The sequence below is a fragment of the Equus przewalskii genome, chromosome 4 (assembly GCF_037783145.1).
Source record: "Equus przewalskii isolate Varuska chromosome 4, EquPr2, whole genome shotgun sequence".
NCBI lineage: Eukaryota > Metazoa > Chordata > Mammalia > Perissodactyla > Equidae > Equus > Equus przewalskii.
The window spans coordinates 100,438,110-100,499,057 of NC_091834.1; the positions used below are offsets into that span (position 1 = coordinate 100,438,110).

At 41.7% G+C, this 60,948-nt stretch overlaps 1 long non-coding RNA gene across 2 annotated transcripts; it reads left to right on the plus strand.

The window, feature by feature from the left end:
- Positions 1-1,650: 1,650 nt before the first annotated feature.
- On the plus strand, positions 1,651-54,264 carry LOC139083085 (uncharacterized). Of its 2 annotated transcripts, XR_011539643.1 has the most exons (4): positions 1,657-1,935; positions 24,608-24,690; positions 47,234-47,420; positions 54,058-54,219. It is a non-coding gene; the product is annotated as an uncharacterized lncRNA (long non-coding RNA). The 2 variants fall into 2 exon arrangements; XR_011539644.1 differs by lacking the exon at positions 24,608-24,690 and having other exon boundaries at positions 1,651-1,935; positions 54,058-54,264.
- Positions 54,265-60,948: the final 6,684 nt, after the last annotated feature.

Genomic DNA, 60,948 nt, shown 5'->3' on the forward strand with positions numbered 1-60,948 from the left:
TCAGTCATGATGTGAAGAAATCTCAGCATTGATGCACTAATCACAGAAGCGTGCAGATATTCCCTGAATCCAATCTGGGTCATTAAAACAATTAGGCTTGTCCAGCGGCTCTTTTCAGCCCTAGGGTGACCAGCTGACTCACTCCTCAGCCCAAATCGCAGAGCTGCTTTGTCTAGGAATAATTTCATCCACCTTGAGAATTCTCTGATTTACTGTCATCTAGGTAGCCCTGGTCTTGACCAAATGTTAGGCGTTCCTAACTTAAGGTGTTAACCTTTTTAGAGGTGGTTTAGGAAATAAACTATGAGGTTTGTCCATTTCTCTGATGGCCAAAGACAGAGCAGTGAAAAGGCAAAACTGGAGTCAGCATTGACAGCTGCAGATTCAGGCTTCCAGCAAAGGTCCTGGAACTCCAGGCCTACCAGCTCTTCCAGCCCTGCTGCAGGGGAGCATTATCCCCTGCCACCCACAGACGTATTTGCAGAAAAAAAAATTCCCCTCCTCCCCACCCTTCCTCTAGGGTAGTGCTGAGCCCATTAAACTTCCTCCTAGCAATATACAAGGTAATCTAAGGGATTCTGGTAGGAAAAAAAAAAAAATCCCCAATCTGCTTCTTTATGTTTCCCTAGATGGCCCTAGGGCACATATGCTAATCAAGTGCCCAGAACAGCCTTAGGTATCCCATAATTCCCCTAGGTGCACCTGTAAACTCACTTTAATAGCAGCATTGTCTTCCAAATGGGTCTCCATCTTTCTAGGCATCTCTTGTAATGCTAACCTGTTTGGCACTGCCCAGAAATTCTAACATTTCTTCCATTTTAACTAATCCTAAGGGATCAGATCACACTGCATCATCTTCCTCCCTACAAACAGCATTTCAACCAGTGACGTAGAACAAAAAGACTCTCAATCAATGGGCTAAGCCCATCCCTGGTGATTCAAGAACCTGTCAGTCCAGGTGGAGACTCCTCCACTAATTCCTCATAATTGTAAGAGCAACCGGAGAGGGAAACTCATTCAATTAAATGACAATTCCAGTTTACAAATCTTATAATATTTTTGCATTTGTGATATGATTCTACACTGAAAACATAACTCGCCTAGTCTAAATGAGATTTTTCAGGATGGTATCCCCAGTATTTTATTTTTGCCTCTTGGTTTAGTAAACTCCCAACCACTTTTTCTTTTAAAAAAAAAAGTCTCTCATTATGCTCCGAAACATTAATTCTGGTTTTAGAGGTTTTAGATCATTTCCTCTAGGTGTTAATCAGTTCTGGCCGTATGGTGAGGGTGAGGTAATTCGTTATTACTTTACAATGAATGCCCTTAATTACATTTTCAGTAGTAATATCAGTCCTTCTGTTTATTTGAGTTCCTAGGAGCTGCAGGCAACGTGATCTGAATTACATGGAGGACGGGCTCCAGCTGACTTTCTGTAAACTCGCTTTAGGATTCTAATCCGAGAAGACAGGAGCAGGTGGGGATAATGAGCGTGGAGGGAGCTGCCCATTATACCACCGACTGGCCCCTCTTTCACCTCCAGGCTGCCCCAGGCACTTCTCACTTAGCTGTGACCTCACTTGTGGTCACGCCAAGCTGCTGGTCAGGAGCGAGTCACCCATCCTATTTCTGAATCCTCCAGCTGCCTCTGGAGATAGGTATGACTCCATTTCAGTTATTGGTGGTGAATTGTTGCCCTCCTTGACAGCATCCAGGAAAGGTCATTACTTTTCCAAAACACAAGTAGGACTTCACAAGCCTCAGCCTTGAAGAGTGTTCCTGGGAGCTTCCAGGCCCTTCAGGCAAATGTGAAGAACTCTTGTCCAGTGGAGGGGATACTGAAGGGATCCTCACCTGGGAGAGAGGGGAGGCGCTGTTTGGGTCTACTCCAGCGCAGAGCGAGGTCAATCTAACATGGCCACAGGAAGACGTAAGGTAAGGCTATGATTCTAAGACGGAGCAACTGCCATTTTAGTCAATCAATATCATCTCTTGCAAATCCATTCATTTGTTCATCCAACAAAGGTTTGTGCTGTCTATTGTCTGTCTGGGCACTGGGCTAAAGGACATTTAAGAGAGAGAGACAGAGACAGGTTCACTGCCCTAAAGAGACAGGGAATCTCCTTGGGAGAATAGTCCTCACAAAGTAGCCCACTGAGTCATCCTCTGTTTAACCCCTGAGTCAGGCTGACTTGAAATTCTCCAGTGTGCAAATTGTATGTTTCTACCCTCTAAGGTGGAGGGAGGAGTCCTGATCTGTGCTCCTCTCTATGCAGGAGCCTGCGCGTGACTCCCAGGCAAGGTCCTGCCCTGGACTGAAGTCAAGAGGAGGCCTCGATCTGGGTCACCCTTTGGCGCAGGGCCAAGCACCTTCCCTCTGCAGGCTTTGCACCTCTTCTCCATCTTCCAGCCTGGGTTCTTGGTCCCTCTCCGTAAGGACTGGGCCTTCAACTCACCGCCTGCCTTTGCTCTCTGACACCTCCTCTCCACTCAGGCTTTGCCGGCCTGACTCCCCACACCCGCTTCGTGCTAGGCATGCATTTTTGGTAGAAGTAGGAACCCCTACTTTGGATTTGTCTCGGTCTTGTGTCCAGTTCCACTGGGACCACAGGCTTCCTCATCTAGCTCCCTGCCACAAACTCGCTTTCTTCCCGTTTTCTAGGTACTGGCTCCTTCCAGCCGCCCACTCTGACACACTCTGATTGTGGCCTAGTGCCCAAAACTGATGCCTGCCACAGGCTCAGGGTGTCTTCTGGGCCTGTCATTAGAGAACAGAATAGGGCTTAAAGGCCTTTCCCTGGGAACAGCTGCATGAACTGAAGGGCCAGCAAGAGGGTGACACCTGCCTGCTGGGAAGGGCTCAGCGCTAGGCAGGCCCTGGCTGTCTGCTCCCAGTGTCGGGGAAAGCCTATTGAACATCACAAGGTGAAAAAAAGGAAGAAAACACTCCTAGGCCAGAGGTATTTTGATGTGAACGAATGAAATTAGTCTTTGAACTATGAATATGAATGATATTATGTGTTTAAAAGACATATATGTTTTAAGTATGTCGTATATGTGTTTAAAAGAAGATGAGAAAAGATCACTGCCCATGCCATGTTGTGAAGGATGCTAGGGGGGATGGGTGGAGCATCTGGGGGAGATCTGATTTAAATCTGTTAGATCACTAGAACCTACATCAAAGTCTTCACCGTAGTTGTCTCTGGATGGCACTATGGGTTCCGTACAATTTTTCCAAAACTCAGAATATTCTGAATTCCTTAAGTAAAAGAATATAAATTCATATAGATGTTGCTCTCACAGTGAGATTTTTTAAATTATATTTTGTTTAGAATGTTAAAGTCAAGATCATTCAAGATACTTTTCCTCTAACCCGGCATCTAATATATTTGGAGAAGGCTGCGTGTGAAGCCAGGGTCAGGGGAAGAGCGTGTTTGGAGGGGAAGAGAAAAAGGGAAAGTCCAAAATGGGACCAAGTGGAAAGGGCCAGAGCCAAGAGAGATGTCAGCTGGAAGTGGAGTAAGAGGAAAGACTGTGCCCACTTGCCAATAAGGATGAGTTGAGATGACACCGTTACCGCTCGCTTTGCGTGGCAGAAGGTGGGCAAGAATCCATTGGGAGACGGGCTTATAATCTAGCCACATGGTTTAGGGACCATGTGATGGAATTTGATGTGTGAGATATATTTAGAGATTAAAATTGGGCACGACCGCCGGGGATCATTTGTCTCCTGTTCAAAAGAAGGATGACATCTGCGTGAATGTTGTGGTTCAGGAACTTTAAAGGGTAAGTGCAGCCTACGTGCACGGCTCCTCCGTTTCCGCATGACGATGAGGACGGGGCCGGGCACTTCTCCAAATGCTGCTCTGTCCTGGGAGTCATTAGAGACTCTGAGAAGCAGGAGGTCAGGGAAGTCCCAGCCACAGAACGATGAGTACCAGGTTTTCAAAAATAGTTCCTGAACATTCACCAGGTCATTTTTGTTTGGTTGCTTGCTTGCTTGCCTTTTTTTTAACCTGCAATATTCCTGACTACTTTACCTTAGCCTTAAAGCTGATTAGATTCGGTATTATGAAAGGATGCTTTGGCTTAACCAGGTCATAACCATTAAAATTTTCTTGTTATCAACTACCAAGAACACTGGCAAGAATTAGCAACTATAAAATTACAATCGGTCATGCACAATTAAAAAACTTTTCCCGAATAGATTTTACATTAATATTAAACATTTCAGAGTTATACTCTCTATTCTGTGGTTGATGCATTTGACTTTGAAAAAAAGAATTAACTATCTTCACAGAAATCTGGATTTTTTTAATATATTTTTTAATTAATAAACCTCATTTTTTAGGTTTTAGATTCACAGCAAAATTGACAGAAAGTGCAGAGATTTCCCATATGCCCTCTGCCCCTACACCTGCATAGCCTTCCCCACTGTCAACATCCTCCACCAGAGCGCTACATTTGTTACAATCAATGAACCTCCATTGACACATGGTAATCACCCAAAGGCCATAGTGACATCAGGGTTCACTCTTGATGTTGCGCTTTCTATCTTTTGGACAAATGTATGATGATATGTACCCACCATTCCAGCATCATACAGAGCAGTTTCACTGCCCTAAAGATCCTCTGTATTCCACTTATTCATCCCTTCTCCCCACTGACCAGCGACATCCACTCACATTTTACCGTCTCCATAGTTTTGCCTTTTCCAGAATGTCACACAATTGGAATCATAGCTCATTTCTTTTTAGTGCTGAGTAATATTCCATTATCTGGATGTACCACAGTTTATTTTTCCATCCACCTATTGAGGAGCATCCTGGTTGCTTCCAAGTTTTGGAAGTTATGAATAAAGCCGCTATAAACATGTGCGTGCAGGTTTTTGTGTGGACAGAAGATTTCAGTTCATTTGGATAAATACCAAGGAGTGTGATTGCTGGATCATATGATATTAAAATATATTTTTTACAAAAAGCATTTAGCCAAAATTGAAATTGTTTTTAAATGTATTTAAAATATTTCAGACAAATAGGCATAAAATAACAAAACAAGAACCTTCATACGCAGCATACTTGCCTAGTCATGCCCGATCTCCCTTCCTCCCCAAGAGGTAACATTATCCTGAATTTGTTGTTGATCCTTCCTGGTATTCTTATAATTTTGCTGCTTATATATTTATTCCTAAACAACACACAGTATTTTTTTTTTGCATTTTTTCACTTTATCTAAATGGTGTATGTGCACGCTTGCACAACCTGTCTTCCTTCTCTCCCTCACCCCACCAATACTAAGCTATAAAACTCATCCATTTTGAAATGTGCAGTTCTGATTCATTCACTGTCATTGCTATGTTGTGTTCCATTCTGTAAACATACCACTATCTGGTTTCCTCTCCTCTTGTTGATGATCACTTGGATTGCTACCAGATTTTTGCTATTGGCAAAAATGTTGTTGTAAATATTCTGGTGCACGGCTCTTTAGGCACATGGGCAAGACTTGCTCTGGGGCAGCACTCCACAAGATACGGTCCTAGAACTGCTGGTTTCTGGTAAATCAGCACCTTGCTTCCTTCATCAAGAAAGTCTTACTGTAAAACAAATGTCAGCTGCACTAACTAGTGTTGCTTCATGATAAAGTTGACTTACGATGTTCTGGTGCAAGCCCTTCTTTCTTACTGCAGAACTGGCCCTCTGAATAGCACTGCTCTTGGGTATATGTCTAGGCATGGCATTACTGGCTTGGGTGGTAAATGGTCTCCTTTCTAAATAATGGCAAACTGCTCCCCAGAGCTCAACACCTAACACCAGAGTATGAATTCCCATAAATCTGAAATACTAAAACACAGGTCCACCTCAAATGCTGAAGGGCCTTCGGCAAAAATACAAATGCAAATCCACACACCATATATCTAAATATTTAAAATTATAAGTCATGCTAACAAACTTTAAATAGGTTTGTTCTGTCATCCTACCATGACAACTGTGGCTACATAAAACCTAGAAGGTTAGGTTCAAATTTAGAATTCTCGAACTCCGACGCCCATTCTGCAGTGGCTGAAGGGTGGCTGAGGAGAACCATGCCCTGGCCCCTGCACTGCAGGCCCCCCTCCTTTCTTCCCATGCCCTGCTCCGTCCGGAAGGCCTCCTGTGCATGTGTATAGACACCCAACTACATCTCTAAACTCCATCTTCACTCCCGCAAACAGCCTCCCACCTTGGGAGAACAGTCTGTGTGCAGAGAATAGCCTACGCAAGCCCTGCAAGTGAATTCAGAGCTGCCTGCACAGAGCATTCCACACCCTAGCTCCTCGGTCTGGTGAGAGGAGACAGGCTCCAAAGGGCACATCCTCTTGGTTCTGGGTACCCCTGGCCCTTTGGGGAGGGGTAGAGCCAGAGGAGGGCCAGAGCTGGGCCCTCTAAAGCAGGCCAAACCAGGGGTCCCTCTTGCCAGGATATAAGGGCGGTACTGGGAATTTATTGCTCTCAATGAAGTTTTCATATTTTTCATGTTTTGTTGTTCATAATACCCACTAAGAAAAAAAATCCCTGATATACCTGTATTTATTTCCCCTTTTTAATTCTTTGTCTATTTCCATCATCTTTTGTGTTTTCCTGACCAATCTTGCCAGTTTCTATCTTACTAATCTTTTCAAAGGACCGGCTTTTAGTTTTGTTAATCTCCTTTATGTTACTGTTTTCTCCATTTTGTTGACTTCTTTAAGATCACTTTTTGGGTTCATTTTATTTAACCTTTCTTGTTGCCTGATAAATTTATTTGGAGCTAAAAAATTTCTTTTAAATTCTGCTCTGGCATTTCCCACAAATTTTGACAAGTAGTGTTTTCATTATTACCTAATTCTACGTATTTCTTATTTTTTCTGATTTCCAATTCCTTTTTAAAGCCATGATTCTTTAGCAGCATTTATTTTCCAAGTAGGTGAGCCTCTTTAAGCAATCCATTTGTTATTACTTTTTAATTTTATTGCACTATGGTTAGAAAACATTGTTTGATATTGATCCTTTGAAATGTATTATGACTTCCTTTATGATTATCATATGACCTAGACAAATTCCTAGAAGAATCTAATCTCCCAAACTAGTTTAAGAAGAAGTAGAAAGCCTAAAGAGTCCTATAAATGTTAAATATATTGAATCAATTGTTTAAGATTTTATCTCAAAGAAAACTCCAGGTCAAGATGCATTGCCACATTGCCCAACTCCAGACGATTTATAGGTAAATTCTGCAAAAGTTTCAAGGAACAGAAAATTCCATCTTAAGTAAACTCCTCTGGAGAGCAGAAAAAGACAACATGTAACTACTCATTCTTTGAACTCTTATAACCAAACAAGAACAGTACAAGAAATAAAAATTATAGGCAAGTCTCATTTTTTAATATAGACGTAAACATTCTAAACAAAATATTACCAAGTCCAAAATGTATTTTAAAAAGATAATACACCATAACCCAGTTGAGTTTACCCCTAGAATGCTAGAATGATTTAACATTAGAAAATCTATATTTATCTCTCTTTGTCACTTTATTTGATTAAGGGATTAAAATCATATGATTTTCTCAGGTGATATAGAAAAAGATTTACAAAATTCAACATTATTCACCATTAAATTCTTCTTTAAAAATGGAGAGAGAACTTTCTTAACCTGATAAAGGGTATCTACAGCACACCTACAGCAACCATTATATTTAACGGCAACATGTTGAAGGTGTGCTCTCTAAGAGTGATAATAAGACAAAGATGCCTTCTATCAACTCTTCTATTCACAACTGTGCTCAAAGTTCAGCCAGTACAGTAAGGCAAGAAAAGAAAATAAGAGTTATAGGAATTAGAAAGGAAAGAAAAAACTATCCTGATCCACTGATATGCTTGGTGTAGAGCCTCATGATTACATACTTTTTCACAAGCATCTCAGGTGATTCTGAAGTTGGTTGCCCATAGACCACGTTGAGAAACATTGACTTAGATACTACAAAAATAAAGGAACTTGTGTAGCAGACGGATGTTGGGGATGGGAATTTGCCACCCCAAAAATGTGTCTCTTTGGCTTGATTATTTTTAAGAACAAAAGACTCAGAAAGAAACTTTGATCTTCCCCCTAATTACCTAAAAGAATTTAAGATAGAAGGTTGTTCCAGGAAGGACCTATCACCATAAGATAACTATAGCGTCATATAAACTAGGTGTGATAGACAGGGAGGAACCCAGCAAGGCCCCTTTGATCAAAGTCCTCCCCATGGTCCATTGTCTTTGCAAGGTAGGGCAAACATTTGTTTACCAAACATAAGCTTTTCCATCTCCATGTGAATTGCCTTTCTCTCCTTCAAAGTCCCAAACCAAACCCTCAACATCCTCCTTTGTCTTTAGCTGAAGATGGTATTTAAGGTGGTGGCTTTGGCCGTTTTGGTGAGTTATTCAGTTTTCCTGGGTTTCTCCCATGTATACATGTTATTAAACTTTGTTTGATTTTCTCCTGTTATTCTGTCTCTCGTCAATTTAATTCTTAGAACAGCCAGAAGAACCTGGAGAGTAGAAAAATATTTCTTCCTTCACTACATGGGCAAAACTATATCAGGAAGAAATGGTCAAATTCTCCAAAATGTGCACTTATTGATAAAAAGAGGCAAAGGAAGAAATGCTTGAGAGATCAGTTTTATGAAACTATAGGACTTCAGAAAGCAATCAGATCCTTCCTGTTGCATTTTAGCAAAAATGCTCATTGTCTGACTGACCAGGACATTATGGACTTCAGATAAATATAACTAGAAAAATCTGCTTCTTTATCGTTTTTGAACCACTCATTATTTTGACCAGCTTTAAAAAAAAAGGGCTGCAGGATATTTCTACTTAGTAACCACCAATAAGTGTGTCTTTTCTCTTCAATCATGTAAGAGCAAATCAGTTTTGAATATGTTTCTTTGATTGTGGCCCAGCAAATCTTACCCTTCTCCTTATGTTGTTTTTCTTCCTCCTTTCCCGGCTCCAAAGCCCTTCATTTTCTCCCTTTCCCAATAAATTGTTGACGATTATTTTCCAATTCTTCAGCCACAGTTGCCCCCAATAAAATGCCCCTCAGTTATTGCTTCTCCTCCCGGTGCATTATCTCCCATCCTCTCAAGCTCCACTGAAAAGTTTTTGACTGTTCCCACTTAGGGAGTCAGGTGGAGGAAAATGAGATCTTTCTGCTCAGAAAGACAAGTACCTGGAAATTATGAATAAGTAACCAGAAAATGTGTCAATAACTAGCCCCCTCCCTGTGCCTACTGAATGCCTCCAATAATCACTCTGGGTGGACTTAAATTTACACAAGCATTGGTTATGACTTCCCATTTAAATTGCAAAGGAAGGCAAAATAAATCTTACTGTGAAGTTGGCCTGTCAATTTACGACATAAACAGCCCTATTCCCTGGCTGCTCTGAAGCATCATGTCTCGCTAAGAGTCCTGGGTAGAAGGCCCCTTGGGTAAACATGGCTTTGCTTTGGCAAATGCTGCTGTTGATCTATTCTGGGTTCAGAGCTTAAGGGCTTAAGGCTCATTCTTACCTTGCCGAAGCAGAGTTTTTTGTGTGTATGGAAAAGAAAATATCTTTAACATTTTGGAAACACTGTAAAAAAAAAATCCAAGTGCGGTGTAATGGACAAGAGGCAGCACATAAACAGGATTCTGGAATGAATACAGAACAAACGCCTAGCCTTCAGAGCACTAGCTACTGTGAAATGATAGATGATGTTCAGGCTTGACAGGGTCTCTGGGTATAAACCATTCTTATGTTCCTGGGCGCAGAGGGAGTCTAAACATTCGCAGGGCTATTCAATTATATTTTGGCCCCTAAAACAGAAGAATTGAATGGGAAAACAATGGCAGGGTGTATGTGCCGGCTTTCAGACACAGAGCAGCAGAAAACCCAGGTCAAAGGTCTTTCCAAACAAGGAAATGTATTTATTCACAGAAGGGGAAGTTCAGAGATAAAGCAGACTTCAGGTTCCCCTAATGATGTTATTAGCAAAGGCCCAGTTCTTTTCACATCCCTGCTCTGCCATGCACGCTGTCTTCATTTTGAAGCTGGTTCTTCTCTCCTAGTTGTCTAATGGCTGCCAGTAACAACTGGAGCTTCTCTCTAAAGAGGGAGGAAGAACTTTCTGGGACATCCAAGCAACTTCTCTTCAAGGCTCTGCAGTCGGAGCTTAGTCACGTGTCCGTTCCTTTAATCAATTCCTGGCAAAAGGGAACACATTATCCTTAAATTATTCTAACTGGGGACAAGGTTCCCGCTGATCCGTGACAGTGTGGGGCAGGGCGAAGGTCTGAAGAAAATCAGGGCTCTGATAGAGGAAGAAGGGAGAAATGCTGAGGAGGCCACCAATGCTGTCCCCACCCAGAGGCAGAGTCTACACTGAGTAGGAGTATGAAGTTTCTACATTAAAAACAGAAAGACATCGAGGGCCCTTCCAACTAGCAGATTCCCAGAAGCCAAGATAATTCCTCATCATAAATCCATTTGTTCATCAAGTATTGGCTGAAGCGCTGTGTGATATCAGGGCTCTGTGCAGGTCCTGCAGAAGTGCAAAGGTGAATAAAAATGGTTCTGCCTCAAGAGTTGATGAAGCAGTGAGAGCCATCTGATGAGTCTGTGAGGAATCATAAAAGTTAGACCCACTTTGTGGACAGCTCACTCTCCAACAGGACTTCCAAGACAGGAGATCCTTCTGAGCGAATTATGAGGAACAGCATCATGAAGGAAGTGGCACCTGAACCAAGGCCTGTGAGAGATCAAATTCTACCTGCAAGTGTGTGAGGGACAGGTATTCCTGGGCGAAGGGAGGGGAACAGGAAGAAAGTTAAAAGACGTGATGAGGGAATTATCTGCCCTTTTTTTTTTCTTTTGTTAGTGTAAATTGCTCCCCCACCCCCACCAAAAGGGGAAAATATCCCAGTTGCCATCCTAGTGACTCCACTGGGTATCCTCCCTCAGACGCGCTCTCCACCCTCCATCTTGTTCCGTGGCCCCGTAGCCCGGCTTTTCAGCTCTCTGTCAACCAGTCTCCTTGCTCCTGGCTTTAGATGGGTTCAGCCAAGAGAAGGCACAGGCAGGAGATCACAGAGTGGAAGAAAGAGAGCAGGAGGTACTACACCTCCAGGTGCTCCTTGCCTCACTGTAGGTTGGCAGGGGCCGCATTCCTTTACCAACAGTCATGGCTTCCTTGACCAGCCCCTCCCTATAACTAGTTTCTGGTCACTGCTCCCTTCCTGTTCACCAAGTTGTAATAGCAACTCCCCAGCATTACTAGCCCTGAGTGCTTCGTCATCATTTGTTGGTGTCGCTTAACACTGTCAGCACCTGTATATAAAAGTCCCTTCATTAAGCTCTCCCCAGTCACCCCTTTTTGGTTTCCCATCTGCTCCCTGCCAGGACTGTGAGTGACATGGAGACCTTCATAGTCAACTGAAGTTAGCCAATGATTGCTTTCAATCTTCTTTGTCTGATGTTTTCTTATTCTTGGTTCTAAGTGTCTTATTTTCTCATCTTCAAAGAGTCACATTAATGATACACTTCTCATCAGACCTATAAGTTGTAACTCTTTCACCTCTACCCTGAAGAGCGAGATATATCTTTCAAAACGTTCGAACTGCACCAGTGACAAAAGAAAGAATAGACAAAAATTGGATTTCACCAAAATTAAAATCTTTTGTGCTGCTTTATCAAGAAAATTAAAAGACAACCCACAGAATGGGAGAAAATATTTGTAAATCATATATCCAGTAAGGGACTTGTATCCAGAACATATAAGGAATTCTTATAACTCAATAAGAAAAGATAAATAATTCAATTTTAAAATGGGCAAAGTATATGAATAGACATTTCTCCAAAAGAGATATACAAATGGCTAATAAGCACATGAAGAGACAACACATCATTAGCCTTTGAGAAATGCAAATCAAAGCCACAGTGAGATACTACTTCATACCCACTAGGATGGTGCTAATAAAAGAGACAGACAATAACAAGTGTTGGTGAGGATGTGGAGAAATTAGAACCCTTGGTCACTACTCGTGGGAATACGGAATGATGTCAGCCACTTTGACACTTCTTCAAAATATTAAACATAGAGTTATCACATGACCCAGCAACTCCACTTCTTGGTATATATTCAAGACAAATGAAAGTATGGGTCCACACAAAAACTTGTACACAAATGTTCAAAGTAGCATTATTCATAATAGCCAAAAAGTGGAACCAACCCAAATGGCCATCAACCAATGAATAGATAAATAAAATGTGGTATGTCCATACGGGGGACTATTATTGGGCGCAAGAAGGAATGAAGTACTAAAACATGCTGCAATATGGATGAACCTTGAAATCATTACGCTAAATGAAAGGATTCAGTCACAAAAGACCATGTATTGTATGATTCCATTTATATGAAATGTCTAGAATAGGCAAATCCATAGAGATAGAAAGTAGATTCGCAGTTGCCTAGGGAGACTTGTGGGGAAATGGGTAGTGACTGCTAATGGGTACAGTCTTTCTTTCTGGGGCAATGGTTGCACATTTCTGTGAATACTGTACTTGGTCCTTCAATTACCCAGTTCTTCTAAGTGTCTTTTGGAAGCCTACAAGGCAAGAAAATAATTCATACCTACACGTAAATTCTGAAGGGTCTTAGAACTTACAAGCTTAAGAACATCCTCAGGGATCCTCTGAAACTTTCCCAAAAAATAAGATGTGGAGGGCTTGCTTCTTTCTAGCTTGCTTGATATTTTACAGTTCTCCAAATATCCTGTGTGAAGTGGAACTAATCACAAGCTTTTTTGCCAGAGTGTCTTATGTTAGGATAAAAGAAAACACCGTTTACCCACCTCCCAGAGCATCTCATTAACATTCTGCCCCTCTTTTCCTGTCTATTCATGACGACTAATGTTATTAAGAGAATATATGGCAACTTTAACCAAAGAGGAACTCCATAACGGGGACCATATATCTAAACTTGTTTATGCAGATCCCATTCCTGCACTGGCTTTGTGCTGTAGAAAGAGGACACTACAGGAAGCCAGGGGCCTCGGTGGTTATGTGACCCTGGGGAAATCACTCAGCGCAAAGAGCTGCCTCCATAAAATTACAGCCTCCAACTGGAGTATCTCTGGGGAACTCAACTCAAAAAAATGATCTGTCAACTTGAGCATCCATATCATCCACCTTAGCCTGAAATTTGAAGATACTGCTAGTGGTGATAAAGCAATGAGATTGTGCTAAAATTATTGTTGCCTGCAACACTCTAAATCTTTGAGATGAAAGATTTCCATGAAATCTTTTCATGGAAAATTCTAAAGTTCTAAGCAAATCAGACAGGCTGAATATTAATAAACATTTAGATGAAGTAAGTGAAACTGATTTTGTTTGGGTGCAATGGGAGCTGGTAGAGAGAGTGTTATAAACTGTGCTATCGGTGTTCTGGGAAAAAGGTAAATCATCTGAGATACATAAATCCTAGTAACCCACACAGAGATAAGCAGACATGAAGTACGTAAGCCCCAGAACCCTGTTGAGACCTCAAGTGTTCCCAGAACTGGCAGCAGGAGTAAGAATTTTGCAGAATTGAAGAGTCATGCCTCCAAATGCGTGTGGTTTGTAGAATATCCTCTGTGGGAAGAAAGTAATAGCTGGAGTTATGGAAATGACAGCTGATGAAAACTTGCTAATCTGAAGTCTGACTTGGAGCAATAGCAGAGAAGCTGAGAATTCTCTCTTCTAGTTCTGAGTCCTAGCTCCATATGCACCACGGGAATCAGAGTCAGGGAATGCACTGGTGGGGGGTGTGGGAAAGCGCCACGGAATGACGAGGAACCAGGCTGCTAGGGAGAGGAAGGTCTCACATGACCAGGCAGAGATGTTTCCCCGGCCATCGTCTGCTAAGTGTGTCCCCAGCGATGGAGCCTAGAGTTTACCCCTGAACCACACAGCGATTCCCCTGCATGATTTGTAATATCTGGTATGCCTAAGTTAACATCTCAGTGAAACATGCCACGCAACCATGCTGCTGCCGTGAGAGCTGGGGAGTAGTAGAAGGTTTGGGCATTTTCAATCTATTAAAATTGTAGGATGGATTAAGCTAGAGTAAAGCAAAACCAGAAGAGGGAAGAGACTTCTCTAGATTTTTGTTCACAATCAAAAGAAAAGGGAAAAATGATACTATCATGAACCAGGGCTGGGGTAATTGTGAGGGGAAAATAGGCAAGTTCGAGGACCTTGAAGATACTTGACAGGAGTGACTTGGTGACGAATTGCATATGGGGGTGAGAACAGAAGAATCTAGGTTATCTCCAAGATTCCTGGGTCCTCACACTGTGAAGATGTTGATACTCTTAACCAAGAGGAAAATAAAGGTACGGAACCATATTTCAGGAGGGAGGAAATCACTTCAGTTTTGAACCTGTTCGTTAACAAGATGCTTTGGCCTACAGGTTTCTCCCACCGGATTCACGTCACATTGTGTTATCTGACTTTTGCCATTTTTGTGAATAAAGATGTCCTGAGACTTAACCCGGGAACTCTAGCGGTGCTGCTCAGTATTCCACACCAGAACTATTCTGCTATTGCTCGTCAATGTTAGACTACGTGGACCTTTATTTACTGGCCTTTATGTCTTAAATCTAAATATGTCTCAAGAGGTTTTTCATATTCAAAGTACAACTCATTTCAGTCATACAACAGACACGTACGGATCACCTGGTATGTCCAAGAGATGTGGGGGTCACACACATGACTAAAACATGGTCCTGCCCTCAAAGGGTTAACAAGCGGATAGATGTTTTGATCAAGTCTTTGACATTCTTGGGGAAAGGCAGCTTTTCGAACCATGAACGACCTCTCCTTTGCTTGGTAGCTCTTCAACTACAAAGTAGGTCAAACAGGCACACTGTGTTTAGGGACTTATAAATGAACATAGCGCTTCTTGGATCCTGGCATTCCACAGCATAATTACCTACTCCTGAGCCTGCTGCCACATGCCCAGAGGGCAGAATGGAGAGCCAGGAGAGCTGACGTTCAGGGCAGTGCCGTGCAGACATGCAGAGCAAGCGGCCTCAAGACCAGACTAAGAAACAGATGGAGAGAGCGATGGGAGAAGAGACTGACTCAGCACCAGCAACGCAGCATCCCCCCTGTTTGGGGTACACTCGTTCCAGCCGCAGACCACCCTTGGATGAAACTGTACCCCAAAGAAGAGCAGACTGGGCAGCGGAGAACATCGCCGCATCCATTGATGTAAAACAGAGAAGGGGGTACAATTTGTACGCACGCAGAAAATGCATGGATGGATACACAGGAAGCTGTTAACCAGTGAGAACCAGAAATTATTCCTAAGGAGAAAGGCTGGGAGAGAGACTTCCTTTTCCTGTATCCTCTTTTGTTCTAATTGAATTGTTTTTTTTTTTAATTGAGGTAACACTGGTTTAGAACATTATATAAATTTCAGTTGTGCATTTCTACTATATTTCGATTTCTGTATAGACTACATCATGTTCACCATCCAAAGACTACCATCCGTCACCATACACATGTGCCCAGTCACCCCTTTTGCCATCCCCTCTCCCCGCTTCCCCTATGGTAACCAGCAATCTAACCTCTGTATCTCTGTGTGTGTTTGTTGTTCTTTTAGCTTTTACTTATGAGTGAAATCCTATGGTATTTGACTTTGCCCGTCTGACTTATTTCGCTTAGCCTAGTACCCTCAAGGTCCATCTATGTTATTGCAAATGGCAAGATTTCATCTTTTTTTTAATAGCTGAGTAGTATTCCATTGTGTATATAGACCACATCTTCTTTATCCATTCGTCCATTGATGGGCACTTAGATTGTTTCCCATTCTTGGCTATTGTGAATAATGCTGCAACAAAAATAGGGGCACACATATCTTTACGCATTCATGTTTTCATGTTGTTTGGATAAATACTCAGCAGTGGAATAGCTGGATTGTATGGTAGTTCTAATCTTAATTTTTTGAGGATTGTCCATGCTGTTTCCATAGTGGCTGCACCAGTTTGCATTCCCACCAGCGCTGTGTGAGATTTCCCTTTTCTCCACATCCTCTCCAACACTTGCTAATTCTTGTCTTGTTAATTATAGCCACTCTGATGGGTCTGAGGTGACATCTCATTGTAGTTTTGATTTGCACTTCCCTAATAATGAATAATGTTAAACATCTTTTCATGTGCCTGTTGGCCATCTGTGTATCTTCTCCAGAAAAATGTCTGTTCAGGTCCTTTGCCCATTTTTTAATCGGGTTGTTTCTTTGTTGTTGAGTTGTATGAGTTCTTTATATATTTTGGATATTAACCCCTTATCAGATATATGGTTTGCAAATATCCTCTCCCAATTGTTAGGTTGTCTTTTCATTTGTTGACGGTTTCCTTTGCTATGGTGCTTTTTAGTTTGATGTAGTCCATTTATGTGAATTCTTAACACCAGTATGCATTACTTCTTCAATGAAAAAGAAAAAGTCAATAAGCATTCAAGAAATTTTAAAAAATAAGTACATACAAAGAATTACCACAGGACTTAGCAATTCCACTCTAAGGTATATACCAAAAAGAATTGGAAGCAAGGGCTCAAACAAATACTTGTACATGCCTCTTCATAGCAGCACGATGCCCAATAGCCAAAAGGTGAAACAACCCAAATGCCCATCAACAGATGAACGATAAACAAAATGAGGTCTATCCATACAGTGGACTATGACTCAGCCATCCTCAGAAAGGAAGGAAGCACTGACACCTGCTACAGTGCAGATGAACCTTGAAACCAAGCTGAGTGAAAGAAGCCAGTCACAAAAGATCTCATACTGTATGATTCAATTTACACGAAATGTACAGGATAGGTAAACCCATAGAGACAGAAAGCAAACTCACGGTTGCCAAGGGCTGGGGAGAGGAAGGAATGAAGAGCAATTGCTTAATGGGTACAGGGCTCCTTTTAGGGGGTGATGGAAATGTTTTGGAACTAAATAGAGGCACAACATTGTGAATGTACTAAATGCCACTGAATTAAAAATGGTTAATTTTAATGTTATGTGACTAACACCTCAGTTAAAAAAATTAATTTTTTTAAAAGTAGGAGATATAAGGGGGCCAGCCTGGCGGCCAGCAGTTAAGTGCGCACGTTCGCTTCGGCGGCCTGGGGTCTGCCAGTTCGGATCGTGGGTGCAGACATGGCACCGCTTGGCAAGCCATGCTGTGGTGGGTGTCCCACATATAAAGAAGAGGAACATGGGCACGGCTGTTAGCTCAGGGCCAGGCTTCCTCAGCAAAAAGAGAAGGATTGGCAGCAGTTAGCTCAGGGCTAATCTTCCTCAAAAGGAGGGGGGGGGGGGTTGAGTAGGAGCTATAAGGAGGTAGCAAGAAGGTCACAGATCCCCCTGGCAACAGCAATCTGAATGTCAGTGACACATGGTAGAAGCCAAAAAAACTAGCTTGCCATATATCAGCCCAGAGTACTCTAAAAATAGTTCATTGAGGGGTCGGCCCTGTGGCCTAGTGGTTAAGTTTGCACGCTCCATTTTAGGGGCCTAGGGTTTCGCTGGTTCGGATCCTGGATGCAGACATGGCACCACTCATCAAGCCATGCTGAGGTGGCATCCCACATGCCACAACTAGAAGAACCCACAACTAATATATATATAATATATAATATATATTAGTTGTGTATATATATATATATATATATATATACACAACTGTGTACCAGGGAGTTTTGGGGAGAAAAAGGAAAAATTAAAATAAATAAATAAATAAAAGTTGGTTGAGAATAGAGCATAACAAGGTTAAATCAAAATTCAAAATAATGATCATGAAGCTTTCCCGTAATCCCGTCACACTAAGAACTATTTTCATTTTTAGTCCAGCATCGTCTTGACAACACATTTCTTGGAAAACACTGAATTAATAGCCCCTTCCGTTGACACTCCTTCTGCTCTTGGGAGCACATTGACTCCTCAGAATCAACTCATGAAGTTTCTTCTTGTTGACCTGGGCACATGTCCAGCTTAAAAAGAGAATCATTCAATTGTGGTTGGAACCGGCAGGGACCTGCCCCTTTGGGGTCCTCTGTGAGCCAGGTGAGGGAGCACGTGTGGAAAACCATGTCTTGGCATGAGCCACGGCTGCACTGTCCCTTCCTAGGCCTGACGTCATCACATCCCCGCCCCCTGCTTGCCCTTCCTCCTCCTGCCATCCACTTCATCACGTGGCTTGTGTTCTCCTTTCTGACTGGACACCTTTGAGCTGACCTGTGGTGACTCTCTGCTGACTTGGGCTTGGGGCCCTTTGCCATAAATATCCTTTGAGAAGCCCGAGTTCATCCTATATCTGGCCTTTGACCCCAAATAAATTAGATGTCACATAGGTTTCTTCAGTGTCACCCAAAAACCATTTGGAAACCATCATATTGTGTATAAAGGAAGGAAAAATCTTTATCAGTTTGAAATGGAGAAGTTTCACCACTGCTTTACTCTGTAATGATACGGTTGTATTCGTTTGCTTGGGCTACCATAACAAAGTACCACCGACTGGGTGGTTTAAACCATAGGAAGTCATTTTCTCACGATCCTGGAGGCTGGAAGTCTGAGATGAAGGCATGAGCAGGGTTTGTTTCTTCTGAGGATGGGACTAGAGCCTTAGAGAGGAAAAGGCACACTTCGCCCATTTTAACTGCCCGTAAATGCAGGCATGTTTAGAGTTCTCTACTAGCATCTGTTTTCTCTATGAAGATGGAGGCCAAGTCATCTTCTGGAAAGGGGGTAATGGTGGGACTGGAGGCTTCAGAGTGCCATCTAAAGGGATATCACTGGGAATACTGAAGGCCAGCTACTCCTGCATTCAACTGCATTCTCTCCTAGTGGATGCTTCTCTGAGCTCTGGAAACCAACACCTTTTGGCTGAAAAGACCCATGCCATCTGGGGCCCCTGGGCACTGGATGCCTAGAAGGTCTCCTCCTCCTGTCCCATTGAGAGCCCATGTCCATTCAATCTCCTAGAGCCTCGGGAAGCAGGTACACCCACCTCCGCAGACCCCTTCCTGAACCTCCTGCATCCTCCAGACCTATATCCTGCATCCCAAGAGGCAGCTTCTGTTCTGTGTCCTGAGCCAGTGAAAGCTTTTGTTTCTAAGAAACAGGCCATTAATGATTTCCCTGAGTCCTAGATTTCAGCATCCTTCAGTTCCCTCCGTGTTCAGTACACATTCTAAGTATCTGTTGATGGGTCTACAGGAGTTCGTTGTCCTACTCTTGAAACTTTTCTGTAGGTTTGAAATTTTTCAAAATAAAAATGCAGTAAATGAATAACCCAAGAATCTGCCCAAATCCTTTTCCAGACTGAATCAGCTTGGGGTACTGTTGCCCCTGGTGAAGGCCCCTGACACCTCTCAAGGAGAGGGAGACATTCCCTGGAACTGTCAGCGGCACTCAGGAACAAAAGCAAACTCGCTTAGCCCTGGAACCAGCCTATACAGAAACAGACACTGGACAATGCCAGGAAAGAGAAGGCTATTTGATGGATGGGGCGGGGTCACCACCTGCCCTTCGTGCTGCCCCTTCTCCTCAAGCGCTCCATCTACTTGCTGTCTCCCGTGAATTCCCCACTACCGCTAGGGCTGTACAACTGGCTTCTGCTCTAGTAGAACATGTCAGTTGGAGCTTCCTGGTTGGAGTAACTGTCAATTTAGCTTTCAATTTGGGATTGTCCGGTCTCCTTGTCCACACTCTCACCTCTGTTGTATGGGCTGTGGTCCAGTCTGCTAGCTGCTCACTCAACTTCCTGCTGACTTCTTGTCCTGCCCTTTGGCTCCTGGAGAGTTCCTGGCTCCTGACTGCTCTCTTGTCTGTGACCTGCTGCCCCTCTTGATTAACTTTCAGCTTTCTGTCTGCCTGACTTCAACACTCCCATGAACCATGCATGTATTCCTGATATTACTTAAACTACTGGCCACGACACTAGGTATTTCCTTGGGTCTCGTGTACCCTTAGCAGCCCCTGAGTTGTGTGCATCCAGCCTCTCTCCAGTTTTTTTAGACTTGGCATTAACACATTGTCCAGTGATGGACAGCTCATTGAAACCATCATGCACGCTTACAATACGCACTCAGCTTTTGAACAAACTCAGCATTCACAGATTCAGTTCTGAATCCGTCTCCTTGACCTTTATCTTGCATCTGGTTCTGCTTACATCTTTTGCAGCTGCTGCTTCTCCCATTTTTGTCCTCACTCCAGTGATTAGACTTAATGCTTTCCATTATTTTCCTAGTAATGATCTCCAAGCGTCACTCCTGGGATTCTAGTGCCCAACTTGGCTAAACACCCACTCTGGATTTAACTCATTCCTGGAACCCTGTTTGGTAGCATGTTCATGAAGGCCACTCCAGCCCCACAAGGAGGAATAGAACAAAAACATTAATCTAAAACTACTAGGTTAAAGAATAACAATGTCAATTATATATATATTTTTTTTTAAGATTTCATTTTTTTCCTTTTTCTCCCCAAAGCCCCCCAGTACATAGTTGTATATTCTTAGTTGTGGGTCCTTCTAGTTGTGGCATGTGGGAGGCCACCTCAGCGTGGCTCAATAAGCAGTGCCATGTCCGCGGCCAGGATTCGAACTGACCAAACACTAGGCTGCCTGCAGCAGAGCATGCGCTCTTAACCACTCAGCCACGGGGCCGGCCCCTATATATTTTTTAATTAAAACAAATCCCCCCCCAAAAAGATCAAAGATTCAAAAGTAGAAAGAAAAGAGAGAGAAAGAGAGAAGGAAGGAAGGAAGAGAGGGAGGGAGGAAGGAATAGAAAGAAAGAAAGAGAGAGTGAAAAAGAAGCTATAAAAGTAGTAGAAGAAAACTTAGGAACATTTTTTCATAACTTTGGAGTGGGAAGGTCTTTCTAACTATGACACAAAATCCAGACATCATAAAACAAAATATTCATAAATTCCTCTTTATAAAAAATAAAACATTTTAGCATAAAAAATAAGCAATGTCAAAACACAAACAAGAAATTGAGGAAAAAACATTTTCCATTATATCATACACCCAGGGCTAAGCTCACTAATATATAAAGAGCTGCTACAAAATAAGTTTAAAAAAAAAATCAACTTAATAAAAGAATTGGCAAACTATAAGAATAAACAGTTTACAAAAAACAAAATGCAAATGGCTTTAAAACATATAAGAGAGAGTCAACCTCACTCATAAAATACAAACGCCACTGGAACATCACTTCCACCTATCCGTTTGCCAAAAATCAAAGAGTTTGGTAACACAATCTGTTGCTAAGACCAGCAGCAAACAGGTGCTCTCATACTTTGCTGGTAGAAGTGTAAATTGGTAAAAACTCCTGTGGGGGGCAATTTACTGGTATCTATCAAAATTATACATGCATGTACATTTTGTTCCAGTAGTTTCACTTCTAGGAATTTACTTTATAAATATTCTCACATTAGTGTAAAATGATTAGAAGTAAGATTATTTATTCCAATATTGTGTCATAGAATATTCAGAACACATTCAATATGTATTAAAAACAAAAATAATTTAATAAAAAATTTTAAGACTTTTTTTTACTTTATTTTATTGTAGTAAGAACATTTAACAAGATCTTCCCTCAATAAATTTTTAATTTATTAACCAATAATTGCTGCTATAGGTGGCACACCCACCACAGCATGGCTTGATAAGCAGTGTGTAGGTCCACACCAGGGATCTGAACCAGTGAACCCCAGGCCACCAAGGCAGAGTGCAAGAACTTAACTGCTATACCACAAGCCCAGCCCCCATCTTCCTCCACTTTATATGTGGGATGCCACCACAGCATGGCTTCACAAGTGGTGCATACGTACATGGCCAGGATCCCATCTGGTGAACCCCAGCCTCCCAAGCGGAGCACGTGCACTTACCTGCTACACCACCAGGCCAGCCCATTTTTCAAAATGCCTTCCTCACAAAAGCCTGAGGGTTATCTGCATTGAGAAGTCTAACATCTCCAGAATCTGTGCCTCTTGACAAGCAAGCTCGGCTCCTGTGGCAACACCCATCTCTCTGGTTTTTACTACTCCTCTGGAGCTGTTGGTTTATTGACAGATGGTATAGCAACGAAAATACAGCCACATGGGAGAGAAATAAAATCAATGAAAAAGAAGACAGAAACCCTCTCTCCAAACACATTCCTTTTTATTCTAGTAAATGTGATTCTGAAATTTATTTTTATTTATTTACTTTTTTTTTTTTTTGGTGAGGAAGATTGGCCCTGAGCTGACATCTGTTGCCAATCTTCCTCCTTTTGCTTGAGGAAGATTATTGCTGAGCTAACATCTATGCCAGTCTTCCTCTATTTTGTATGTGGGACTCTGCCACAGCATGGCTTCATGGGAACCCCAGGCACTGAATCAGAATGCACAAACTTAACCACCACGCCACTGACCGCCCCCCAGAAATTTTTAATAAAAACCACATAAAACAAAACATTTACAGCAGGTGTGCTACATAGGAGGGTTTTAGGAAAGTGTCAAAACTGGTTATGGCTAGAATGAAAAACACTTTAAAGGCTTTTTGCAAAAGCTGGTCACCTCAATCTGTATAGCCATGGAGAAAAACAGACAACATATTTTTACCAGCCTTCATCTCCCTAAATAGCTTTTTTGGGGGGTATGCAATTAATCTGAAAGCTTTATTTAAACCTAAATCATGTGGATCGGTGTGGAAAGGTAAATCGATACACATCAGATTAAAGATAATGCAAAGAAACTGAGCGCCTATATGTTCAGAATATTTTTTAAAGGATCGTTTGTCTTTTTGGCTCAGTGCTAGAGAACAAGGCGGGTCGGGTCAGCGCGCTGTACACCGCAAACACGCGGAGTGACTCCGGGACTTATAGTGTCACGTGCGCTCCAGCGGCGCACGTTTTCAGCCTGGTCTGGGGAGATTACGCAACCGGCGGATTTGGTGTGACAGTTCCTATAATTTGTCACCTGGAGGCTGAAAAACGAAACACCTGATACGTGAAAAGAGCCACTTTAAAAAATTGTAAACAAGCCCGAAGAGGCTTTCCTCGGCAGTTTGCTTTCATTTTACGAATTGCGTTCTCTGGAGGCTGGCTTTTTAAGAATCAACGGTGCTAAATACCATGTTAATAAAAAAGCTAGCAATCAGCTTTAACAGTTTAAAAATGGCCATTTTACACTCGTCAAAAGCCAGAGTTGTGTCATTTCTAAAAATATTTTCATAATGTATTTGTTAAAATATTACAGAATAATATATGGAAAGAACATATGTAGTTAACAGGGTGAAATTCAGCAGTACCAGTTCAACAGGCTAGGTCTAAATTTTTTCCAAACTGTGAAGTTTTCCCCTCTTTGTGAAGGAAGTTGGAAAAAAAACTAAAAATAAAGCAGAGTTTTATTTTAATTACTGACAGACAACCAAGGTTTTATTTTTTTCTTACTTCTGGAATATTCCATTCCATGTTGGCCAAACACATATTTCATAACAAAAGCAGAAACAGAAGAAAGGAATTGTGGAAACAACGCCTGCATTAAGTCCAAATGCTCCCTTCTAAAACACTGTGTACCTGTTTGTTCCCTCCCATAATGCAAGCTTTATTTCAGGTAAACCACGCTCAGCTCCATCTCTCTCCTCTAGAAGGGCGGGATTCCTTCCACTTGTCAGTGTCAGGCGGGAGAAACAAGGCCAAAGGCAGGTTGAGCTGAGGTCAGGTCCTTGGAGATGCCAAAACCTGGTGCAGAGTAGAAAAGCAGAATTGGGGATGGGTGGAGGTCAGAACATGAGTCAATAGTCAGAGGTACCAAGGTCAAACGAGGACGCCAAAACCAGCGTCTTGGGGGCAAATCTAAGAACAAATCAGACAGGAACAGATGAATAGGCAAGTTAAAAGAGACTAAGAAGCATGAAATAAGTGAGGCTAGATCTGCACGGACGTTCTGTTTTGTGTGAGGACCTCTTCCTCTACCAGCAGGCTTCTGCTGGTCCTAAAGGAGCTGTTCTCTAAAAATATTAGGGAAGGAACCAAAAGCCATAAATACAAGATGGAGACTTGGTTGGGCACAAACACGCACCACAACCACCACAATCCCGAAAGTAAGAGCTACAAGAGACACACAAGCTAAGGATTAGCCTCGCTGTTGCTAGAACAATAAATTATATATAACTGAACTGTAGCATCCTTGGAAGACAAAGTTAGACTGATGTAATTCTCATCCCATAAGTCATTCATTAAAATATTTGTTAAATTCATACAGTCGGGCACTGTGCTGAACGCTGGGCATAAAAAGCTAAACAAAATACAGTCTGTGCTCCCAAGGATTTTGCAGAGAAAGAGAGACAAATAAATACACAATTTCAATACAGTGTGATGAATACATTGCAAGAGGAAATCATGGAGTGTTAAGATAAGATAGAAGGATAATGGAAGATTTCTTTCAGAAGGAGATGAATCTTAGCTGAGGACTGAAGAAGTGATGCGGCGGAAACAGCAGGAGGAAAAGCTCCCTCCTTACTTGAGTATTGTGTTTAATTATTCTCCAGAGCCACAGAGCAAGTGGAGAGAACTCAAAAGAAGACAATTGAATGGAGGTCCAGAAAACTCAACCTGTCTGCAAGGAGTGAAGGTAGTAGCATGGTTTGATCTTAAAGACTATTAAAAGTCTAATCCTCAAAATGCTAAAAACATACATAGAGACCGTACATTGAAGTTCTGTTTAGCTCATTCATGAGGGAACCAACAGAATGACAAAATGATTCCAAGGCAGATACAAGAAACAATGTACATATAGTTTATAAAAGAAAAGAAGACTAGAATAAAATTATTAAATTAGATATAAAACTCATTAATATCCTATAGGGCAATAAACCATCATCTTTAGGGTTATTTTCTCTAGTGACCAGAAATCATTTGCATTGCTCCTGAACAAAAGTGATTTTTATCTTATTAGTTTCTTACTTATTAACTTTTAACTTTTGTTGTAAAATATCTAAGCTCCATTCATTGGTAAATAGTAAGTTAAATAAAGTTTCGTTTGCCGAGTGGGGTGATCCTTGGATAGGCTTCTTATGTGACACCATAGCATAACGATAAAAATCACACCGCCGTGTTCTAGAAAACTTTTTTATAGTATCCAAAAAAAAATTTTACCCTCTGAAATTTACCAAACCTGAAGACATCCCACAGCAGAGTTGTGGCCATCCTCAGTCTCCACGAATAATGAAGCTAAAAGTTACAGTAAAGTAGATATGTTTTTCCTACCTGATTCTCAGGCATAAAGACGATGAGAATCACCTATGTTCCAAGCACTGTTTTTACATTTGTTTTCTCATTTAATCACCTCACCAATTCCATGTAGTAGGTTTTACTATATTCATTTCATAGTTGACGAAACAAAGAATCACAGACATTAGATAACTTGCCCCAAGAATAAATTAGTAAAGCTGTTTGGGAGGGCCATTTGGCAGCATCAATCCAAATTTTAAATATACATATCTTCTGACCCAGTCAACTCTCCTTTAGAATCTATGCTCAAGAAACATTTGCTGTTTGGTACAGCAGTGTTTGTATTGATAAAGGAAAAGGAAGGAAGGGAGGAAGGGAGGGAAGAAGGACACATCTATGAGTCATCACAAAGGGATTGGCTAAATAAATTAGGATATATCCATATTATGGAATATTAAGCAATCTTAAAAATAAGTGAGGTGGCCTGGCCCCGTAGCCCAGTGGTTAAGTTCGGCGCACTCTGCCTCGGTGACCCAGGTTCGGTTCAGAAAGAAAAGTGAATATGATAAACCATACTTACCTCCAAGATATATTGTTCAGTGAAAGAAGCAATTTGCAGAATAATGCATTCATGAAAAATAAAATGTACTTATAAAACCTGGAAAGAACATACATGAACTGTTAATGGAGGATATCTCAGGCAAGGGGAGTGGGCATGGGGAAGTAAGGGAAGATAGAGGTGGTGGGAGGAGAATTTTCCATTTTGTTCTATACTTAAGCATTCCTAAAACCATTTACAATGGAAATTGATTACTTACACAATTTAAAAAAAAAATAATAGATGGTAAGAGTTCAGGAAGCATAACCTGCTGGAGATTACCCAACTAGTAAAAGGAATTTAAGTTGCAATTCAAACTCAGGTCTGGCTGACTTAAGGCTGTGGGCTTTGCCAATTGTTATTCACCTCACTGTCACCCATGACTGCATTTACTCAGGGATGTTACTGAGGTTGTGTGCCACATTTGTCAGGGAGAAAATTCCTTTAGAGTTAAGGACTGGGACCTGCTTGGCTTCTCCCAAGACCCTGGTATGGTTTTTCTTCTTCCAGAGCAATGAGAATTCTGTACCAGCACATAACTGCTTTTCATCTCGGTCAGCAGGAAACTCAGAGTCATATCCAGCACCTAACTCCCATATTCTGGTTCCAGGCAAGACAGTCTCAGGAACAAACTGGAAGTTAATTAAGTTGGGGTCCAGGTCCACATCAAAATGTGGCTACTGAGTCAGACCCAGCGTGTTGGGCTAGATATCCTTCAGTCACCTCAGGAAAAAAGTCAGGATTCATCCTAACAGACGGATTATCAAACGTGAGTGTGCCTGAGAATCACAAAATACAGATTCCTCAGCCTCATCCCCATGAAAAGAATTGTACACAAATGTTCATAATAACCAAAAAAATGGGAACAACCTAAATGTCCCTCCACGGAGGAACAGGTAAACTGGGATATATTCGTAGGATGGAATACTACAATAAACAGGGACAAACTGCCGATACACCCAACAGCTTCGTCACTATCACAACTCTTATCTGACAAGTCAAGGAACCAACATAAGAGTCCTGCATATGCATGGGCCCCACCTACCAAGGCTGATTCATCTACTGCCACTGCTGGATGTCCAAACTGCCAGCCCCAGTGTGGCACTACTCTTTGAGGAGAACAACCACTTGGTAGCAGGTTGACTACATTGGGCCCCTTCCACCCTGGGAAAGACAGAAATGCATCTTGCCCAGGATGACATGAATTCCACAGATGGATTCTCCTTTCCAGCCGTCAGTGCTTCAAGGTAACACACCTATTCAAGGATTTAGATGTTTTTACCCACTGAAATAAACTCTGTCATAACAACGTGGAGCCGAGGGACCCACTTTACAGTAAAGGAGGTGTAACATTGGGCACATGACCATGAGATCCACTGATGCTATCACATACCATACCAACAAGAAGCCACTGGGCTAACAGAGGATGGAATGGCCTCTTAAAGATGTGGTTGGGGCACCAGCTTGGAGATGTACTCTGCAAGGAGGGATGTCATCCTCCACGACGTGATATATACCCTAAATCAACAGCCATCATATGTTGCTATGTTCTCAACAGGTAGAATACATGGTTCTGGGAACCAAGGGGTGGAAGTAGGTGTGGCCCCACTTTCCATCACCCCCAATTACCCACTTGGGGAATTTGCACTTCCTGCCCTGCAGCATTAAGCATTGTGATTCTAGAGGTCCTTATTCCCAGAGGGGATAACAGTTCTACCTAGGAACACAGTAAGAATCCAGTTGAACTTTCAGCCGTGGCTGCTAACCAGCCACTTTAGAATCCTTGTGCCAAGAGATCATCAGACAAGGAACAGAGTTACCATATCAGCAGGAGAAATTGCCTCTGATCATCAGTAGGTTGATCTGCTGCTACACATTTATGTACTGTATTTGACACTCAGGTGATCCACTGTGACATCTCTTAGTGCCCCATGCTGAGTTTTAAAGGTAAATGGACAAGTATGATAGACACAGCTTGAGATGAGCAAGGTAACCAGAGGCTTACACTTTAGGGATGAGAGTCAGAATCACTTAACTAGACCAGCCACCAGATCAGCAGGGGGGCTAGCCCACGGAGAGAACTCTACAATGGGTAGCAGAGGAGAAGGATGTAATTCATCCTACTGACTCTTTCCTTGTAAACTCTCCAGGAAACAAGAGCCACCAGAATTCTAGAGGAGCTGTTCCCAGATAGGACAAACTTGCTATAAGAAGTAAATGGAGCTGAGCCACTCAAGGGGTGGACTCTAATGGATACAGTGGCGCTCACTCAGTTTCCCTCTTCAACGCACCATCAATGAACCAATGCGCCTATCCTCCAGCTGCTGGAAAGACCAGCTGCTGAAGGCTTACAGCTGTGTCCCTCACTGGGAATTGCTCCCAGCCACAGGACACTACCCTGCACAGGTGGCCATCTCTTCACAGGGGGCAGCCCACGCCAAAAATGTGGCTTGCTTGTAGCTGTCAGTCTGTTAAAAACTGAAAACTTCTCTTTTTTTAATGAGTTGAAAGAGCCCTTTTTCAAATAGACTTCTGCGTAGCCATTCTCAGGGTCTGGCAAGGATGTGGGCTAACTAACTATGGTGGAGTGTCGGGAGGAAGTGGTTATCTCTGAGCCCAAGCTTCAGTGGAAAGGCCAAATGGGCACATGTTTCCCAGCCTTTTGTGATTCTCTTAGTCCACGTCTGCAGCTGCACACACTCCACTCCGGTCCACCAGCCTTGCCAGTTTGTGTGTCACAAGATGCTCTGCCCTCTTTTCCTCTCCTCGTACCCAAATCCTGGCTCTGAGGGCTTTGATCCTGACAGTTATTTGATCTTCCTCCTTATCTCAAACCTTATAATTTCTTCAGTTTGCAAAGTTAGAATCTCCAGTTGCTTACTCTGTCTTCTGAAGCCTTTCTTCTTAGGGGTTAAATGTCAAGTGGCTCATACATATACCCAGAGCGTGGAGTCCTCCCTCTCTTACTGGAAGAGGGGTTTAGATGACGATGATAAGGGGTATAGCATAGCTTTCAGCTGTGGCTGGTCCAGTTCCCACAGGTGCGTGCCCCTAGGTCTTAGAGTCACAGGGCTCATAACGCAGTGTCTGAGGCGGAGGACCGACAGCGTTAGAACTGTCTCAATGTCTTCCTCTTTTCCTATAAATGACTCTGGAGATTCAATCTACTGGCATGACATAGGAAACTGAAGAGCTCCAGCCTCAGAGAGAGAATCATTTAAAAGCTGGAGCTCATGCCATCCTTAGTGTATGTTATGACTCCCTTATCTTTGAGTTAAGTAACTTAATTAGCTAAAATTCAATAAGCTTAATTGGTGTAGTAGAAACAGAAAAATAATCACTAATATGATTGCTAAGAGCTTGAATTGAAAGCCTAGCTCTGCTTCTTTTGAACTATAATTAATTTGTGTTTGTTGTGAAATATGAGTACGTTTTGAGTACATCAAAATCCATTAGCGATCTGAAGAGGCATGCTGTAGTTGCAGTTAGGTATGCCAGGGGGCGCTCTGGCCCAAGGTTTATGTTTTACTCTTAAATCTTCTGGTTTGGGGCAAAGCAATTTTGGATGGGATTAGCCAGAATGCGTTTTTTTTTTTACATAAAATGTTGTCTTTTAAGGGCTTTCTCTTTTGTTTGCACACATCTCATTTTTTCTCTTTATCTTCTATTCACGATTGTCCCATCTTTTCCCCCTCTCTTTCATTCTACACTAGCTCTCTTTTTTCAATCTTTGTCTCCCTCTTATTTTAGTAGTTTCTCCCTTCATTTAACCTTTCTGTAAATCCAGTACTGAGGGCTGAAACTTTTCCTTTTTGAAATGACATATATGCTAATTATATGCTAATTATTGTAGAGTAGGGGATCCCCAAGAGAGCATCAATCACCATGCTCAGGGACCACATTTTCTGAGCCAAAAATTGGAATATGTGTTCTGATAAGTACGGGAGTACATCTGAGAGCAGCCAGATGAAGTTTTTGGAACTGAGACTGTACAATAAAATTCAGGTCACATAGTCTGTATAGCGTGAAGAGGATCTCAAATGCCCAGCCTCGTGTGCTCAAGAGGAGCTCCCCATACAGGCTGACATGGTGTCTTTTCACTTCTTGGACCTAAATCTCCTAACATTAGTGCCCTAACTCAGGATTATATAATAAAAATTAATGCATCACATCCACAAAGCCTTTGTTAAATTGCACATATTTACCTGGGAAAGAAAGGACCTCTTTTGGTTTCCTTATTGGTTCATTGGCATAAATTGGGGTACAACACCATCTTGAAAGGTACCATGAGCATCTCTGGAGCACAGAACTAATTATATATTAATGGGGGAACAGAGAAGATAGGGAGTGTACAGCAGCAGAAGAAAAGGCTAAGCCAGATGGGGCGCCTAACCTCAAAACTAAAGTGAGGAAAGAAACCCAGCCATGGGTGGGGAATGATCTGGTCCCGGAGAACATGTCACTGTTTTTCTGGCCAAGAAGCAGGAAAGAAATTTATTTGGCTTTCTTTATTTCCCTTTCCATCTCTACCCTAACATCCTCATCTCCTGTCCTCGTTTTCTCTTGGCTTTCTGCCAGATTTGTCTTAGAAAAAGAAGGCGTAGATGCACAGAATGATACATCTGGAAAAGGGACTGCAGAGTCAGCTCTTCCAACCCCTTGAATAAACAGCTGATGAGCCCAGAGACGCCCAGTGACTTGCCCTGCTAAGCAGCAGCAGAGGCACATGGTGAATGTAGCCCCAAAATCAGGGTCTTTTCATCAACAATCTGCTGCCTCTTGCTGGAGGGATTTTTAGGACATTGAAAAAATGGTAATAAAATATTATACTCTGTCAAGAGAGACAAGAGGAGAGAGGAAAAGTGGCTTATAGAGAAAGACGGTGGTAGAAGAAAGTAATTAGGAGACTAGGAAGAAGAATACAGAGAAAAGGAGAGAAAATAAGATGGTCAGAGGAGTAGAGGCATCAGGTATTCTGAGCTATAGTGACATCACCATCTAGTGCTTAACTAAACCATTTAAAATAATGCTGTGTTGGGGCCGACCCCGTGGCCAAATGGTTAGGTTTGCACGCTCTGCCTTGGCGGCTCAGGATTTCACCGCTTCAGATCCTGGGCGCAGACATGGCACCACTCATCAAGCCATGCTGAGGCAGTGTCCCACATAACACAAACAGAAGGAGCCACAACTGAAAATACACAACTATGTACGAGGGGACTTTGAGAGAAAAAGGAAAAATAATAAAAATAAAAATAAAATAGTGCTGTGGATTCCACTCCTGGGTATTTACCCAAGAGACATGAAAATATGTCCACAAAAAAGACTTGTACAAGAACATCCATAGCAGCTTTATATATAATATTCGAAGAACTGGAAACAGACCAAGTGTCCATTGTTAGGAGAATGAATAAACAAGCTATGATATAGCCATACAAAGGAATGCTAGTCAGAAATACTACTGACATTCACATGAATATGGATGAATCTCACAGACAGTAGGCTGAGCAAAAGAAGCCAGACACAAAATAGTACATGCTCTAGGATTCCATTTATACAAAGCTCTGGAACAGACACAACTAATCTGTGGTGGGAAAAATCAGAACAGTAATTGACTGGGCTGAAAGAGAGGAAGGATGACAGTGATGGGGGTTAACCAGGAAGAGGAATGTTCTGGTGTGGTGGTAATGCTCTATATCTAGATGAGAGTTTGGGTTACAAAGGCATGTGCATTTGTCAAAACTCATGGGAAATATGCTAAAGATCTGGGCATTTCACTGGCTGTAAATTTCATCTCAAGAGAAAAACATAAAAAATACTAACCACTAGGGGCCAGCCCCATGGCCAAGTGGTTAAGTTTGCACGCTCCGCTTCAGCGGCCCAGGTTTCACTGGTTTGAATCCTGGGCGTGGACATGGCACTGCTCATCAGGCCATGCTGAGGTGGCGTCCCACATGCCACAACTAGAAGGACCCACAACTAAAAATACACAACTATGTACCAGGGCTCATGGGGAGAAAAAGCAAAAATAAAATCTTTAAAAAAAATACTAAACTCTAGTTAATGAGAGGCATGCTTACGTGTTTAGGGATAAAAGAGTCAGCAAATTTACTTTGAAATGCTTCAAAAAAATAAGATGGATTGATGGATGGAGAGATGAAAGATATGTGATAAAGCAAGTATATATTAAAAAATAGTAATACATATATATTATAAAATACTAATTGTACAATCCAGGTGGTAGGTGTATGGGTGTTTACGGGTAAAATTCTTGCGATTTTTATGTGTGTTTGAAAATTTTCATTAAAAAATGGTGAGGAAAATCCACCAAAGGACATAGTACTTTTTTTAAAAAAAAGAAAGATTGAAATGCTGTGCATGAGGATTTTTAACTGGAATTTTCCCTAACACAGGTGTGTGGAGGGACAGTGAAGAAATGACATTCCTTGATAAGTATTTCTGGAGGAGGCTCTCCAGCTAGTGAGCCAAACTTTTCAAAGTGCCTCCTGCAGTCTTCTGCACTCCTTCCTTCCTGCCTACCCACATTTTCTGCCCTTCTCATATTCTCTACCACTGGTAGGCAAATTTGTGACTGACACCACATCAGTACGTTATCACTTGTCTCAGTCCTGGGTTGTTCACTTTTTCAAGTGACCTACATGCGACCTCAAGCTCACTCCAGCCAGATACTGAGTCCTGAGAGCTGGTATAAGATCACGGGTTGGTGTGCAGATTTGAACCTGGGCAGCACTGAGTTCTGATGGGCAGGATTTTTTTTTTTTAAGATGTTTTGTTTCCTTTTTCTCCCCAAAGCCCCCCTGTACATAGTTGTATAGTCTTAGCAGTGGGTCCTTCTAGTTGTGGCTTGTGGGATGCCACCTCAGCATGGCTTAATGAGCGGTGCCACATCCGTGCCCAGGATCCAAACTGGCGAAACCCTGGGCCTCCGAAGCTGAGCGCATGAACTCAACCACTTGGCCATGGAGCCAGCCCTGATAGGCAGAATAATCTCCTGGTCTGGGGTCCTGAGACACTGGACTTTCAAGGCTAAAACCAGGTGCAATGGTCACCCTGGTATTATCAATTGACAATTCAAACTATGATCGTGAATTAACTCAATGGATTTTTTTTCTGTTTTATTTTTTTATTTTAATTTTTGTTTTTATAGCAGTAGCATTGGATTATAACATTATATAGCTTTCAGATGTACATCATAATATATTTCAAATTCTGTGTAGATTTCATCGTGTTCACCACCCAAAGACTAATTATAATCCATCACCACGTGTGTGCCTGATCACCCCTTTTGCCCTCCTCCCTCCCCCCTTCCTGTCTGGTAACCATCAATCCAATCTCTGTTGCTATGTGTTTGTTTGTTGTTGTTTTTATCTTCTACTTATGAGTGAGATCATACAGTATTTGACTCTCTCCCTCTGACTTATTTCACTCAGCATAATACCCTCAAGGTCCATCCATGTTGTCACAAATGGCCAGATTTCATCATTTCTTATGGCTGAGTAGTAGTCCATTGTGTATAAACACCACATCTTCTTTATCCATTCGTCCCTTGATGGGCACCTAGGTTGCTTCCAAGTCTTGGCTATTGTGAATAATGCTGCTATGAACATAGAGGCGCATGTATCTTTACGCATTAGTGTTTTCAAGTTCTTTGGATGACTACCCAGCAATGGAATAGCTGGATCGTATGGTAGTTCTATTCTTAATTTTCTGAGGACACTCCATACTGTTTTCCATAGTGGCTGCACCAGTTTACATTCCCACCAGCAGTGAACAAGGATTCCCTTCTCTCCACATCCTCTCCAATACTTGTTTCCTGTCTTGTTAATTATAGCCATTCTGACCAGAGTGAGGTGATGTCTCATTGTTTTGATTTGCATTTCCCTGATAGTTAATGATGTTGACCGTGTCTTCATGTACCTGTTGGCCATCCGTACATCTTCTCTGGAGAAATCTCTGTTAAGATCTTTTGCCCGTTTTTTAACTGGGTTGTTGGTTTTTTTGTTGTTGAGATGTGTGTTAACTCGATGGATTTTACATGTTTCTTAGTACATAATTGTTTTTATTTGTAAATATCTGATAATGTTTAAATCAAATTCCTCAGATAAAATGCTCTGAAACACGTGTCTTACAAAAATCAGTTGAAAACCCACAAATATTTATTATATAGTTCATGGGAACCAAACATGTGTAAATGAAGCAAAAAACATGTGGTCTGGCCTCCAGCCTGTGACCTTCACTCATGCGAGGCCCCAAGCCCTCACCTGGCGTGCCTCAGGGTACGGGCCAAGACTCTTCCCTTGGACTGTGATGCAGCCCTGCTGCTCGGCTCTGCTAAGAAAGGAACTATGCCTTTCTTTTGATTGGTGTTTTTCTTTTTCACTGTGAATTAAGGGAGTGATACTGATTTCTACAAACCAAATGTAAAAAGCATTCTCCTTTCTTTACGAACTCATATGGTTACTTATGTGTATTGTAAATATTCAATAAATAGTCACCTGGATGACAAAATTCAAGGTAAGTAGATAACGGGTCTTGACATTAAGTAACCATTTAAAACACAACCCTGCCATCTAAGGAAAAAGAATCACTAATTCTACAATAATATAAGGCAAATTTTCTACAGCTTATGATAAGAAGTAATGCTCATATTTAAATATCTGGCCTCCTGACTCTAAATACCAGAAGTGAAATAAAGACCTGGAATTCGTCGAGGCCACTGTAGCCTTAAGCCCGGATTATGTAAATGGTTTCTTTCTAGTGGAAGTCCAATGAAATCCTCACACGTAGTGAACGTAAGGCAAGTCCCCAACTCCCTAAATGTCTGGTGTGGCCAAGACGTTCCCCTGCCCTGACTTATTTCACGTGGAACAATAGAAACATGATGTAAACGAGAATCACATGACACTTTGCTTGTCGTTCTCCCAAGGAACTCGCCACATTTGATTTCTCATCCATCACACCCTAAACATGTGATGTTCCTTTGTGCCTCTGAGTTTTGCATGTGCTGTGCCCTCTGCCTAGAAAGCCTGTCCAGCCTTAATCTGTTTTGCAAATCCCTGGTCATCCTTGAAGATTTATCATGAATGTTACCTCCTCAGTGAAGCCTCCCCTGGCTCATGCAAGCAGAATGAGGTGCATTCTCCTCTGTTCCTCTCTGGTTTCTTGACCATACTGCTATTATGACACATGCACAACACTGTCATTACTTGTTTCCATATCTGTCTCTACACTAAAGTGTGAGTCCACAAATGTGTGCTACTTATCATTTTGTCCCCATTACCTGGTATATAAAAGACATAATAGTTGGGAGGCTGCGTGATGCTCTGATTCCTCAATTATAAAGTTCAACAGCACAGGCACAGGTTGTTCTTACTCATTTCATACACCCTATGAGGTTACACCTCATAGGTGAAAATAGTTGAATGAATGAGATGTCATAGAATTAACCTTAAGTGCAAAATTAGCAAAACCTTTTTTCAACTTCTATACTTTTTTAATCCAGACTATACAGTATTTTTCACTCCAAAAAGGGAAGGAATGGCAATCACTAAAGAATTTTCCAGATTTACATAAAAGACAAGTAGAGACTAATATCGAGACCACTGATGACTTTAAAAGTCCCATGCTCTATCCTGTCATACCAGAGGCATCCAGATTTTCAGAACCACAAGAACAGTTTTACCACCATTTTTACCAAAAGTGAGCTGGAGATGAAGCTTCTTTGTATGATCTCTTCTCCACATCTTGGCCTCTGTTTTTTCCTATCCTCCAGGTTAACAGCTGAGGTCATAAACTGGCAGCTCAACCACAAACGTGTTTTGCTCACACAATGTCTTTATGTTTTCAAGTTAGATGCCAACATGCGAAGGGTGGGTGGTTTCACATGAAAGTTCAGGTTACCAGCTTCTCTTGGAAAATCATATCTGGACGATACTAGGCCCCTGAGTACCATGCGGCAGTGATCGACTGAGCTGAGTAACAGGGGTCCCCAGTACTGGGGCATGGACTCTCCAGGGCCACGGTTGCCTACTTCACTCATTTGCTTTACCTTCCAGAAGCATCTGAGCATGTGCCTACTGGTGTAGAAGAAACCGCAGGCAGACACCAGTGTGACAAACCTAGGGTTGTGTCCCAACCACGATTCAAGTCTTTGGTTGGTCATGCTCGTTCTTCTACCAGACCCCAGGGAGAACTCATACAAGTCATGGCCCCCTCTGGGTCTCAATTCCCTCATAAACCAACTGGGGATACACAGAAGAGTTCGTGTAATTTATTACTAAAATGCCAATAAAGTCAAAAGTTCTGAGTCCATGTCCACATACCTCACCTTGCCCATGAACTTTATCGCTGATGATTGCCCCTAAAAATGCAAGTTTTTAAAAATGTAACCATTTTTTAATGATACTGCTCATTATCCCCAAAGGCATTAGGAGGCCACCAGTCATCCACTCCCCTGTGCTCTCTCAGTCCTCACCCTCCTTTACCTCTGAAGAGTACCAGCACTCCCTCCTTGAAACATTCTCCTGGCTCGGCTTCTGTACCCTTATATGTTCTGCACCGGCTGTCCCTCTCCAACTGCTCTTGTATTTTCTTCCTTTTCTCTTTCACCAAATATAGAACCTCCCTGGTGTGTTAGCCATGCCCTGAGACCTTTCCCTACGCCTATTCTCTTTCATAAAACACACCCACTACCATGGCCTTTACCACACCTCTGAGGGGGTAACCTCTCTCTCTGGAAGGCCAAACCCACATCATCAATGAGCTCTCACCATACCTTCCCTGCACCCGATCTGTGGCTCCATATTGGCCTATCCAAAAATCAAATATCTCAATCCAAACTCACTGCAGTGGATATCTACTGTTTCCATCTGCCCTGCATCTGTTTTCCTTGGAGAACTACCACTTCCTGTACTAGGACTGTCGATCAAAGTGTCCTACCTAGACCGAATGGGAGGGAACACGACCAAGGCTTCACCAGTTGGCAGTGTCCCATCTTCTTGTTCATGGTGATGAGGCCAACGAGTAAGCACCTGCCCTGAGTATGATTTGGCATGTGGATATGGGAAGAGAGCAACAAGGGCTCTCTTCTTCTTGGATCATGAACTGTCAGGTTGGTATACCCATCTTCCCTGGCCTCATGGAAGATACAGAGGGAAGGCCAGGGCACACAAAGGGAGGCAAAGCCAAGACAGGGAAAGAGGTAGATGCTGATAACAGCATCTGAGCACTTGATATGAGGCATATGGAAAGCCAGCTGCACCTCCTGGGTTTCACAATTATATCAGCTGATAAATTCCAGTTTTCCTTAAGCTGATTTGAGTTGGATTTTTGTCACTCATCATCACGCCCTCTTTTATTACCCTATTCTCCCAGTTAATAGGTTAGAAAAATCTAAGACATCTTTAACTCTATTTTCCTCTCCTCCAACCTTCAATTTGTGACCAGATCTTGTGAATCTCATTCCCATTATAGTTGTCCCATCCTTAGTCTCTCTCCACTCTCACTGCTACTATCCACACTAATATCCTCATCTACCCCTCTCAAGGCTATTGCAATGCCTTCTAACTGGTCTCCCAGCCTCCAGACGCTGCCTATTTCCTCCACTTATATACCACTGCTAGACCTATTTTCCTGAAGTCTAAGTCTAATTATGTAATTCTCCTCTTTAAAAAGTTTTCACGGGTACCCATTGCCTCCAAACTAAGAAAAAAACATCCTGTATTAGTTTGCTAGGGCTGCCATAACAAAGCGCCACACACTAGGTGGCTTAACAGAAATTTATTTTCTCACATTTCTGAAGCCTAGAAATCCAAGATCAAAGTGCTGGCAGGGTTGGTTTCTTCTGCTGCCTCTCTCCCTGGCTTGTAGATGGCTATCTTCTCCCTGTGTCTTCACATGGTCCTCTCTGTGCATGTCTGTGTTCTAATCTCCTCTTATAAAGAGACCAGTCATATTGGATTAAGGCCCACCCTAATGACCTCATTTTAACTTAATTACCCCTTTAAAAATCCTATCTCAAAATACAGACACAATCCGAGCTATTGCAAGTTATGTCTTCAACATATGAATTCGGGGAGGGACACAGTTCTGCCCATAACAATTGCTCCTTCAGATGTCTTTACGTGGCCCCAAATCAACATTTTCAACCTTACTACCCCTACTCATATACTAAGCTGCAGCAAAACTCTGCTTAGATAATCTCTGAAAGAGTCTCAGATTTCCTGTCTCCGGGCCTTTGCTCATTCCTAGCCCCCATCTCTTATCTCTGTCCATCAGAACACTTGCCATCCTTCTGAGTCCTACATAAATGCCATCTGCTCTAAGCTTTCCTGTTTGCTGAATGGGAAGTGCTCTCTCACTCCTCTTAAACAGGCATCAGTCGTTTTGTCCACCCCCATTCCTACATTCCTTTACCTCGCCCTTGTCTTAGGAATATTAGGTTGGGTGGAGAATCCCTGACTGCAGGTGTGGTCATGTGACCTAAGCTCAGCCAGTCACATCCTATCTCCTGGGAGATGTTCTGCTGAGTGGAAACAGTACTCAGACAGAAGGTGAATGGAGCTGAGTCATTTGATCATGGCCCACTTTGGGGTTCTTGAGTTCCTCCTGTTGCAACCACCACTGCTGCCCTAGTTCTTGTCATTCTCAAAGCATCTGTTAAGCTCTTTTTTCTATTTAGTGTACTACCCAGAATCCTTCTAATAAACCCATTATTTTTTTTATTAAGTTAGCCAGTGTACATTTCTTTTGTGTGCAATCAAATAACCCTGTTGGTGTACTTTGAGCCCCCAGAGCGCAATGCTTGCTCATCTCATAACACACCCTATTTCTGCTGTGTATGACATAGCATCCGTGGTTTCCCCCACATTTTTTTTCTCCCTTGCTCTTCTCCACATTCAAGCAGATAGTCCATTCTGTGTTCATTGCCTTAGAGGGATGTGATAGAGCAGAAAAAGAAGTTTCCTAGTGTAACAGAAATGGCTCATAGCACAGACAAAAGACTTGGAAGCAAACGTTATTTGTAATAGTAGGATTCCTCCCCCGACCTGCCCTGTCTTCCCAGATCAGAGGGTTCTCAGGGCTAGAAGAAGGAAGGATGGAGGACAAATGAGGAGAGCCAAAATGTCCATTGGTCCTGGAGGGAAGGGGCATTTTATCCTGTGTCCCATGTAGAGCCTTGGGGAGGTAGTAAGACCCCGTAAAGAAGATTAATGGATGTGTGTGTCTGTTGATTTGGGCTGCTATAACAAAATACTATAGATTGTGTGGCTTATAAGAAACACATTTATTGCTCAGTGTTCTGGAGGCTGGAAGTCCAAGATCAAAGTGGCAGGAGGTTCGGTGTCTGGTGAGGGCCCAACTTCCTGGTTCATAGACAGTGTCTTTATGCTGTGTCCTCGCGTGGTAGAAGGGGCAAGGGTTTTCTCTGAGGTCTCTTTTATAAGGGCGCTAACACTATTCGTGAGTGCTCTTCTCTCATGACCTAATCACCTCCCAAAGGCCCCACCTCCTAATGCCATAACCTTGGGGGTTAGGATTTCTACATATGAATTTTGGGGGGACGCAAACAGACCATATTGGTATGTTTAAGCCCACTGGGAAGAGGCACACTGATTGCCACGCAACCCAGACAGGCCTAGAGGTAGCAAAGAGAATCAAAAAGGCCTAAAGGGACCATGCAGAGTAAATGAGTATGTCCCTGTGGCCGCCTAGGTAACCTGATAACGCAGAACCACGGGGGCCATGGATGCCTCAGCAGATAGTGGTGACAGATGATATTGAGGACCAAAAAGGCACCCCCTCCCGATGCCTTAGGATTATTAAGCCCCGAGAATTAGTCATGACCCAAAAGATGGCGGGGACCCCCACTGAGTTTATTCCAACCTGGTAAAAAGTATACTTGAAACAGAAATTAAGTTGTTAAAGAGAAATATAGAAAGAAATTGCTCTTTCTTTCCTTAGTTGAATACTAAGATTTATACCCCTGACACATTTATTTCTGTACTACTCTTATCCTTCCTGTTAGATTATAACAGAACAAGGACTGCAGGCTTCTTATCTTTGTATCCCCTGCAACTGCTGTCTCAGTGACTTGTGTAGAGACTCAGTAAATATGTTTTTAAGTTGAATTGAATTGAAGCGAGTACAGATTGGGAAGCGAACATTAGGATTGGATTACCAATGGCAATGAAGCACTTATTCTTGATTTATGGGAAGGGCCCTGAACATTTTGTGTATTTTCATGAGAAAATGAAGGAGTTGCATCAATGGTCTGGAAACATCAATGGAATTTGCTTCACAAGCAGAGTGAAGGTTGCTTGACCCCAGCGATTAAAGGAGTTGGCAGCATCTCTCACTCATAGTCAGAGAGTGCCTGCATTTTTGCAAAATTGAACCACAGAATTTTAGAACTGGAAGGGATGTTAACCGAGTGAGCCAACACCCTCACTTATAAGTGGGAAAAAAACTGAAGCCCAGAGAAATGTGGCAATTTACCCAAAGTAAGAGAGCCGATGTGAGAGCCAGAGCGAGAATCTGCCCCCTCTCCCTACTTTCCCATCCAGCTAGAATTCCATGACCTGCTCCTTCAGCCAGTCTCTTACAGACCCTCAACTCTCTTGCTCCATTGTCTCCATTGTCCACCCTCCCACAACCACCTGGGAAAACCTCAACTTGGATCAAGCCAAAGTTTCTAAGCTCTCTGCACACCTGGGCTGCTGAGCTCTGCTTGAGAATATCAACCAACCTCACAGACTGGTGCCACTATAAATTCATGACCCCCAGTCTCATTTGGGCCCTCGATGCTGCCCGCAATCCCTGAATTCTCCCCTGCTCCGCTCTCATGGTTTCCACCCGAGTTATTTCACAATTTTTCTACTCCCCTCAAACTTCTGACCCCTCTACATCTCCCCTTTACACTCGATCCTACTAAAATGAATTCCTTTAATGGGAAAGTCCTACATATACGTCTGCATCCACGCCCTCCCATTCCCTCTGCAGTCCGAAGGCACTCCTTCCTCCTGTGTTCCAAACTCCACCTCCTCTCAAAGAACTTAGTCTTTGCTTTGTCCCCTCTCTGCTCCACCTTCCACTTCTTCTGAACTACTTCCTTATCATCAGCACGTGAGTAGATGCACACAGGTGGTTCTTATATTTAAAAATCAAACAAAACCAAACTTCCTCAGCCGCTGTTCCCCACCTTCTTTTCCCACAAACACTTCACTTCTCTCTTCTCAAGTAATCTACACTCATTGTCTCCATTTCCCGCCTCAGTCTGGCTGTTGCCTCTGATCAAGTACAATTGTTCTCACCGGGACCTCATCACTGTTAAGTCCAATGGAGTGTCTCAGGCTTCCCCCTACTAGACAGCATTTGATCCTGCTCAGCAGTCCTCCTCTTCTGGAGACATCCTCTTGATTTCTGTGGCAATCCATTCCTTTGATTTTCTCAGACTCTCTTAGCCACATCCTGTCAGTCTCCTTTTCATTCGATGTTTTCTATGTCCATTCCTTAAATGTTGGAGTCCCTTGGGGGTGCTAGGCAATTTTATCTACTTCCTCGATCTCAATTACAATCTAGGTTGAAGACTCCCAAATCCGTATTTGCCAATCCCGACCTGCCTTCTGAGCACTAGATCCCTAATTCAACTGGACATCTCACTGTGGCATCTCCAGTTCAGCCTGTTTAGATCTAGATTCCTCATCTCTGCCCACCCTACCCCCCAAAAAACCCTCCCTTCTCCTCCTGGTGAAAGGCAATACCATCCACCCAGTCAGCATCCTGAACTGCTCCTACTCCCTGATGACTCTCAAATTCAATCACCGAATGCTCTTGAGTCTACTCTCTCAATATTCCCCAAATCAGCCTGCCCCTTGAGAGAAAACTGTAGGGAAGTGGTTAAACTTGCAGCCAGATGAAGTAGGTTCAAATCCTAGGTCTATCTGTTGGTTTTGCAAGTAACTTAGCCTCTCTATAGTGTCTTCATTTATAAAATGTGGGTGGTAATAATAGACCTTCCTTATGGGGATGCTAAGAGGGTTAAATGAGATTGTGCGTGTAGCACATAGAAGAGTATTTGGTACCCAGCAGGTACTGAACACACAACGTTCTGTCTGGATAATGGCACAGGTGCCTCCTTGCAAGGCAGTAATATCGGTTCTCATCATGGTCCTCACCAGTACTCTCCAGAGCCAGCCACTCCCCCATCATCTCTTCCCTGGATTATCCTGATACTCTGCCTGTCTAGGATCTTGTCTCTCCTCCAGCTACTGTCAAAAGGATCTTATGAAACAAAATTTGATCAGGTCACTTCCCCACTATAAACTTCACAGTGGCTTCCCATTGCTCTTGAAATACGTTTCAAATTTCTGAATCTGGCTTACAGGGTCCTGCATGATCTGTCCAAGAACACTCCTTCCCTACCTCTGCCTCAAACACTCACCTCCATTGGTCATGCCAGCTCCCCCTTGTCCTTCAGGTCTTAGCCCAACACCACTTGCTGTAGGATGACAGGCTTTGTCTCCCCAAGTCTGAGAACTCCCCATCCTCTCTTTGTCCGTAAAATTCACCACTCGGCTTGTCATTGCATATTTGTCTGTTTCTTGCTTCAGATTATGAGTTCTGCTATCTTTTACATTTGTTGCTTTATTTTTTATTGCCTCCACACTAGAGGATGAGGTTTTCAGGAGCAGGAACTTGATTTGGTTCACTGCTGGATCCCAAGAACCCAAAAGAGTGTCTGACATACAGGATGTGCTCAATAAATATTTGTTGAATGTACCAAATGCTGCCTAGGCTATCATTTTCTCAACGCAGATGTCAGTTTTTTAGGTAGCAGAAAAAAATTACAGTTCATTTTGGGAATTGAACACCCAGCAAATCTTCTTAAAATAATATAATCTGTTCTTAGTGAGAGACCTCTCACCTTGAAAAACCTTGTATAATCTTCTCAGATGACTTCTACACACTCCATCATCTCTATGCAACATATTTTCATGGAATAGGCTCCAGAGACCCTTAACCTTGAAGAAACCTTAGTTCTTCTTTTTATGGAAAGATTTTTACATTAGAAAAGCCTGTGGGCTACTTTAACATGAAATAATGACTTTAATCACATTGTCAACCCTTTATACTTAAATTTATAAGATTCAAGTGAGTAGTTAGTAAATTAATGACAGATTTAACTTTAAATGGTCCTTCCTTCCTAATGCTTTTGCTGTAATAACTTGCAATATGAGGTAGACTTTGTTGGTGTTAGAAAGTAGAAAAAGAGAGTTTCTTTCACTTTAAAATGTTCTTTTTAAATTTCTTTCTCTAGCCTAAAGCAGATGAGATTCGAAAAGGGCATGTGCCACTAATTGTTATGATTAAGCATTTATTCTTTTCGTATTAACATTTGGGCATTTTTTTGGTCGCCCAATCCTATTCTCCGCTATTCTCCCCTCATTTCCCTTTCTTCTCTCTTCTTGAGGGAAAGGAAAAGGGAACAATAAGAAAGAAAAAAGTATACAAGATATATGTATCTACATATGTGGAGGGAGAGGAATCTCACAATATATTCATATATGGAGAAAGAAGGGCTTGCATATATGCATATGTAATCTATTTATATATGTATGTATATGTGTCTGTTTGAATGTATAGGTGTGTATGTATATACATAAATACTTAGTGTGTCCCAGTATGTTTATTAATTAATTTCCAACATCATCTTCATAAATAGGTAAAATTTCCATAGATTTCATATGAATATATGGATGTATGTATACACACATATGCATATTATGTATACATAATATATGTATATTATAGAATATATAATGTGTATATATGTGTACATACAATATGTATATATAAATAACATGCATATTAATATATATGTCTTGTACGTGTTCGTGCATATATGCACACACACATATAATAAATATATATGTGTGTATATATAATATATATGTATAATTACATGTGTATATATTGCATATGTGTGTTATAATTACATATTAAATTGCATATAATACATATGTATTATAATTATACATATTTAAATATGTATAATTACATATGTGTATATTACATATGTATGTATGTTGTTTATACATAACATGAACATATATTTGGGTATTCATATGAATCTATGGAAATTTTACCTGTTTATGAAGACGACCCTGGAAATTAATAAACATGTTAGGATGTACTAAGTATTTACATCCCTTACAAAACTACACCACCATACATATTAATTTGAATTTTAATACTTAGTCATCTCTAGTCTTTTGGAAAATATTGGTAACCTTTTGGTTTGGTCTAAATTTGACACATTTTCTTTCTTCCAAAAACTATCATATTAAATCAAAGTAAATTAAACGCACTCTCGACTTGGGATAATTCCTTGAGACCACCTGAAAAACCTACAGACACTTGAGAATTTTACAAAGACAGCCGCAGACATCCTAGTGAGGGGCCCTCTTGTGCTTCTTGCGTTATATACTCTCCACTTGTCCCAGACAGGTCTCCCTGCAGCCACCATTCTGCGTCCTTGTCCCGGAGAATGGACAGACTTTCCAGAAGAAGCTAAGACCCTCCTTATCTACTGCTGTTGCAAGAAGAAATGGAGAAGCCAGACAGACCTCTTATCTTCCCACTTTCTAATGCCCAATGGACAGCAGGCAGCGGTCCCCCTCAGCTCCCATCTGCAGGAAGGGCTACACTCCCACTGAGTCCAGCTCACCAGGAGGGAGGGTGGAACTTTCAAGCATTTCTGTGAACCAGAAGACCTGAGGCTACCAAATTTTATTGTTAAGTAGCTGTGCAATCCAGGGTGCATCAGTTTTCTTCTCTGAACCTCAGTTCCTCTCTGTAAACTAAGGATTTAGACTAAATCACCTCTAAGTTTCTTTTTAGCTCTACTGTTCTATTCTAACTCCCTAAGTTGCCATCCAGAAACATGGAAATATAAAGTTACTGTCGTTCTAGTTTCTAATCCATGTAGTAAAAATGTTTGGCCAGTTTAATTAAAGTTAATTAGCTTTCATACTGAATACAAAATTAGGAGTTTGAAAGATACTAAAAGTAGATTTAACAGTAATCAATACTATGAAAAGGGAAGATCTTGGAGCTTAATATCCCTCTACTAACAAGATCTTAAGTGGAGACAAAGGAAGTAGGAGCGCAGTTTGCAGAATAGCTTATCTCACTTTAAAAGTTCCAGGGGCAGCTCGGTGGCTAGTGGATATGTTCCCGCGCTCTGCTTTGGCAGCCTGTGGTTTGGATCCTGGGCACAGACCTACACACTGCTCATCAAGCCATGCTGTGGTGGCCTCCCACATACAAAATAGAGGAGGATTAGCATAGATGTTAGCTCAGCAACAATATTCCTCAAGCAAAAAGAGGAACACTGGCAGCAGATGTTAGCCCAGAGGCAATCTTCCTCACCAAAAAAAAAGTTCTGGAAGCAACAGAAATTACTATAACTTGATATTCCTGGCACACCATTGATTGTTAGGATGAGCATATTAAAAAGTCTGGGTGAGACTCAGATTATGGATTATGGAAGAGTATTGATTCTGTGATTGTACTTATTTATGTAAATAAATATAAATATCTGTATTTATATTTGACTGATTAAACCATGTGCCATCTTTGAAGTCAGAAAAGGAGATAAATAAAATTAATGAAATAATAAGTAAAAATTAATTACCACAATGAATTTTGATAAGTTTCTCCAGGGTTTATTTTGCTGGAGTAAGAGCTACCTAGTGTAATCCTACATCTCTTCACTCCTGTCTACCGGGAAGAAAGAAAGGATCTTAAAGTGAGATATAATGAAATGAAGGGTCACAGGTTGTCCCACAGGGAAAGCCACATTTCTTTTCCCAAGGGAGTTTCTCAGTGTCTCCCCTGTGTTCTCTCCGGAGTGCTCATTTCAAGGAATCACTCGCATCTCCCAAGCACTGGCTTGAGACGCAACCATTCTCTTACCAAGGTGAGAAACAAGACAGGGGTTTTCCTAAGGAAAAGACCAGTCAGCACAACGCATAAAAACATAATTGAAATTCACTGACTAGTCTTTCAGAGAGCCTTAAACAAGTTTGCCCTCCGCTATAGCCATTTTGCTGATTTTACTCAATTATTGGCAACTTTGCTTGCCGCTAACCATACGAAAAAGGGAGGAGGGGCGGGGAGAGGAACTTACCAAAGTTAACATTGCTAGTATCTCTATCACCTAGTGTAGGAGAAGTACTAGTTATCACCAGTATCCGTTTTACCCATCTTCTCTAACAGGGCTCAGCCTGTGGGTCTAATCCAACCAGTCACCTGTTCTTGCAAATAAAGTTTTGTTGCAACACAGCCACAAACATGCACATGGATATTGTCTATGGCTGCTTTTGCACTGCAACAGCAGGGTTAAGTTGCAGTCGAGACAGAAGCCATGCGGCTCAGAGAGCCTAAAATATTTACTATCCAGCCCTTTACAAAAACAGGGCCTTTGCCAACCCTTGTTCAGAATAACAGAACAAACAATTTCAAGCTGGGGACGTGGTTGCCTAGAACAGAGACTTCATTTCTCCACCTCCCTGCAGTCACGTCATACATCTAAGGGTTGTCAGTAAGATGTAAGTGGAAGTTGGGTAGAACTTCATCTTGAACCATGAGAAAAGCTTGAGCACAGAGGCGATGCACAGCAGAGCAATAGGCTGGGGAGGGCCTGTCCTGACACCATGGAGCATTATTCTGGACTTGGACATTTGGCCCAGATTTCTAGAGGACAAGGAAATAAATTCTTATTTTGGATTTTTGTTTCTTAGAACTAAATCTAATCCTAATATATTGGGGTTTGTCCATTTTTAACATAAAATGTAGCTAAAGCTAAAAAGATTTTAAAAAGGTATTTTCCTTGAACAAAAACACATGTATCTGCATTCAAGTCAAAGAAGAGACGTTACTAGAGCTTCCTAAAATAATTCCAAATAAATGACATCCAGACTATTCAGTAAAAGCATCGTTATGGAGAGAGGAATGTGTTCCTTGTTTCTATCTAAAGCTTTATTTTCGTAAGCTAGAATTTCTCAATTTATCATCCTCATCCTTAATTGGATGAGACAGGATGTTATTTCTTGTAATTAGAATAACTATTAAACAAAGTTGTCACGCCCTAAGTCATTGAGAATGCCAGATTCAAAATGTATGCTTTCCTACCGTGTCATCACAAATTAATAGGCATTTGTGGGGGGAAATCAGGGACATATTGGCTACAATTAGACTTCTCCCTCTTGCTGTTATTTTCTTTTTGCCTTCATTGTTAAGCAGTAAAACTATTCCACCTCAACAGGCAAGAAACCTGTGCCTGGTGACACAGCAGGTGTGAAGCACATGTTCCAACAAAATACCTTTTTATCAACTTAATTAGCACCTGGGATCACAGGCTGGTGATGCAAGAGCTAGAAGCTGAAGCATGAACTCTACAAAACCTTCCTTCCCCACAGGAACATCTCTCATCTCCTCCAGCTTCTTCCAGAGTAAGGTTACCTGTCATTTATTCTTGTTGTTACCTCTTGGCCTTACCACTCTTTCTCTTGGATTAAAAGGGTGAAAATATGAGCCTTTCTAGAAATGTGGCAATTTATCCAAATATTTTGTTTTTATTTGATGAGAAAATGTTTGAGAATTAGAGAACAAATACTCAGTAATGTAAATGGTTAAAGTGGAATCATAGGACTTGGGATAGTGGAAGATACTGTTAAAATCACTTAGCCTCAGCTCCTCACTCTCTGGAAAAGGAAACTGAGGCCCAGAAAGTGAGATGTTTTGTCCAAAATTGTGGAATTAGTCATCTAATTCTGGATTACAAAGCAAAGCCTTGACTTTTAATCCAGGGCTCTTTCCGCAAATTTGGCATAATCTTTTAGTAAGTGTGGTTGTCAATGAAGTGGACTTTGGGATTCACAAATTTACTGTTCAAAGATTCAACCATCCAGGGATAATTAGAAAGGTCTATAAATTTAGTGATTTTGCTAACACAGGAATTTCGATCATGTGCTCTGCCAGGAAAATCCCTAGAGTGCACCTACCATCATGCCAAGCATCAACCCATCATCACACACGGCTTTGCTATTCTCCTATTGTACGTGAGTGCTCAGTAACAACCCTAAACTGATTTTTAAAAATTATTTTTGTTGTGGAAAACTGCTCTTTAAACTGATAGAAAATCAGTTCAAACTGACCCAGGCCAAAAATAGAAGAAAGCAATTGATTCTGGTAGCTGAAAGTCTAGGATATAACAGCTTCAGACAAGGCTAGATTTAGATGTTAAATGATGCCATTAAGAATCTGTTTCTATTTTTCCACTTTGCTGTCTTCTGGGTTGGCTTCTTTCTCAGGCAGTCTCTCTGTGATGACAAAGAAGCTATAATCAGTACTAACTTACATCTTCCCAACCTAGTGACCCCAGAGAGTTTACTCTCACTCTCTGTTCCAGGCATGTTCCCACTCCTGGAGTTGGAGCATGTGGTCCGACTACTTGACCCACATAAACTGAGATGGGTACAGTGGGGAACACCCAGTGGTGTACTCATAAATGTTTAACAACTAGCTCTGGGAGTGGGGAGTGGAGTTCTCATTTGTAATGTCTGTCAATTTCCACGGTGTAAATACTCTCACCATGGCAGATTTCAAGCTACCAATGTGGTCCCTGAGCACGGAGTTGGGAAGAGATGTGGAGGAGCACGCATTTCATAATATTTCTACCAGACGTGTAAAATCAATGTAAATAAGCTCAAGATTATCCATAATAACAAAATGTAGTACAAGTAATTACGAAGTGATGAGTTTTGAGTATGCACTAACTTTAAGTAGAATTTGTTTAATCATAAGTTTATAGAATTTAACATTAAATAATGACTGTGTATGACCATAGGCTGGCCAAATTCCTGAAATTTTAACGATTGGCTCTTATGAGCTGGTATGAGCCAGCTCTAGACACCAATGGCAAATGCTCCAAAGGGAGAAGGTTTCTATTAGCAGAAAAAGGGAGAATGCATGCTGGGTAGGCAAAAATAATTGATATCTACTTAAGTGAGAGGTAAGATTTCAAGTGAAAGTTGAAAACTGGCTCTACTGTAGCTTGAGGATACGCAAAATAAAATTTTTATTCTTGCCAGAAACATATTTCAAGAGAAAGTCTTGGAGAATTAGGGAGACACGAAGATCTTGTATGCGTTTACTCCTCATGAGATCAAGAGGTAATGGCTCTTGAGTACTTCTGCAGCCTCAGTCCTAAGGGTTGGTGGTTTGGTACAGGACAGCTCCAGGGGGACATACTTAAGACCCTGCGGAGTTGCAGAGATGGGGTTGAGGGGGCAGCTGAAAGAAGATCGTCTCAGTGTACTGCTCCCACTTATATCATCCATGAAAGTCAATATCAATAACTGAAATTAAATGCAGGAAAGTCCTTTGTAAAATGATGGGAGTCTGAATTGTAATTTTGTTGAAAGAATCAAAGTTACGTTTCCATCCATATGAGAAACACCCTCTAGAAAGCCTGTCCTCACTAACCCAGAGCACCCTGATCTCCACCTCGCCGAACTGTCGTAATACTTAATCATGACACAGTTTACACGATGATTGTATACTCTCTCATTGTGTAATAAAAATATTTGTGGGAGAAAGCTTTATCCTGCCAAGCATATCACTGCCTCCTGAATATTTATATTTTATCCCCAACAATGCTGAGCATAGTATTAAGTACATAGAATGTGTTTAATAAAAGCGTATTGATGTGAAAACTGGACATAGGGTAACATTACTGTCTACCGAAAGAACTTGTTTTATGAAAAGACAATGGTGATTTGATAACAAAGACTGTAAGTTATGTGCAAATGGTGCTTCTAAACCTTTGGGGGTACCTGAAAATTATTTCTTCACTTTGAAATCTTATCAATAATACTAACTTAGGTTTCAAATGCTTCTTACAAACATGGTGTAATGGTAAAAGGTAAGTTAGGCCCTGTCCAAATTAACTCAAATTTTGAATTAATCAGGTCCAATATATGAGATTCCACTATATATAAAGATTCACAGTCACAATGCTCTCTTAGCCGGTCCCTTAGGCTCACTATCCGTAGTGTGAAAGCTGGCCAAACTCGGTAAATTCACAGAATTATGCAAAGGTAACCTCAAATTAGATGGCGTCGATGAGCCAAAACCTTATGGTGGTTTTTTTGGAAAAGAGATCCTTCATTTCTTAGGACACAGCCTAAGGTGGGCTATTAATTCCAAATGGAATTTCCAGGTTGAATGTGAGGATTAGTACTGAAACGGTTGACACCATTCTTTAGAGGCAAAGTCGTATTTTTGATAAGAAAATTGAGACAATTATCACTTAATCATCTTAATTGTTCCTACTACATATTAGAAAAAGTCGTAGAGTCTCAAATGCTATAATTATAGTATCTCATTCAGCCTTCCTACTACAACTGTTCCCCAGACACTCCCTCAACCCTCACTAAAATGGCTTCTTAAAATTATGCTGTTCAACTTCTGGTTGGAGTTTCCTAGTTTAAAGAAGATTTATACCATATATCTGAAGCCCTCTCCTTTTGATTTTTATTTCTCACTCTCGTTGGGCCAGCTGCCTTCAACAGATGGGAATTTGGTCCCTTTTTAAGGCTGCATCTGTTATGGTACCTGCCGGTGTCATTTCTTCCCGTTTCAAGTTGAATGCCATGCGTTTTTGCCTATGGGCTGCTCTAGCCACACTTTAAATTATACCTAAATTTAATCTTAATTCTAAACACAATCTTTCATAGCAGCAAGTAAAAAACATAATTAGAAGTTTTCAAGTTTCTGATATGACAATAATTTGAAGGAATGGAACAATGGTGTAAATATGGAATTTAAGAAAGATGTAGCCAGTGGCACAGCAGTTAAGTGTGCACATTCTGCTTCGGTGGCCCGGGGTTCGAAGGTTTGGATCCCAGGTGCAGACATGGCACCGCTTGGCAAGCCATGCTGTGGTAGGCGTCCCACATATAAAAGTAGAGGAAGATGGGCACAGATGTTAGCTCAGGGCCAGTCCTCCTCAGCAAAAAGAGGAAGATTGGCAGCAGATGTTAGCTCAGGGCTAATCTTCCTCAAAAAAAAACAATTAGTCACATTCACAAATGTTGCTAAATCTACACACACACACACACACACACACCCTGAGGGAAACACAATATCCTTATACCATAGTCAAATTCCCCCAATATCCCAAGGACTTACAGAATGGGATTTTGCATAGTTGACTTTCCGAAACAGTTGAACAACTATGCCTTGAAAAACCAAAACTTTAAAACCATAATCATTCTCATTTGAATACTTTGTAAGATGTACTATATTAAGTTTTAAATATAATTTAATCTGCCTCTTAATGACTTGCAGTCGTCCTTATGAACATTCTTTACTATACTGCACTGTAGTGACAGATAGCACACCAGGACAAAAATAAGTCTTATTCATTTCCATTTAATACCACAAACATTTGTGTGCTTGCCCTCTCTGTGCCAGATATGATGCTGAGTTCTAAGAATAGAGACGAATGAAACCTGGGTCCTGTATCCAGGGTTTCTCATTTTCACTAAAGGAATGTGAGAGCACAGGAGATGTACGATGAATGGTCAGAGACAACCAGCCTTGGAGGTGAGCAGGAACCAGATCATGCAGGGGTTTAAAATGGACCCTTAAGTATTTTACATAGGGCACTAATCTATCAGATTCAAAGGGTCACCTTAAGGGCAGTATGAAAAATGAACAAAGTAGATGCAAAGTAGACACAAATTGGAGACAAGGAGACAAGTTTTGAGAAGTCTGCTCTGGTCCAAACAAGAAATGCCAATCTGAGCTAAGATAGTAACAGATTGAGAATGTAAAACCAGCAGGATCTGGTGTCTATCTTAATGGTGGAATAAAGAAGAAGGCGGAATCTAGGATGATTTCTAAGTCTCTTGTTATAGCAACTAGGTAGATGATGCCATTAACCAAAATGGGAAATTCAGAAAGAACAGGCTTGAGAGGAAAGGTATTGAGTTTGGATTTTCATTCATTTATTCAACAAATATTTACTGACCACCTGCATGTGCCAGTCACCGGGTTGGCACTGTGGATACAATGGTAAGCAAAAGAAGACATGATCTCTGCCCTCTTGGAGCTTACGAGAGAGGATTAACTGAGTAACCACATCAACATATTTGTAAACTTCAACTGTAATGACGGCAAGAAAGGAGAAGGACATGGTGCTATTGCGGGGGGTTACCTCTTAGGGAGGTCAGGGCAGCTTCCTGAGGAATCTGTTTTAGAGTAGTGATAGGAAGGATGAGCAGGAGTTAGCAAAGGGAAGGAGGGAAGAAAGATGTTCGTAGAAGAAACAGAATGTCCAGGGGCTCCACAGTGGGAGTGCGGTATTTTCAAGGAACTCAAAGAAGACCAGTGTGGCTATAGCAGGAGATAAAGCCAGAAAAGTGGATAGATGCCAGACCACAGAAGGCCTTGGAAGCAGGCCTGATGGTTAGGCAATCTGCACCAATATGGCCATGCTGTCACTACGACAGTAACATACATCTGCACCGGTTGATAAATAGCTGCTGCATCAAGCTTCCCTGGGGTTCCCTGCACCCACCCACCAATCCAGCTGCCCAGCCCCTCTTCTGGACTTCTCCATGATCTGGCAACCAAAAGAGGAATATCTAGCATAATGGGGCAGGGAGTGCAGATTTTTTAAATGCTGCTCCAAGACGCTGGCATCTGTTCTGATGGTCAGTACCTGGGTAATATTGGTTGTTAAATATTTTTAATATTTTGAACATGCTCCCTGCTTACAGGCCATGTAAGGAGTTTAGCATTTATTCCAAGAATAATGAGATAGCTTTGAAGAAGATGACATGATCAGATACACGTTTAGAAAATACTACTCCAATTGCAGGGTGAGTAACAGATTGGGGAGGGGCTAAAGTGAAGGCAGATAGACCAGTGAGTAGACTGTTTCTCATCCTGCCTTCTGTTAGGGTGGTGATTGTGGTAGAGATGGTGGGAAACAGATTCAAGAGATAGCTAGAGAAGAAATCCCAATCAAAATCTCAGCAGGCTTTCTTATAGAAATCGACAGCTGATTCTAAAATTTATAAGGAAATAGAAAATGTCTAGAATAGCCAAAGTGATTTTTAAGGAGAACAAAGTTGATGGACTTTCACTACCTGAGTGCAGGTCTTACTATAAAGGTACAGCAGTTAATTCAGTGTTGTCCTGGCATGAGGATAAACATGTTGTAAATGGAATTGTTTTCTAGCTTTCCTTTTTGTTTTTTGTTTGTTCGGGGTTTTTTTGTTCGTTTGTTTTTATTTATTTATTTTATTCTATTTTTGTGTGTGAGGACGATGTTCCCTGGGCTAACATCTTTTGCCAATCTTCGTCTTTTTGTTTGAGGAAGACGGTCCCTGGGCTAATATGTGTGCCAAGCTTCCTCTATTTTGTCTATAAGATGCCACCACAGCATAGCTTGATGAGCAGTGTGTAGGTCTGCACCTGGGATCTGAACCTGTGAACTCCAGGCCACTGAAGCAGAGCCTGCAAACTTAGCCACTATGCCACCAGGCCAGCCCCTTACTTTCCTTTTTTGGACTCTTCATTGCTAGTATATAGAAATACAACTGATTTTTGTGTGTTGATTTTATATCCTTCAACTTTATTGAATTCATTTATTAGCTAAATTTTTTTTTATAGATTCCTTAGGGTTTCTACGAATGCAATGATCATGTCATCTTCATATAGAAATAGCTTTACTTCTTCATTTCCAATTAGGATGTTTTTTATTTCTTTTTCTTCCTTCATTGCTCTGGCAAGAATGTCCAGTACCATGTTGAATAGAATATTAGGAGAAAAGCTTTCAGTCTTTCACCATTGTGTATGTCAGCTATGAGCTTTGTAAATATAGCCTTTATCATGTTGAGGAAGCGCTCATCTGCTTCTAGGTTATTGGGTGTTCTTATCATGAAAGGGTATTGTATTCTGTGAAACGCTTTTTCTACATCATGTGTAGACAACGTGATGACGTACATGAGATGATCATGTGTTTTTTTCCTTCATTCTATTAATATGGTGTATTACATCAATTGATTTTTGTAGGTTGAACCACCCTGGCATTCCTAGGATAAATCCTGCTGACCCACTGATTCTTGACAAAGATCCCAAGGTAACTGAATGGGAAAAGGATAATTCTTCAACAAAATGTGCTCACAAAGTTGGATATGCGTGTGGAATCAAAATAAACCTATGACCTCACACCATAATAAAAAGTATCTCACATTTTCTGTGGGTCAGGAATCTGGGAGCAGCTTAGCTGAGTGCTTCTGGTTCAGGGTCTCTCGTGGGTTTTAGTCAGGAGGTCAGCTGGGGCTGCAGTCATCTGAAGGCTTGAGTAGGGCTGGAGGATGTACTTCTGAAATGACGCCCTCCCATGGCCGTTGGCAGGAGGCCTCAATTTCTCACACATGGAGATCTCCTCACAACATGGCAGCTAACTTCCTCCAGAACAAGCAATCCATGAGAGTGAGCAAGGAAGAAGCCACAGTGCCTTTTATGACCAAGTCTCCTAAGACTCGTGTCATCACTTCAACTTTATTAGAAGAGAGTCACCAAGTTCAACACACATGCAAGGGGAGAGGAATTTGGCTCCACCTCTTAGAGGAGGAGTACAAAAAATTTTGTGGACATATATTAAAGTTACTTTAAAGAACATTAGCTCCGAGGACTGCTACAATTCAAAGGTTGAGATCTCTCTGGGTAGAGAGAAGTGACATGCAGCAGATAAAATGTTATACAATTTTACCTATGTGAATAGTGTGTTTTACAGGATGACAGCTGCTTTTGGTAGAACCCTTATTGTTGCTGACTTTAAAATTAGGTCAATAAGCAAAACTCTTTGCATTCCTATTATTTTCTTTGAGAATACTGGTCTGGATGAAAAATTGACATATTCAGAAAATTCATCTTTCAACAAAGTGCTATTTTCAGACAATCCTATTGAAAACAATTTTAATATACCTTATGTAATGATTTATAAAAAGCATCCTAACATACTGAATATAATATTATAGTTGCAATTTGGAGTTTTCTTTTTACATTATTCATTAGCATATTAAATTCCCTGCCTATTAAGTGTATATGTAAAATACAAGTATTGAGAACTTTAATTCCAGACTAAAGTTGCCTCAGAAAGTCAGAAATTCTTGAGAAATCCTTTCTGTGACCATTTTGGGTTTTTTCTCTTTGCATTCTTCTTTGACATCTATTTCAATCTCCAGTTTCTAAAAATTACTTGTTGAGAACTGATTTGACATCATGCTTTTCTTACAATAATTATTCCATACTCAAATGTTTTGGCTAAAAACACATTTAACTTGTCCCTGTTCTTTCACATGCATGTACCCTTAACTATTTCTTCTTTCTCAACAACAAGAAATCCTAATTAGATAATGTGAACACAGCAGGTTTCCTTCTACAATATTTCCATTATATTTAACTTCCTCTTCCTTGTGTTTAAAATGAAGTCGAGAATCATGATTTCACCTGTTATTGGGAGTATATCTGTTAAGGTCTTTTTTGGGGAGGCAGCCGTTGTAGATAAATGTGCCTGGGCCAGGTGTCATGCCGGAGTAATCGCCTCTTTGGCATGATCTCAGAAGAAATCCTCCACTGTTTCTATGTTTGAAACTTACTCAGCAGGAGTCACAGTCTTGCATTCCATAGTCTGTCTCAAGGTTAGATGAAAATGATAACCATTTATCTGGAACATAACAATGAACAAAACCTGTCATATGCATTATCCCATTTGATCAGCACATCAAGACTGTGAAGTATTATCATCACAATCATTGTCCTTTTAAGGTGCAATGGATAAAGGGACCTGACGAAGATGGTCCATGTCATGTTGAATATTGGTCAACTAGTAAATAGTGGGGGTCAAACTTAAACTCTGGGCCTTTTATTACAAAGTCCTGGGTCTTTCCACTGCACCACGCTGACTTAACTCACACAGATAAATAAATTACAGATCTCGTTGCTGCATAGATGAAGCCAGGAGACTGTGTACCCCAGGGACCCTGAGAGATAAGGGTAGTGGCTGACCAATGTAGTAGTCTGGATCTGCTGTGGACATAGAAGCCACATGGTAGGTTAAACAAAGAAGCTGAATATAAACAATCATCAATTATGATGAAATGGAGTCTGTAAGATAGAAGGAAACTCTATTTGGTACCCTAGGGTGAGGGAGAGCACCCGAGGAAAAACACACTTGGAAGACGTCCTTGATCTCGTTGGAGAAGATGTGGTTCAGCCCACCAGACAGCAAAGAAATTCACTGGTTTGGCCAGGCTGAGGCTGGTCTGGAGTTGCTGGGCAAGCAATAGGCCACCCTCTGGAGTGCAGGTGCAGAGCAGGGAGCAGACAATCAGCAACCAGGGGTGTGCACATGAAGTGGGAGTCTGGGAGCAGCAGGGAGGGGCAGAAGGCCTTCAGCTGCAAGTCTTGTGTGGGGAGCGGGTCGGGGGGGCCTTGCAGAGGGAGCTGCTGCTGAGGGTGTGAGCCTCCAGGTCCTAGGCAGCTGTGTGCAGGCAGCACGGGAAGGGGAGGGGCACACACAGATGGGGTCCAGGTGCTGGCACGGGCAAGAGGCCTTCAGAGTGTGTAGGACGTGTGGGGACTTTAGTTTCTGGGTCAAGGGGCCTACGGAAGAGACTCTCACAATTTTAAGAATTAATGCAGCAACAATTTAACTCACATTTATAAAGCACTTGTTATTGACTCTTTCTTTCAACAGAAATTTATTGAACATCTACTCTGTTCCAGGCACTGAGTTAGATGCTACTATTTGCAAGGCAATAGACCAAGGCACTGTCAAAACAATGACAGGTATCTGACCCTCAAGCCGCCTGAAATCTGCACACATAGATCAATGGAACAGAATAGAGAACCCAGAAATATAAGCATACATATAGTTCAACTCATCTTTGACAACGTTACAAAAACAATTCAGGGGCAGAAGGGTAGCTTTTCCAACAAATTGTGCTGGAGCAGTTAGTTATGCATAGAGAAACAAACGAACCCCGACCTAGACCTCTCACCTCATACAAGAATTAACTCAAAATGGATCCCAGAGTTCAATGTAAAACGTAAAACTATAAAACGTTTAGAAAAAACCACGGAAGAAAATTTTCAGGATCTAGGACTACCCGAAGAACAATGCATAAGAAAATGTGATACATTGGACATCATCAAAGTTAAAACCTTTTGCTCCATGAAAGACAAGATTAAGACGATGAAAAGACACAGGACTGGAATCCACATCTATTGTAGAGGCCCAAGCAAAGCACTATGAGCATCCAAAGGGGAAGGAGGTCAACGTCAGCCAAGGGAATCTGGGAGGTCTGACGAGGTGATAACTAGACTAGGATTTGAAAGACCAGTAGTATGGCAACAGATGGGCCCAAGAGTGAGAGGAGCATCCAAAGCAGAATCAGCAAAAGCTAGAAGGAAGGAAAGTGTAAGAATGTTTATACAGTAAGCAGCCCACTGCGGTTTACGGTGTATGGGAGGAGTGGAGTGGGAAGTGAGCCTGGAAAGGTGGGTTGGGGACAAATTGTGCAACTGAGTGCACTTGGGACATAGCCCTGCTCCCAAATAGTTTACAGCCAGAAAATGTTAAATACGGTAAGAGAAGCAGGGAACCGTGGCAGGTGTGAACTCTGGGCATCCAGAAGAATGGGATAATTTGGCCAGGGGCCAGAATGCAAGCTGCCCATCTGCTCCAGGTGGCATTGCCCGAGGGGAAGCGGGAGGGAGGAGCTGTGCCGCCCGTCCTGGTCGCTTTCCCTCTTCCTTCCGCTGTCTTAGGCACAGGCTGGGATACCTGAGTCTGTCTTTTTTCCATGGGAGTCTCTTCCTTGCTTCTTCCCACAGTCTTTCTCAGGCTGAGGGTGGAGCTGGAAAAGCTCGCCTGCGCACTTACAGCGGAGTTGATCCCACTGAGCACAAGCTAAGAGCCACCGCTACTGCCCATGTTTAAGCTGCAGTGTAGCATTTTAGCTGCCAGGGGAAACGTCAGTCAGTGAGCAGGTGGTTTATGAAGTACTTACTCAAGAAACACATCACAGTAAATGCTTTACTCTATTTTTCAAAACTGTGGATACCCTGGGATTTAAAAAAAATCACTTTATTTCAACCATTGGTGTTTTACATCTACTCACCTAATTCTATCAGGAAAGCTGAAGTGTCTGTGGTTCGAAGTAAATTTTATTCCATTGCCAGTTTCTTCCAGGTGGTCTTGCTGGTAGTTCAGAATATGTCTTTTTGCACTGTTCAAGTAGCACTTCCTAATTTAAAGGCACTTAAGGTAGCAATCTTTTAACAACTAGGGAACTAGATCACTAGATATTTACCTAGTTCTAATCATTTAGTGAAAGGTTGGAGTTGGAAGGAAGGTGGTAAGGAGAAGTAAAATATCAGTGAGGAAAGAATGGGAAAGATGGACTGGCTTCCCAAATGCGAGGAAAAATTGTATTTATTTTGGATACTGAGTTGCTGATTTCCCACCTATCTTGTATCTCTTGCTCTTCTACCAGTTTGGGGGGGGGGTGTAATTTTTGTTCTCTTCATGGTATTTCCCTCTTGATTAACTGCATGAGCTCACAGAAGCAGACTTAAATGCTGATGGCGTCAATAAAAAAGCCAAAAACCTGCCGATGGCCTTGTCACTGTTGAGATGGAACAGTGGCTGATGACATTGACCTAAGTTTCTGGGACCTTATCAGCAAAAATAAAATGTAGCTCTCGTTGTACAATGAGAGTTTGGTTTCTGAACCTACCCTGCCAGCAGAACTAGCCAGGAGCTATTTATTTAGATTCCAATTCTGAATTAAACAGACATTCTTAAAAAAAATGGTCAGAGAAATTATGCAAATTCTAAAGAAGTCTATTCACTTGCCACTCCGAAGAAAAAATGAACGGGAGGGGAATGAAGTTAATTTCCCCCATAAAACGGTAGTATAATATCTTTTTTGGTTACTATCTATGCATTGAGAGTGCCAATCTGCAGGCTCCTTTAGCATCCATTTTTTTATCCCCAAAGTCAATATTGAGTCAAAAAGCAACTGACCTTACAGACCAAGAAAACCAACTTGTAGGGTCATTGGAATTTCTTCAATTCTCTGTACACATTCTCTAAATACTATAGCTATTCTTTAAAATCTATCATATAAACAAATGGTGTTGATGGGCTATAAAGTTTTTCCTGGCACAAATATAGTATGACCTGGAAAACACACTTCATCATTCATGACTAGAGTGTTCTCTCCAATTTATGCCAATAAAAACTTGAAATAATCCAAAATATACTTTACACGTATTACATTACATATGAGAATACAAGAATAGTGGCTCAAAAATGTAAACCCCTTTTTTTTGGCAATCAAAAAAGGAAGTCTGAGGTGAGATGGAATTTCTCAGAGACTTTTGGCTAATGTTTATGCAAAAACATCAGGACACACAGTGAGGGTAGAAAAGAGGCTGAGGAAACTTCATAGAGAAGATGACATGGGATCAGGGACCTGGAGAATGACTCCGATTTCTTCAGGGAAAGAAAAAGGAAATAGGACATTCCCAACAAAGGACACTATCAGGAGTCCCCAAACCTCCTGGGGAGATCCACCTGGTTGTCAAGTGTGGCTGCAACACAAGGTCCAGGAGGAGACGTGTCTGGAATGGGAAGAAACTAGGAAGAGAGATTGAGGTCGTACTGTGAAGATCATTATCGAGTCTTCTTATGGAACGTGAAACCATTGAAAGTTTTTTGTAGGAGAGCTATACAATGACAGTAATATACCAAACGCTTACTATGTGTCAGATATCCAACACCATGAAATGCTATAACTTCTTTCTTAAAACCATCCTGTGAAGTGTGTACTATTCCCATTTTACAGGTGAAAAAATTGAGGCATAGACCTATGAAATAACTTTTGCAAAGTCAAACAGCTAGTCAGTGGGGGAGCCAAGATTTGAACCTAGATCGTCTAATTCTAGAGCCCATGCTATCTTGCTTCTTGAGGAGGACCACCACATTTTAGAAAGATGCCTCCGTGGCTGTGTGGAGGATGAATTAGAGGAGAGACTGGAGGGAGGCAGACCAGCTGGGAGGCCATTGTGACAGCCCAAATGAGAGCTAATACCGGTCTAAATTTGATAGGATTTAATGAACAAATGGATATGGAGATGAAAAAGTGGTCAGGATAAAAAATACCTCAGACCTCTAACTTGAATGACTGGGTGGATGGAGCTGCCAATACCAGAGGCAGAAAACAAAGGAGAAGATATATGGGTCAGGGGAGAAGAAAGAATAGTGGGCTCTGTTTGAAAACAAATGATTTGGAATATGAGGGACATTCAAGTAGAGGGTCTGCAAGCAGGTAGAAAATCAGAACTGGAGTGTGGGAGGGGTCAAGGGTGGAGATAGAGGTAGGGGTGGATGCTCTCAAAGGTTCTGAAGCTTTCCCTTCACCGCTCCTCCCATGCATGAGCCCTGCCCAGCCCCCGAGGGAGGGTCCTAGCTATATATTCACATAGTCATATGTGTTTGTAAAAATTTCGAAAGTAGGTTGTTATAGCTGCAATTGATCAAGACTATCACTGTTACTTCTTTCCACCCCAACTTCCTCTCGCTCACCTTCCCCTCAGATCCAGGGGCAGTGGAGTGCTCTAGGCATTTGGGGCAACCTGTTTAGGGGGAAGCTGAGTTAGGAATACAATATAGTTTGGTATTAATGGGATACATCTGTGTAGTTTCCATGTATTATTGGTTATTGCTAACCATCCTAGGATAAAAATTTTCTTAAAGAACACCTTCCCCCAAAACTGTATAAACATTAGGTACCATGAAAGCTAGATGTGTCCCTGGATTGAGTTGAAGGTGACAATTTGATATAGTTGACAATTGAAACCATGGAAACAAGATTGCACAAAAAGAGA